General features: G+C 42.1%; 4 protein-coding genes across 5 annotated transcripts; all 4 read left to right on the forward strand.

Annotated features, from left to right (window-relative positions):
- Nucleotides 1-6,227: 6,227 nt before the first annotated feature.
- Nucleotides 6,228-10,528, forward strand: IFNLR1 (interferon lambda receptor 1). Of its 2 annotated transcripts, none has more exons than XM_086480213.1 (7): nt 6,228-6,315; nt 7,007-7,130; nt 7,386-7,567; nt 7,980-8,122; nt 8,643-8,799; nt 9,289-9,416; nt 9,614-10,528. In XM_086480213.1, the coding sequence occupies exons 1-7, from the start codon at nt 6,228-6,230 to the stop codon at nt 10,526-10,528; spliced, it is 1,737 nt and encodes a 578-aa protein (XP_086336339.1). The 2 variants fall into 2 exon arrangements, with proteins under 2 accessions (XP_086336339.1, XP_009951551.2); XM_009953249.2 differs by having other exon boundaries at nt 6,258-6,315; nt 9,292-9,416.
- Nucleotides 10,529-14,900: 4,372 nt separating this feature from the next.
- Nucleotides 14,901-22,205, forward strand: IL22RA1 (interleukin 22 receptor subunit alpha 1). The gene is made up of 7 exons (XM_009953253.2): nt 14,901-14,943; nt 17,176-17,308; nt 18,003-18,184; nt 19,418-19,602; nt 20,072-20,207; nt 20,455-20,576; nt 21,189-22,205. The coding sequence occupies exons 1-7, from the start codon at nt 14,901-14,903 to the stop codon at nt 22,203-22,205; spliced, it is 1,818 nt and encodes a 605-aa protein (XP_009951555.2).
- Nucleotides 22,206-29,509: 7,304 nt separating this feature from the next.
- MYOM3 (myomesin 3) lies at nt 29,510-55,268 on the forward strand. Its single transcript, XM_086479355.1, has 36 exons — nt 29,510-29,616; nt 29,766-29,840; nt 30,507-30,672; nt 30,923-31,080; nt 32,185-32,280; nt 32,938-33,026; nt 35,887-35,931; nt 36,146-36,286; nt 37,269-37,430; nt 37,714-37,855; nt 37,948-38,147; nt 38,469-38,522; nt 38,755-38,882; nt 39,500-39,683; nt 40,550-40,724; nt 41,352-41,473; nt 42,149-42,336; nt 42,513-42,639; nt 43,114-43,292; nt 43,369-43,483; nt 43,747-43,903; nt 44,288-44,397; nt 44,882-44,926; nt 45,056-45,192; nt 46,803-46,947; nt 47,891-47,950; nt 48,927-48,994; nt 49,285-49,395; nt 50,489-50,576; nt 51,669-51,707; nt 52,239-52,344; nt 53,156-53,319; nt 53,961-53,997; nt 54,114-54,136; nt 54,227-54,282; nt 54,969-55,268. Exons 1-36 carry the CDS (start codon nt 29,510-29,512, stop codon nt 55,266-55,268), a joined length of 4,299 nt encoding a protein of 1,432 aa, XP_086335481.1.
- A 2,350-nt stretch (nt 55,269-57,618) lies between these two features.
- On the forward strand, nt 57,619-60,388 carry LOC104348059 (fatty acid-binding protein, liver). Its single transcript, XM_009953251.2, has 4 exons — nt 57,619-57,685; nt 58,715-58,887; nt 59,164-59,253; nt 60,338-60,388. Exons 1-4 carry the CDS (start codon nt 57,619-57,621, stop codon nt 60,386-60,388), a joined length of 381 nt encoding a protein of 126 aa, XP_009951553.1.
- The last annotated feature ends 560 nt before the right edge of the window (nt 60,389-60,948 follow it).

Here is a 60,948-nt window from a genome sequence, read left to right on the forward strand (position 1 = left end):
CAGCTTGAGTCCATTGGCTAATCAGTCCCATCCCACATGTCTGCCCCCCTGCTCAGGGAGGCACGGAGGGAAGGGAGAGGTCTGTCTGGTCTCAGGGTGGGATCCAACCTATGTCTACTTTGTTGTAGTTTGGACTTTAACAAAGCAGGTCACAGGGAAAGTAAAAAATGAAGTCAGCTTGGAGCTGCAGCATGAGTAACCGCCGCTACAAAAGGAGGCAAGGCCCTCTCAGCATCCCGTAAACATGGACATAAGAGATTCTTCTCCTCATTCATTTACTGTGAGGGAAATGAAACCTGTTGGAGGGAATGATTTCACTCCATGAGTGCAGGGTTTGTGCCTTGCTCAGTAGGGCCTTCTCTTTGCTGAGGAAAACAAAAATCTCTGCAGATTTGCACTTGCTAAATGATAACGCATCAAGAGATGGTGCAGGAAGGATGGACTGAATCACTGATCCAGGGGAGGAGATGAGGGGAAGGTTGTCCCCTCTGGGTACAGGCATGCACCTTACCAGCTCTCCCTGAACTAGAGGAGGACCTAAACCTGGAAGGGACGGAGATGCCTGTGAAGTCCCCCTTTTTCCCTGCACTAGCACTGGCCCATCCAGCCTGAGCCCCCGCACCCTGCCAACACGACCACACAGCCGTGCAGCCCTCCTCCATTGGCATCACAGTGGCATCCAGTCTGCCTGACTGCATTATTAACGGCAATGAGGCTTCCCAGGGAGCAGAGTCCTTTGACCTGTGACTACATGCTGCTTGTGCAGGTCTGAAAGAGCTGTGAAACGCTACGCTCTCCTTAGGCAGCTCCTAAGGCCTTGTCTAGCCACCCTTAATGTCTGTCAGAGTACGACAGTCTAAGAAAACTCTGACACAGATACAATCCTTAACACAAAGGCACAGAGCCCAGGAGTTTTGACAGGATTTCTGTATTCTCCTTACCAGGCAGCAGCAGACTATTACATGCATATGCCTTTTAAATCATGACCCTTGTATCAGGGACTGTGTCAACTACAGTTGCTGTGTACAGGCAAAGACTTCAGTTCCTTTAAAAACCCTGCCCCAGAAGGAAAAATAAAGGACATGAAATGATTCATCGCACTTGTATGGGGAACATTTTATGGTTTTGTTTTTGCTTTTGCTTTTGCTTTTAAGTCTTTTCAGACTCAGTTTAAAAAACAAATCAAGGCCATTCTCTTCTCTTCCTCCTGGTGACAGGTTGCCCAGATGCCTGTCTGGGTCAAGGGGACACTGCTGCATTTTATTTTACCATCTGGCATAGCCCGACTCCGCAAATTTTTTAACCTCTTAATTCCCAACAGCATTTTGTGCTTTGCTCATCCCATCGTTCCCCCATATTTGCTTTCCTAAACCTTCCAAAATGATTTCCATCAAATCCAAACACTCAGCAGCCTGTACGTCAGGCTAGTTTCTAAGCACAAAGAGGAAAGTATTTCCCCTCCTGAGCTGCAGAAGATCAAGTGCACCCAGGTCTAGGTCAGAGCTAAGCCTTCAACAAAAACATTTTCCACGGATAGGCAAGAAGGTTCAAGTTCACCTGACCAGCTCACTAAAGCCAGGATCAGGCTCGCTGCTAGAGCTCCTTGCTGTTTACCATCTCAGGCTGTCACTTTGATATATCTCCTCCTCCCAGAGCATGTGCCTTGCACCCTGCTGCCAAAGCCACAGCTGCAGCCACTCGCAGGGGCGGTGGCTGTTTCCACACTCTGCGTTCCTGGATGGTACAAATGCCTTTGCCGCACAACTCGTCCTACAGACCTACATAAGCCAGGGAGAAAGAAGGGAGAGTTGGGCGGAAGAACTGCCCAAGAGATGAACGTTGTCTGAGGTAGAGCGATCCCTGCACCTCAGGTCCAAACGTGTCCTCCCGGTGCAAGAAACTTGGGACAGGGGAGGAAGTTTCCAAAATTGGTGACTTTCAAGTTGTTTGAAAATTTTATGCCCCTCCCCTAAGCGTAGGTTTCCTTAAGAACAGTATGTTCTCCACAAAAATTACAAGTGGTTTCCAGGAAAAACTTTGGAACTGGGTGAAGTCTCACTCTCAATTTTGGATTACGTTTTGTGTTTAGTTTGGGGCTAATGAGCATTTCTCTCTTCAGACACTGCCATGCTCATTCACTTTTCCAAACAGATAGTGAAAAATGTTGAAGGGAAAATTCCTCTCCTGCCCCTGGGTCTTACTTCACCCAGCTCTGAAGACAGGCCCATACTGCACACTTTTGCCACCAAGGTTACAGCAGCTCCACTACCTCCAGAAATAAAGACCTTAAGCGAAGAAAAGCAATCTCACACTGGTGAAGACTGCACCTCTGCTAGGAAGCTCTGCAGGTAGCTTCCCAAGGTGAAGATGCTATTTTCCGACTGCCAAAGCTTGGCCTCCTGCCTCTGAACTGCTACGAGGAAGTCACTAATTTTTTCTGTGCCTCAGTCCCTGTCTGCACGATACCTGTGTACACATCCGTGTTGAGAGGGACGTAGGGCTGTGATCTGAAGAAATGACGAGGAATGCCACGCGGGGTGTGGGCTGCCTCGTAAGCCGTGAGCACACGTACAGCACCAAGCGCAGGGGCGGCAAGCTCAGCTGCGGGAGCAGTACAGATAGCAGGTACTGCCAGAACCGTCTGCAGCATCACGCCCTTAGCGAAGCAGAGAATTTAATTAAATAGCAGGAAAGGAAAAGACCATTTAAAGAGCTGAGTCTGAATGACTAAAGGTCTTAGTCACTCATTTACGAAGATCTCAGGCAAAAACTTCCTTTAAAAATAATTTTTATCTGGATCACGTTCCGTTAAGAAATTTCTCAAATCATCCAGTGAGAACTACTGGGAAATGTCATTCTCATTCCCCGAGACTTTTAGGGTCCAGAATGTTTGTGACAACTGCCACCTCCTCTCCCTCTCACCTAGCACAGGCCTATGAGAGCTGCTAGAGAAGAATGATTTTTAACCTGCAGAAACTGAAAATTTTCTTCCCCAAAAATGCAGAGTTGAAACTTTCCAGTGTTTCAACAGAAACCTTCTCGAAATACATCTTCTTGTTTCATTCAGAAAAAAACCCACTTTTGACATTTCACAAGGAAACAGAAATCAACTGTGGAATGCTCCATGTGGAGGCTATTTCAAAGGGCTATTCACATTTTAAGAAATACTGAAAACATTCAGCCAGCCCTTCATGCAATACGGTGGTGACAGAAATGCAAGATCACATCAGAAATGTTCATCACTTTACACTTATGGATCAGTGGTTTGGCTTCCTATGGTGTCATTCGTATCAGAAATGCCCTGTTAAATTTTTTAATATGTGGGGTTTTGCTCAATGTCGTCCTCCCAAGCTCAGAGAACGCAGCGCACACAGCTCTGCCGGAACAACTACGTGGGTGCGGTAAGAGCAAAAGGAAGGAGCTGGGATGACAGTACTTCATGCTGCCTATTGCCTCCAAAGGTTTCATAAAATCAAACCACAGCCCAAACTGTGCCTTCCTCACAAGATTAAGACTGTATTTCCTGCAGTGCCCCTCCTCAAGAAAGCAGATATCAGTCAGCCTGACTCAGGAAAGGTTGCAGGGTTTGCCCGCGTGGTCTGAATCACCTGTTGCATGCAGAGAGGCAAGAGGTGGCAAATCCAGAGAGTCCCCCAAGTATCAGCGCTATTACAGCAGTATGCAAAGACCCACCTACAGACGAGGCATTGTACTAAGGAAGGACAACCCCATCCCAAAAGCATTTGTGCTCCATATGAGTAAAACAGTGACAGAACATAGGCACAGCGGCATGATCTGCCCAACGGTGGAGAGCGTTATCAAGCCCAGTCCTCTGCAGCAGCGGGCATCCCCGCCTGCAACCATAAAGTCATCACAACCCAAAAGACCCCACAGCAGGCTCCCAGCACGCCAACGGGTGCAACGGTGCTTCCCGCCCTTCACACACCAGTAACGAGTCTTGCTCTGGCCAGCACCTGACCCTGCCTGGGCACCCAAGGCCAGAGACAAAGGTTAGTCGGACAGGAGAGCAAAATTTCAGGGTGTCCAATGCAAACTCAGTGCCCGCTATTAGAGGATGCTGTTGAAAATACTCCTGCAGGCCACTGTACGGGAGGGTGCCAGGCAGTGGAGAGGGCGGAAAGAGTTTTAGTGAAGCCTGCCAAGTTTTTAGCTAGGTCTAGCTGAGAGCCTGTCGCTTGGAGGAACAAACGGGTTTTGTTTGACAGGCAGCGACACCTCGTGGCACAGCCCCCCCACCCGTTTGCTGCCAACACTACACTTGTTTTTTACTGGGCCGGGTTCTCAGTCGTGCTAAAATCAGGGAGAGTTTTGCCACAGAGTCCGGTGGAGCCCAGATTTCAGGGCAGATGTTTCACAGGAAACAACGATGATGATAAGATTCACCTCTTGCAAACGCTTACTAAAAACCACACGTCATCTTGAAGACAAGCTGCCTGAGGGCTCTTAGCAAGACCTTAATGAGACTGGCCCTAGAACTTCTTCCTATTTTGTTCAGGCTGCTACGGGAAGCGTAAGAGCCCTGTGATGGTACCAGCTCTGCAGTTTGGATGCTAAAGGGAAACAGCCCTAGGACCCTCCAGACCCTTAGCTTTGGTTTTTTCCTTCTAAAGGGTTATAGTTCTTTTTTTGCATGAGAAAGAGCAACTTCATAGAAATTAAACAGAGGCAGCAAAACAGCCAAGGAACAAGAAAAGAACTGGTGACAGAAGCCTGTGGTAAGAAGAAACAAAGATTTTTGGAGAAAGCTGTGACTGAAGAATCTTGTAACTGCATCTCCTCCTACGCCTTGAATCGTACCATGTTCAGGGAAAAGAGACATTTGATACCGTTGTGGTAAACATACAAGATTTTGGCAAGACAAACCCAGCTCCATCAGCTCTTCTCCCACTTAGTACCCAGAACCTGCTGTTCACAGGTATAGCAACAGGCTGTCTGCTGGGCTTGGTGAGTTTTCCATTTGGGGAAGACCCTGAAAAGCCCCTTTTCTCTATGCCACTGCTCTCTTCTGTGTGGTAACCTCATTGACCCATTTCCTTTCCTCATGGCACAGGCCTGGAGGTGATTGTGATGGGAAGAGCAGGAAAGCAGACGTGCCAACCAAACAGCATGACTGATCCGGCTATTTTCCCCGCTTCTCTCTCTGTGCCCAGGGTGCAATGGCTCAGCTATTCCGAGCACATACGCCTGGGCACGTTGTACCTGGTAGTGCAGCTCACGGCTGAACCAGGATGTTTCCTGCTCTGTTTCTGACACACACAGAACAAAACTGCTGTCCCCACGACTTTGCTTTAGGAAGATGCGTGAGGCTGTAACATATAGCAGCACCTCAGGAACTAAACTTTACCCCAGGAGAGCTCTGGAGTTTAAAGGTACTGAGTGCTGAAAACACAAACACCTCGAGAGTTTCGTAGCTGCAAATGCCAAGGCCAGCAGCCAATGTGCTTATTGACTAGGCAGTGCAGGGGCCAAGAACCATCCGTGTGTTGGCACAGTCCTGGCAACTGGTCCTGATCTTGACTGATATTTTTGGGTTGATGACAAATAATTGATAAGTGGTAACTAAGGTATAAGGAAATTGCAGCACTAGCATTCAACAAAACCACAGGGTTTATCAAAAGGATCCATGTTCTTTCATTCGCCACAGATCCCTGCCCCGTTTCTGCACTTTATTTCCCCCACCTGTAACGTGTAATTTCTGAAAAACATTCTTAACCTGGTAATATAAATTAAGAGAAAATCCTTGATCGCTTGTAAACACAAGACTATCATACTATTACATACTACTGACTGATAACTGGTTTTTATTATTGCTAGGTTATTTTCAGATCTCTCATGCAGTAAAACCTTACTTGATTGCTATTAACATTTCACAGCCACACAGGTAAATTCCAAAGGTCAATTTTTTAATGAGGTGCCTCACAAGATAAGGCTCGCTCACTGTTTTACTTGTTCCTTTTGCCCATGGCCTGTGACAGAGATCAGTTATGTTACACTGGAGGGCGTAGTACGGCAATCTTTACAACCATTTTCTCTCATCAAAAGCACTCTCACATCCGCTCCTTTCCCAGTTCAACGTGCAGTGCTGTATTTGGGCTGTACCAGGAAGCAAGGCTGTGCGCGTGTGTGCAGTTCATTAACTGCATGTTCCTCCGTAATTCATACAACTTAATACAAGAAAATGATGAAAAGGTAGCAAGAAAAGAAATATGTTACAAGAGGAAAAGTTCTGCTTTGGCATGTCCACGTGGAGAGTCAGAGTCCTGATGGCACTGTGCTTCCTGCAGCAGACTGGAGGTACAGTACAGCTGTCTTTGTTACTTTTCATTTTGCTGTGCTATGTGGCTTTGCTCGTAGGAGGAAAGGCATCTACAAGTAAATTTTAAGCAGTTTAAATGGGAATGATTCACATAAAGTGAAATATTGCGCTGTAAAGAAATGGCAATTTAAAATCTGCCTATAGAATGTGTCTTGAAGGCTAGTGATGTACATATTTATCCACTAGCAACAACAGGTGCCAGGAAAGTACAAGTGACAAGCCTGCGTGCTGCATCTCACTGCATTCATGGTGGGATCTGCCTTTGAAGAACTGGGATTGAATGAGCCGTGGGAGCCAGCAGTGTCTGCCTCGTCCAGGGGCTAAGTGGTGGGAGCACAAAGGAGTCAGGTTGGAGCTTGTGGGGTTGTAACCCAGGCCACAGTGAAATCCAGTAAGACCATGGAGGAAGCCACTCAAAATTACAGAATAGGATGGTTCACACAGATGTAGGTCCTAATTCTAAAAGCTGTTGAGATGAAGATGTTTTATAAGAGATGAAGAAAACACGATTGCGCCATAGATATACCTGCTTCCACAGCCAGTTCCACAGTCTTAAAGGAACTGAGCCGCTCTGCCCCAAATTTTGCACCCACCTTGGTCAAAACCAGGTGGTATTTCCCATCCCTAAAGATATATTAAATAACTCACGTAATTTCCCCTTTCAATCAGGTCATGGTCGACCTCCCCCTCCTCAAAATGTTACACTACTGTCAAAGGATTTTGACATGATTTTGACATGGACTCCAGGAGAAGGCTCTCCACCAGATGTGACATACACTGTGAGGTATGAAAGGTAAGCGCTTACAAAGGGTGTCTGATTGAAAGTATGGCGCAGGGCAAACTTCCCCACATGTATATTCATCAGTGTCATTATGACCAGTGACCTGGTGGCATCCTTTCACCAAAACCAATCCTTATCTGTCTGGAGAGTGCTCCAGACTCTGAGCAAGATTTGGTACCCATCTTCCAAAACACTTCCTTCTCTTGCTCTGTAAATTATAACAAACCAGCATGTTTAATATTATGGTATGTTTCTTTCTTCTTTTAGCCAGGAACGCATGGACAAATGGATAAAGGTTCGTCATTGCAAAAATATCCACAGAACCTCTTGCAATCTGACCTGTGTGCTCCCAAACTTCTTTGTTAAAGTCCGGGCTCGAGTAAAAGCTGTTTCTGGACAATTCCAGTCACCATGGGTAGAATCACAGTTCAAGGAATACCATTTGGATGGTGAGTGTCTGTTAGCTTACAGCCTGGATGACAGGACATCCCAACAACAGTGTTGGCATAAGCGAATGAGTAGACCACACACCGCAGAAAGAGAAACAGTAACCAGCAGCTTTATGAATGACAGAGATTTGAGTGAGCACAAACAACAATGAGCCACGACCATTTGAAAATAAATTTTGTAGCAAGTGTCAGAATTTGTTCATCAATGCTCTAGGTGAACAAACTGGCTTCAAGCTCTCCACATACCAGCGAGGATATGTTAGATAAAAAAAGAGGTATTTCGGTGCCCTCCTCCTTCCTTCGATATCTAACACAAGATAACAGAATTGTAGATCAGTCACAGAAAAGCATTCCTTCTGTGAAGCGAAGACATGAGCAAGCATTATTCTTATGTCTGGTCTCTCAATTACAGTGGAACTGGCTCCCCCAGTGCTAAACGTGAACGTCAAGAAGAACTTAATCCATGTGAATGCCTCCTTCCCTTTGGCCACCTGTGTGGAGAGTTTCTCTTGGATGTATGACTTGAACCTTTGGGAAGCCGGATCTGAAGACAAGGTCAGTAGAAGTGGCATTTCTTAGATGAAATGGAGGAACGATGACCAGCTTGAATTGAAATAGCTTCAAATTTCTGGGCAGGGAGGGACTGGATCCAGGGCCTGGAGAAAATGAAATGGCCAACCAGAGTTAAACCAAAGCCAGAGGAAAAAAGTAGATGTGTGTGTGCATCCTTATTTTATTGGCGGTTCCCTAATTTTGTCAGGAAGACGAGGTGGGGAGGCTACACTGTAGTCAGTATAATAGGGCAATATCTGAGGTTTAAAACAACTAGTTCAGGTACTGCTAACAGCGTGCCGTGGCAGAAGACAGCACGGCACCAGCTCAAAATCCCACCCTAGACCCCATAAGGCCTAGGAGAGATGCTTGCTAAAACAGCAAGCAAGACATGAAGTGCTTCTCCATGCACTTTCCAACCACTGGAGCCACACAATGTAATGAAGAGAATCATGGGATAAAACGGTAGAGAAACACCAACCAAATAATGAAAGAATCATCTGTTCTTTTTGTTTCTAAACAGAAGCAATACGAAGGTATCTTCAGGAAGAAAACAGTGACTATCGATACCACTGCACTTAGAGGCAACTACTGTTTAAGTGCCAGATCCTCCTTCCAAAGCATTGACTTCAAGCACAGCAAATTCTCCCAACCAGTGTGTGTGCTATTAAACCACAAAGGTATGGCCCTGTTGAGAAAAGGATGTGGTGAGACATCAAATAGGATTAGGGCAAGTCAAAGATTTCCACCAAAATTAGCCTTTCAACACCAAAAAAAATGGGCTTCCTGTTAAAAGGACTGGTTGGATTTTCTAGTGATAAGTTCCTGCTTTCTTTAGAAACATTTTCACCACAAAAATCCAACCCTGAAGTGTTTTCTGAATATCCTGAAATACTGTACTTGAGTAATGCTCACCATGAAATTTTGGAAATATTCAAATTTATACTGAAAAATATGTGAATAAAGCCTCATTTTTTACCTGCTCCAAGTAAGGCACTGGCTGGTATCAACATTCCTTTGTGGCTGTGACCCTTTCTCTGCATTTGTAAAACAAAGATCTTGAGCCTAACATTTTCTGAGATTTATCAAAGAAAAGCTGAGTGTAAGAGCCCGTTATTACTATAAAATACATCACCAGCAGGAGATTATTTTTGTCTTTTTCTTTTTAGCAGTGGAATGGAAGTTCCCATTTTCTGCCACGATCCCTGTGTTTGTCCTTCCCGTCTTTCTGACAAGTGCTTTCATCATCTGCTTGCTGAAACAAGATGCTAAGCGAAAGAAAATGCCTCATGCTTTGGTATGGCCCAAATGCTGGAGTCCCCCCTTGACTCAAAGTCTTGCTGATTTTCAGAGGGTAACTGGGGAGGAGTGGGAGACCTTCTCAGTTTTGCATTCATAGGTCCCATTATAAGTAAGCTTTCCTATATCCAAACTTTTATTTAAAAAGCATCACTAACTTACTGATCTGTGTGTCTTGTTTCTTCTCCCTGGTAGGATTTATCTCATTTAAAAGCTGCTGGACTGGCCTTTCACTGTGAGCTCAGTGAAAAGGAATTCTTCAGGGACTATCTTATCTGCACAGAGAAGCCAATGTCACAAAGGAAGACAAACAAAGCTTTATCCAAAAACAACCTACCATGGATGGCATCTTTCCTATCATCATCATCATCATTGGAGGAGGAGGATGAGGAGGAAGAAGACAGCAGTACTTTCATCCCATACACTGAAATGCTTCAGTTTCCAAAGAGCCATCTCAGCTGTCAAGCATCCAGAACAGCTCAGGGGGAGTGTACCTCAGACTCCGGATCTGGAGGTCTCTCTGTGGATAGTGAATCTGTGCTTGACCTAAGTCCCTTGGGTTTCTCTTTCTTTCCAATGAGAAAGAATGAGGTGGACACCTCAGGATCCCAAGAAAATGAGAAGGCATCCCTTTCTCTCAGTTCCTCTTTGGGAAGAATATCCCTCACTGATGTGAGATTCCTAGGTCCCAGGGAACAGGGACAGCATGATACAGACAGGGACGAATGCCTGGAAATGATCCCTCTTCAAACACCAATGGAGGGGATTTGTGCCAAACTTCCAGCCGATGGGCACTACCTGCTACCTGCTCATCATTTCACCCACTATTACCAGAAACCAACAGTTGATCTGCATGTCCAGATCGGTGAGATATCACAGGTCAGTGAGGAGCCCAGCACCGAGCTGCTCATTTCCTTTCAGACATTACAGGTGGCAGAAGATGAAGGTATTGCAAGTGATTGTGACAGCGATAATTTTACAGAAGGGACACCTCCCACATCCACGGTGCTAAGTGACACATTTGAAACTTCAAATATGGAGGAAAAATACGATCAAAAGTTTAAATTCAAAGGCTGTGAGCACACACATCATTACATGGGAAGGAGCTAGAGTAACCTAGCAGTTCTGACGGGAGCCTGAACAATGTCAGAGAGCTCCAGCTATCCAGGCAAGAATACTTAAACAAGAACAAGGACAAATAACTGATAATGGTGCTTTTTGTATTTATTCACCAAGGCAGCGTTTTTTTTCTACTGATGGCTGGCTTATCAAAGCATATAGCTTTTAGGGACACAAAAGGTGTATTTTGACTGCTAAGTAGCTAATGTACACTTACCATCCCTCAGTACAAGTACAGCTGTGATAAGGTGTTGAGGCTCTGCTGTGAGGCACACTTCAAACCCAGGCAGAGGTGAGGCATGCAGAGACACCTCATGTAGGTATCAAACACCCAGTGCCTTGTGTTCACTTGAGACTTCAGAGCAAGGTAACTTTTACATGTTATGAAAGGCAAAAAAAAAACTCTTAGCAAAAACACCACCTGGACCTGTGTGAAACCATCAGCTGCGTTCTGAAAACACACAGTGTTGTGCCCGCATGTTGATTTTGAGCCAGGATGAACTGCTAACATTACATTTGCTTCTCTGTAACTGCAAAACTCCACTCCGGCTTGACTGGAAGTACCTTAGAGAGACATTTAACAACCTTTGCTTTTTGTGGGATGAAGAGATCTCCACCTCAATCTGCAGAGGTCACCTTCTGTGTTTCAACAGAGTGAAGTCAAAGTGATAAATGTGCAGCACGTTTATTTCTTTTTTTATATACAAATATACTTATTGACGCTGAAATTCCCCCTGCTGTGCAGAATGTCTGAGAGCTGCTTTATGTAGAGGCAATAATATTTTCATATATAACTCTGTGTGTGCATGTTTTTCATGTTTCCCAGAACTACAAAGGATGACTGCAGCTCATCCTGAAAAACATTACATCTTAGAACAGGACCCCATCATGGGCTTCCTAATGCTTTGGGTTGAGTGGAATCCTATGAGACTCCCCAGCCAGGTCACTCTGGGTCACTGAAAGACCAGGACTGTGACCACCTCTCTGAGCAAAGAATCAAATCAGAAATCCACCAGCAAAAGGCACAGGACAGATGAGGCTTCATTGGGCAATACTGACCTTTTCAGTGTATTTTTAATTTGTGCTCTTCCCATCTCACAGAAATATACCCTCCCATTTTATTCCAGGAAAAGGACACGCAGAAAAGCAAAACATTAAAAGAAAGAGGGGGACACATGACAGCCATTCTCTGCATTCAGAGACGGCCGTCTCAGACGAGGGAAGGGTGTTGATGGAGGCTATTAAAGCTGGCATCTTCAGAGAATCAGGAGAACAATATTAGAAAGAGGAAGGGGGTGACAGGAGGGGTTGGGAACCACTTTGAAGAAGGAAAGCAAGATGTACTAATTAAGGTCCTGAATTAAGGTAAAAAGGGGAGGTGGGAGAAAAGATTCATCAACTAGAATTTTCCTTTTTTTCCTTACCTCTCCTCTGCAAAGTGTCCTTAGGTACATCCTGCACTCTAATCCCTCCTGTTCATTTAGAAAAATATAGATCATCCAAACATAATCACCACCCATTTTCTTGTGCAATCAAGGAAAAACCCTTGGGCTTTGAGTTACAGGAAGCTCTGAAGTTGTGTAACCACTACAAAATTATTTGGACATGTCACAGCTCTGCAAACAGGGCCGGGGATCGGTTCTTTGTCTTGTCCAGATTTTCTCAGATGGAAGCTGGGGAAAAGGCTGAAGGCCAAGTGAGCTCTACTGGTGGAGGCAGCATCCTGCTCCTCCATGTTTTCTTTCACCAGGGCTTGAGACTTGCTTTCCTCTCCAAAAGGGTCAGGGATGGCCAGAGCACCACACTCCATCTTCCAGAGCAGTCAGCCCATATTTTACACCTTACTTAACAGTTGGAGCTGTAATGAGAAAGCAGCTCTCCCCTCTCATTGGAAGAGGTATGACCCGGTCAACCAAAAAACCTGGACATTGCTCATCTACTGGATAAGCACAAGAGCTGAAATCAAATCTCCTGCATCCCTGGATCAGCAGTCACTTGGCTTCACACAGTCCGCACAGAGTGGGCTCTGCAGCCCGAGCCCTGCAGCAGCTCAGAGGAGATAACCACCTTGGTCTTTTTGACATCAATCTATTATCTTCACAAATCACTGGCACACAAGATTTTTCTCCTCTTTCCCCAGCTGTGCCAAGTTATAAGCAGAGTTTGATGGAAAATCTGTGTTATGAACCTCTCGGTCTGTTTTTGTCCTTAGGAACTACCTTCTGACATAGGCTCAGGCTTTACTGCTTGGAAGTTGAAAGCCAAGGGTTTAATTTTAAACTTGGAACCAGTTGGAGATCTTCAGGTATCTAAAGATTCAGAGCTAGTCAAAATGTAACATGTCTCTAGAAATAACGGCAGAAATAAAGTTTTAAGTTATATTCTCTAAACTGAAGTCTCGGGTGCACTACAATTTCCCTTACCTCTGCCCTACCATGGGTCATCACACAGCAGAAGCATGAGACAGTGACGTGAGGGAAGGAAAAAAATGGAAATAGTTTAGCAAGCTATTCAGGAAACACCCTAACAAAGAGTTGTAATTAATTATCCACCAGGCCATACTGGTGGATAGGTGTGTCTTGTTTAATAAACCTGTGAGGCTTCTGCAGTTGTCCAAGAGAGATGAGAAAGACAAAATGACAGCTATGCATCAGTGGCATGGTTTGAAGCATACAGCCCCCTCAATATTGAAGCAGGGCAGGGAATAGAAACAACTTCAGGAACAAAAAATCCACGAGATGCAGATGTAAGCAGAAGGGGTAGTAATTTCTATCACATGTTTGGCCACAAGGATAGAACAGTGAAAGTAGCGTGCTTTCAGCTTCAGGAGCACACATGGTTTGTATTTTGATTAAACTGGCTGCAGATGTGATGTTACTTATGGGACTCACTTATAATAAGAAAAACCCCTAGCATTTAGGAGCTTTAAATAAACTTTAGGTAATATAAGAGCACTGCTCATAAGGAATTTGTCTAATGCACGGTTGTCCTATGTGGTTTAGGGCAGATATTTCTGTTAAAGCTTTTCTAGGGCTGAAGCGATCACAATTTGAACAATTCTCCGTTCTCAGAAAGACAGTCCAGTTGGTTTTGCTTTGGTGGAACCTCAGCTTTGTGCAGTGGTCCAGTTAATCCTAGGGAAAACTGAGGACTAAGGACAGGACCTCCCCATTTTGTGAACAGTTATGACCATGGCAGAAAGTAAGCCAGAGAAATAAGCCAGGGAGGTTATCTAGTTTGTGTCAAGGGAATAGGTATACTACAAAAGCTTTCTCCGCTTAGGACATCTTGGGCAAAACAAGCAGCATGCAGCTGTACCAGTTCTTCAGGTGTTACACACATCTGGTGGTTCTAAATCTGCATCTCCTGGAGTCAGAAAATTAGTATTCGCTTTTGACCAAAGATGGAAATGTCTCTCCCCCTTCCAAGAAAAGCCTGAAAATGTAACTTAACAACACCCTAAAAAACTAAGAATGCTTGGAAATGGAACTCTAGCTCTTTCTTGGTTAGATTTCATCCAAACTCCCAGTTCTTACCATATGGTATTCATGATACTCAGAACAGATCCCTGTATTGTAAGCAGCCACAAAACCAAACTGTAGGTCTACGGCAGCCTCTGACAAAAGCCATGGGACAGCACATGCTTCTCCTACGGAAAGGCTTTGCTACCTCCTTTCTACGTCAAATGAGAGACCCTTTGCAGCCACCTGGTAGTGCAGAATCATGGCAGACTTAAGGAGCTCGTGCTCTGCAGTGTGCAGCAGGGCTACATGCTATTCATTTGGCTACTAGCCAAGGCCAGTCTGAGCGATATCAGAGCTTCAAAACTAGTGTTCTGCCTGACTTTCATTTTAAGAAAGGATTTGACGGCATTTCTTAAGGAAATAGGTGTCTTGCTTGCAGAAGTTATAAAACCAACCAGGTGCACAGCACTAAGTTTTAACTTCTAGAGTTTTAACAAGTCAAAGTTACCGGACCAGAAAAGCAAGCCCCAAAACTGAGAAACCTCAGTGAGGTCTTTCAGGCAGGAAGGTCTTTATCAGCAAAACGGTATTTGGCTCTCTTTCAAACGCTGGGGATTCTCTAAGCCTCTGGCTTGTGCACCTTTGTACAGTTAGGTGTGCATACTCAGAAAGGGAGAGGTGCTCCTGTTGTCACTCTTACATTCTCTCTTACACATGCGCACAGATCTTCAGTTGGTGATCTCAGATCCAAATGCAGGCAGGATAGTAGCTCTGCAGCCTGTTACTGAGAAACAAATCCAACCTGGCCTCACAAGCAGGAATTTAGCTCTTGTAAAAGGTGATTCACCTGCACACAGGATCAACTGCCTGCTCTCCCAGCCTGGCTTGCATAGTTATTCATGAAGCAATTTCTGCTCGTCTTGGCTGTATTTTCAGTGACCGGTAAGTCCTGAATTCTCCTTTCCTGTCACTGATCGTAGTTGTTTCTGTTTGATCCTGTAGTATGGGAGGTAGTTCAATCATGTTTACTGAAATAAGACCTAGAGAATGAACTGTTGTCTGAGGTTGTTCAAAAGCTTTCTCCTGTGTTGCTCTCTCCTTTTAATATTTTCAAAGTGCGGTTGGTGTGCTCAGTGCTTTGAGGATTAGTAGGGAGAAGAAAAGATTCTTTCGCTTCAAAGCATTTGCCACTGATATCTTACAACCCGAGTCCTACACGAGTAAAGGATATTCATTGACTTCAGGGGGCTTTGATTCAGTCCCCCTGTGTCTTAAGCAGAGACGCAAATGAATACAGGAACAGCCCTGACTGTAAAAGGGGTACAAACAAATAATGTATCCCTAAAAGCCGTTTTGTTCTACTCCAGATGTAGCAAACTCACTCCTGGGTGAATCAAGAATAAACTTGCTGTATTTCCAAATGCCAGCTTTTCAGCGAACAATCTTATCATTCACCTGCTCCTGTGTCTGTGATCTCATATGGTGAGGAAGGCGCCTTCAGAAACTTTGAAAACAGAGGGACTTTCACACTGTGAAACATCCTGGTTTCTCCCTGCCCGCACTTGACTGTGCTTGTGTTACGCTGCTTTGCATATCTGTGTTTTAGTACGGCTAAATGTGGGAAGATGGAGATTTCCTACTTCTGATGTGATCGGGGTATTGGTGACTCAGTTTTCATGGTGCTCAGACAGGGAAACCCACCCACTTTGTACCAACTGCTGCACCTCTGCCTCGACAGGGAGACTGTGCTGAGCCTTGCATGAGCAGAGGCAAGCGCTGAACTGCAGATGAGGTCAGGACAAAATCTGGACTAGACTGCAATCCATTTCTGTGTGGCTTCCCTGCCCAAATGCCATACAGAACAAAACTCAGAGCTGGATCTATGCCTTTCTGCCCAATTCTCCTCCTCTACAGTAAGCTACTTCCAACGGCTGACACTCAGTTCTCCTCCATGGAGGCAGCTGGAGGGAAAGCTTGGAGCGAGGATCCGGGAACTGGTGTGGTTTAGTCCCTGCTCTATCACAACTGCTCAATGTAATCTTGTCCAAGTCGCCCCATTATGGTCCTCAGTTTTCCCATCTGTAAAATGGTGCTATTTTTACTTGCTTATCACACCATTTTTTCATGGAGGGGATTAATTGATCTGAGTGTCCATTTACCAGCACCACAATGGGACTGTTCGTTTTCAGCAAGTGCAGGCTGAAGCCCATGCATGTTCAAAGTGTTTATCAGTACTGCAAACCAAGAATTGAGTAATGTATAAATTATCTATCTTTGAGGATGTGTCTATAATTTGAAATTACAGAGCTTATAAATTCTGAAGGTCACTCTGCAAGCTAGAATGTCTTGTGACTCAGCCTTGAGAAAATTTTGTGCTGTCTGTTCTCATGACAGGAAAGAGCCAAGAGTGTCTAGGACACTCTTCTGCAGCACCTGCTCAGAGCCAGTTTGCCACAGGCGGCTCTACAGAGGCAGCTCAGACCAGGGGCACGTTTGTCAGGGGCAAGTGACATTTCTAGTTACCAAAGCCAGACCCCATCCTCCGTGGGGAAGAGGCACAGGGTTCAGAACGCAGGGAGCTGAGTGAGTTGTTTGCCTTCACCCTGGCACACCCAGATCAGAGTCCAGGCATCAGGTCTTTGCATGTCACTCTGTAGAGGCTGACTCCATCCAATAAAACATGGAGCACGAGAGGTTAATGGCAGGCCCATCTTCAGTGATGTCAAACTGATCTCGGTATATTACTTCCCTGAGTATGGGCAGAAAGCAGAGACATTCATAGGCATGAATCTAGCCTTGAAAACAGGTGGTTGTTCTTAGTTTTCCAGCCATTTAAATGCTTTAAAAAACCCAAACCAAACCAAACCAAAAACTGATAAGGAACTCAAGGATTCTCTTTCTGACTCCTGAGTTTTCAAGGCCTTTCTGTAAAAATTCCTGACTTACATTTCTTTGGGATGAGTTAACAATCTGCCGGGCGTATACAGTGATGTGTGCACAGTTTGGACTCCTGTTCTGTTCAAGCTTCTGCTTTGCAGCCCATCTCCAGCAAACTGGAAGTGGCATGCCTGATATTTCTGTTCACTGAAAGGCTGAGCAGCATTGGACCTATATTCACCTGAGGGCTGAGATGCCAGAATATGCATTTTAATACTAGTTTCTTTGCTCCCCTAGGCATTGTGACTACAGAGAGGGCATCATGTCTGAAACGTGCAGCATTTTCCTCTACAAACTTTGAGAACATCCTGATATGGGAAACTGAAGCAGATATTCCCCCTGGCACTGTATTTGATGTCCAATACAAACAGTATGTGAAGTTTGCTTATTTTTGGAGTTCTGTTGTTCTTAGGGCCACTGTTCTCAGAGAAAGAAAGGCCAAGGAAGAAAAAGTAGATTTGGCTGTTTCTGCTGCTCTTTCTACTGTTATGGAAACGGTTCTGCTTAGACAAGAATCCAACAAAGAACAGAATTACTTGAACTGGTAGATGGTGTTCAGTTAAGCAAATGCTTTTGCATCTTGGGTTGCCAGCTTTACTCCATTACTGAGCTACTCTTTGCCTTCAGCAACTTCCTTCTCTCTATTCTGTCTTTTCCTCACCTGTAAATAGAGGTAATAGCAATTCTCTTGCTCTGGTTCAGTCACTAGCTACACAATAGCTTTGTTGCTTTTGGGTAAGTCTGCAAACTGCAGCAAACTTGCATGTGATCATTCCGTGCCAGAGCTGGGCAAAGAACCCCCGAGTCACTGACTCACAGGACACTCCTGTGTGTGCCTTGAATAAGCTGCAATTCCTCAAGGATGCAGAAGGCATCAACAGCAATGGATTAGGGGCTGTGGTCCAGGGGAAGTTTCTCTGTCATTCCATTCCCTGCCACTTGCTAATTGCAATAATGAATTTAAAAACTACTGAGTTGGCAAAACAGCTTGTTCGGATCATTCTGGAGAAGGATTGTTTTGCATCTCTCCTACCAGGCAAACTAAAAGGTTTTTTTGTCCTAAGGTATGGAGAAAAATCCTGGCTTAACAAGCATGAGTGCCAGAGTATCACACAGCCTTTCTGCAACCTCACTCGTGAAACAGAAAACTTCACAGAGCATTACTACGCCAGGGTGAGGGCCACCGGCCAGAACTACTGCTCCTCCGACTGGGTGCGCTCAGAAAGATTTGAACCCAGAAAAGAAAGTACGTACCACTGCTGCAATCTATTGGATCCTGATTGCTAGGGATTCATTCCAAGTCTCGCTGATGTTTAGGACAGCGTTTCCTCTAATTTCAGTATTGCAAGACTCTGTGCTTTACAGGAAGGGAGTGAAGGCCTGAAGAAGGCTTGTTTTGGGGCAAGGAGGCAAATGAGCAAATGGGCAGGGCCTTCCCCAAGGCCTGACACCAAAGTGGGATTAGAGGAGAAAAGGAAAAGCCAGATGTCCTTGAAGGAAGAACTGCTATTAAGGCTGAAGGAAAGTAGTAAGAGACATGATGGGCAACCTGAGGACAGCCAGTAATACAGTCACAGAAGCTATGAAATGTGAACTCCTGAAAATCAGGATAAGCAGCCAGACCAATGGATACTTAACATTCCCAACCCCTAAATGAGCTCTACTGCAGACATACAACACAGCCTTTGGGAGCCTCACAGCCTCTGTGACAACAATTTTCCCACTGCATACTTGTCAAGAATAATTCAAGGTGGCATTAGCCATCAATGATTATGAAGAGTCTTCAGACCTTTGCACAAAATAAGCTATGAAAGAGCCACAGGTTGCTTTGATCATTAAACATTCACTTTCCATTGCAGCATAGGCATTAGCACCCATGGTGAGGTGATCCTATCCCCCAGAGCCATTCTGTTCAGTTTGATGTTTTCAAGCCACATGGCCTTGGAGGAATAATGAATGCTGCTTTTAAATACGCTGTTATTGAGTGGGTTAAACTCTGTTTAAATGTTGGGTGTAGCATATGCCTTTCGCTGAAGACGAGTGTAGATAGATACAAAAGAGCTGAACCAGTCTAAAGACAAAATCTGATGTAGGATGGGAATAGGAATTTAGACAGCAATTAACTGATGCCCTGTGATGGGATTTCACACTCATCACACACACATGAAGGATGTCCCTGTGCAGGCCAGGGAAGCAATACGGAAGCAGTGAGAACATGGTCCTAAGGAAAAGCTTGGGGTGAGAATTTCTAGGGACAAACACTGGCTAAAGGTGGCAGAACTCCCAGGGAAGACAGTATCTCCAGTTGCCTGATTTTTCCTATGCTCTGTGAAATACAGCTCAGATACCTTTTTCTATATAAACAGAAATAATAATTTACAGTGAGTCTGGGGTGTGTGTATAAGATGCCTATAAGATGATCTGATAATGTATCAGCTTTAACCTTAACAGCTGACGCTGCCTATTCTGTCTTTTCTAGCCACTATTGGAGCACCACAGGTGGAGTACATTACTTATGTACGGTCCATAAAATTCCTTATACAGCCCCCCTATACTCCACTGAGAGATAAGGATGACCACCAGCTAACAGTAGAGGACATTTACAGCAAATTTGGTCCTGTTGATTATCACTTAACAATATTCAACCAAAGGACACACCAAAAGGTAAAGCACAACCTCAGGCCACTAGCCCACTGGCTTTTGTAGATCACATTGCATGTAGGACGGAGAAGGACCTTAGAGCTTCTACGTGATGGATGAGATTTCTGAGGTACAAGAGAAAGTCTCAGAGTCTTTGACTGTCAGTAGACAAAAGGAACTTTAAGCATTCCTCTGCAATTCTGGAAAAGAAACTGGGGTTTCCAAGCATACTGTGTAAGTGGCAAAAAGTAAAACTGCTGGTGACTAAAAAGAGAATGACTTATTAGTTCAAGTCTTAAGGAACTGAAATGCAAAAATAAAACACAGTAACAGCAGAAAGCAAATTCTATATTGAGAATTCCATATATACAGAATTATTATAGTCCTATAACCTTATTAGTAAATGTTTTATGCTGAATTTTGCAATATGATTTGAAGAAAATGTATGCATTTAATCTTTCTAAAATACAGAATTTGCCTTTATTTTAAACAGTGGACAAAGAATGAACACAACAAAGAATTTGAAGTTTCCAACTTGGACCCAGACACTGAATATAACGTAACAGTGTATCTCTCTCTCCTCCAGAGAAGCAGCAAATCTCAAGTATTTTGGGTTAAAACACTAGCAGGTGAGGCTGTTAACTCTGCTAATTTAAAAGTCCAGCTGGGATATGGGATACACAAAAGAGTCCGATTTTCAGCTGGTATAAAGTAACACAGCCTTGCTAAAGATATTGAAGCAACACTGACTTTCCTAATTTAAAAATCTAGTCCTGTGAGACAAAAGCTGTAACATCATTTAGCTAATCTCACGCAGTTCTCCTAACCCAGCTCTCCGAGGCTACATTTTCCCTTGTTCTCTTCCCCACTAACCAGACAACACGTGGCTTCTCTACTGTTTCGTGACACTTGCGTTCTGTGCTGGACTGGTGTTTGCTGCAATCAGTTATGTGATCTACAAATACGTCAAGCAACACAGTGCACAGCCTATGTCTTTGGTAAGTGTTCTCAAACCATTGCAGCAAATCCTTAAAACACTCGGGACTACGTTCAGGCACTGAAATAGCATTACAAATTGAGGAGGATGAACGAGCAGACGAGCATTGTCTAAGGCAATCACTTCAGACTACTGGTAGCTTAAAGATGGGTGCTCAGAACTTCCCCCAAATTGAGTCCCTTTAGAGGAGGTATCACGTTAGGCAACCTAAATCACTTGTTCCTCCTGAAACTCTGGGCCTTCTTACCTCTCGGTCCTCTCCCATAGCAAGCATCGGTTCTGTACGCTACATGAGCTTAAGGGCAATCTACTTCCACATCCCAGGGCTTAGGCCAAGTTTTGCAAAAATTAAAGCAGGGTTTTTGGGATTCACATTGCTCGTGTTTTAGGATTGCACAGTTGCCCTGATGCATAATGACAGATGGCTGTATTCCTCTGAAGTGTCATTCCCTAGGAAAAAAAGCAGAGTTCTTTTGTCAACAGAGCATATCCCTGGAGGTAGTTAGCGGCTTTTACTGATATTTCTCTGAAGAAAACTTTAAAGAATCTAAAGCAAACCTTCAAAGTGACAGCTTCTTGTCAATAACTGATGTTTGTCTATCTATTTCAACAGGACTTCAGAGGGATTTCATCATTCCAGCCTCTTACACTGACAGTGGAGCATATTATAAAGCCCATTAGTTTATCCAAACCTTCACTTCTCATCCCTGAAGTGCAGTTGCCACAGGTGAGCCAACATTTGGACAGAGCACTGGAGCCACCATGGGCTTTCCGCCCGCCAGAAACTGCCTATCAGCAACAGACGGATGTACTGACTTGCCGGCTGCCCACTCAGCCACCCTGCTTGGCAAGCGCAGCTCCGACTTGTTACGCTCCTCAAATAGCTGAGCACAGCATTCCTGCTGCCGCGCCTGGCAAAATTCTGCCCCTAACCTACGGGGTGTGTGTCAAAGGCACCGACCATGTTGACAAGAAAAATCTGCAGCCAAACCAAATGCTAAAGGAAGTTTCTCCAGATAGTTTTGTTGGTGGCAAGCTCGTAACCCAGATGCTGGGCAAGAGCTGCAGCCACTGGAATTACAAAGAACAGAGGCCAAACTTGGCACTGTGGAACAGCAGTGACACAAGAGAGTCAGTTCTCTTACAGGGGAGCCCTGGGCAAACAGAGCAACTGCTGTTGCAGACTGACGGGATGGATGTATCCCAGCTGTCACTGTCTTTGCTGGCACAAGGAGGATGCTACAGACGACAGACGGCAGAACTGCCACTGTTACTGTTTTCAGTGAAAGCTGACACAGACTATGTTTCAGAGGATGAACCGCTGTCTCCTCTGTCAGCAACCCTCCTTTTCTCAGCCGGTACTGGTAACAACTTCCCTGGAGAGAACAACACAGAGCGGTGGATGTTGCCAGATTCATTCTCACATTCTGCAAATAAACTGCAGTTCCCAGAGACTCGAGAAACAGAAAAGTTAACAGCAACAAAGGAGCTAAGCTGCACGAAACTGAATAACATTGTGTCCCAAGACACTATCTCAGACCAGGACAGTGGCACTCCTCTCACTATGCTGTTCAAAGATTTGAACTTAAAAGTACTGTGGGATCAAGATGAAAACACAGAATTTTATTAGGATGACCTAATGATATTAAAATCCAGATTATGTATGCTTGCATGAAACAGTAGCCTACCCTGCAAACAGTGCAATGCAAATAAACATAGCTAATCTTGGATGTAGTAACGTGGCACAGAGTTGTCAGACTGTCTCCACTATTGTTCTGTCAGGAAGATGCGCACTTCTACTGATACAATTACTTCTTGGTATGCTGCAATACTGTGCCTTTGCACTTAAATACTAGGTCTTTATTTCTTGCATATTCTTCAAATTTATTTTGAATTGGACTACTTTAAAGGCTGAGTTAAGATTCAAGTTCAAATTCCAGATTCAGTTCACTGAAAATTTAGCAAAATTCACAACAGAAACTGTATTTGCTGTTTACCAACACCAAAGATCCAGGTCCAAGATATATCCACCCTTTGAAGAAATTCAGGTGCAGACAGAGGTGTGCAAACCTAAAAGAATTACATGTATCATGGTACAGTAAAAGAATTAAATATACATTGGTATTCTACCCTTGATGATTCATGTAAAACAATAGGCTGCTTCCACGAAATGGACTTTGCCTTTAAAGCAGTCATTGAAACTGTGGTAATAGCTCCTGATACAGCAGTTCTGTGACACTACATGTCCCCTATCCTGCTGTGCTTTTAATGCTTGTAGAAAGATAAAGCCTTTTTCATCTCTTCAACAGATTAATGCAGTCTTGGCCCAGTTCTGACATATTTCTCTGCTGCTGCTCATTTCTTTCTCTGAACTAGTCACACATTCCCTTCTTCCCTTGAAGTCCCCAGGGATGAAGCAGCTAGGATCACATTCCACGTAGGCAGGAATGTGAGGATTTACACTAATCTCAGTTCAGCCCCTCAATCTCAATTTACACTAATCTCAATTCATGCACTCAGTAATCTGCGAAGGAGACTAGGGAGGTCTTGAGCTGCTTCCTCCCACCCTTCACTGCCACTGTCTATGAGGAACATGCTCCATTTGCATGACAGAGAGGAATCTACGATTGCAGAGCCCTCCTTACCTCCTGTTACCAGCACACACATACCCAGGGCTGGAAGGAACCAAAACAAATGTAAACTCAAAGCCAAATTCTTTTAGCACTGCACCTTTACCAAAAGCAAGCTAAGGTATTTATTCAGGGCATAGAGGAGGCGATTATTTTTCATTAAGAGGAAAGCATAGTTCAGCCTGTTCATTTCCACTGGTGTGGTGAAAAAGTGTGAGTGTCTGATGATATCAGTTTTAGAGGACAACTGAAACCATTTACAGGAATAACCAACGCTTTGAATGGTATGGGGAAGTACTCACCTGAAGATCACTGCCAGAGAAAGGCTGACCAGAAGCAAAATTCAGCTGTTCTCACCATGAGCACACTTTGGTGTTTTCTCAGGCCAGGGAAGCTGAGGCTAAAGGCTAAATTCCACTTGCTTTGGTGTGATTTTGCAAATAAACAATAGCCTTATGAAGTAAAGGGGTTTGATGATTCAACCCAGGATTAAAGGAACAGTCTTAGAAACTTTACAGGCAAAGGTTCAGCTCCTAACTCCAGCATCAATAACAAACAAAGCACTATGGCCACGTCATACGAGGCCAAAAGGTCGAAATACCAGATGTGGTGAGGAGGTTTCAAGGCACAGGTATGAAACGTGTGAGTATATGCATGGTCTGGGCAGCAACCCGGAAGGTGCTAGCTTTACTTCATACCATTCAGTATCAAAGGTTTTGTGGAATGTCGTTTGAGCTGTTTCATGTCCTCTGTATCCAAACTGTACCATCAAAACCGACACACACAGAAACGCTGTGGTTACAGGAGTTGCAGCAGCCCAGCTGTGCTGTTTCCAAGGACCGCGAAACCCCAGGGGTAACATTCTGCCCCACTAACTCCCCCCTGGAGAGGCTCCATTTCAAGCCAGTGATGCCAATTACCTTATTCAGAGTCGCCTGTGGGCTGCATATCTTGTGTCAACAGCATTCCCAGGGATGCTACTTGGGGAATAATCAAATGCCACATTGTCAACGTTTTGGCTGATGTTGTGAAACATAACCCTCAGCACAGGGTCAGTATGGGCAGTGTGGTGTGGAAGGGAAGGGGGCCTTAGGAGAGCATTTGAAGATGCTGCTAAAAAATACATTGTTTCCTATTTAAAAGCCTTTACAAATCCCTCTGCAGACACCCTGCCACAGGGTCTGATCATGTCCAGCCCTTAATAAATGTATCAGGCTTGGTGCCCCAGGAGAGATGGGAACTGAGATGCAGAAAGCCTAGGACCAGATTTTTAGAATGTATGTAGGTACCTAAAGATGCAAAGTGTCCCACAGCTGGGATGTCAGCCTCTTCGGGAGACTTAAATACCTTAAAAACCACATTACCTCTGACTACACTCAAAGGCTGCCTATGGCAGGAATGATGGTAAAGGCTTACGCCCCAGCTATTGCCCCATCCCAGCCTTGTCTGTTCTACCCCCACAGCAGCAACTGCAACGAACACGGAACACAGTCAAGAGAGCGACTCTGTAAGCCATGTCTTAAGGAGGTGATGGACAGCAATGTTCTCAGCTTCCTGCTCTGATCATGGCTAGGTCACTATTTATCCTTTAGGCCTTGATATACTAAGCAGGAGGAGATCGATTCTTGCCTCATGAGTCACTGCTTAAATTTGACAGGAAGATCATCCCTTCTAAAACGATTTCTCTTTGGAAAAACCTGGAAACAGATGTTGACGCTACTGAGCTTTATTGTAGTTGTGCAAAGAAAGCGCTCGTCCATCCCCCCTCAACATGTGCTGACCTTATTGCCTTCCGCTTGGCTGCTTTTCATAATCAAATTGATAGCCTTGTTTGTTTCCAAACGCTTCACAGCAAACAGCTACAGTACGATCTAATTATTTCATCCTCATTCCGTGTTAAGGACATTTTTAGATAAACAGCGGGATTTCAACGTTGTTTCAAAGGTCTTCCCATGCAAGCCATCTGTATCTAACAACTGCCTGTTCCTCATTTAGCCTGACTTTTCCAGATAACAGTTTTGATAGCTCTAGAGAATAAAAACTAGAAGTGCCTTGCCAAGAAGACCGTGCTTATTCCTAGGCAGATGTCACGACGATGACAGGTGAGCACCGCAGTTCCAGTTGTCACAAGGATGTCAGCATAGCAGGTGGCAGCTGTAACCCTATAGTGAAGCAGTACTCTTTGTCTTCTCAGCTAAATCTGGGAGCTGTCACTTAGCCACTCCCCACACCAGCAGCCCTGCTCGTAGCTCACCAGGGATCCTGGCACAGAGGGGAACATATTGCTGCAGACTGAGGCTCACGTTCTCCCTTGGTATTTGCTTATTATTTGTTTTGGCAAAGAAAGGTGCCCTGTTTGAAGAGTATAAAAAAATCGCCGATCATTTTTTTAACAAGCCCTTTCAGGAAAATCCTTCTCAAGGAACAAATTAAAAGCTCCAAATTCTGGAATGAAGCAGAGTTGAGGGGCAGCTCTGAAAGTATTAGGGACCCTGATAAAACAGACTTTATATCTTAGCTCTGGCATCACATTGGCTTAACAGTATTGCTGTTAGTGATGGGGAGGTACGATGCAGCAGAACTACATGAAAGAACTTCGCAGCAGCTGGATCATAGTGCTAACCAGGAGCCTTACACTTGCTGGTTTAGAGGATTTCAAATGTCCATGTATATCTTCTCTCTTCTCAGGGTGAGATAATGAGAGCTGTGAGACATGACTATAAGAGACTTTGTAAGAAAAAGGTGACAAAATTGGCCAAAGGTTTGAAATAGCATCCATGAGGAAAGCATAAGGCTCTTCTCATTAAAACATACAACAGAGGGTTGAAATGACAAAGATTAATGAATTTATTCATATTAAGCACAACAGATGATAATTACTCATTACTTCTCATAATACAAAATTCAGGAAAGCATTCAAGTGGTCACGCAATGGTTCAAAAGCAATGAAAGAGAAATGTTCCTTCACTTTGACAGCTCAGTTTATACCAAAAAGTATTCAGTCACGCCTGCCCAGTAGTACCTGCTCATTGCTTTTTTAGGAATGTCTGAAACACAGCCACTAAATAAACTTCACAGACAGAAGCCCTTGTAGTTCTAGTGCTGACCCTGCTGGAGTTCAGCTTTGTTTTATTTGGATGACGAAGTAACCAAAGGTTCTTAGAAACAGATTCTACTGATACCTTCAGCTTCATCCAGTATGGCAATTTTATGTTCTTACACATCCTCTTTATAGACTGCTAGCGGCTGTGAGAAGCCCAGTACCGATGTGCTGACACCTCAACTAATAAAATTCAGCTGGAAAACATCTGGCTTACAAACTGGTATGGCAGCCTCAGAGCTTCGATACTTTCCAACCTTCATTTCTCCTTCTGAGACCACAAAAAACCACCACCCACTTCTCACATTGCTGAGAAGGGTTTACCCTGAACACTGAAGCTGCAAGCCTATCTCGAATAATTAGAAAGACAGCAGCCTCTGTTCTTTTACTCTGCCCCAGACTCTTAGATACCACCATGGGCAGCTGGATATGTAAGCTCACCCGCTGTTGTGGCAGCAAGCCTTCATTTGCCTGGAATAAGGGAAGTATAACAGTCGCAGCCAACTAAAACATAAGAGCTGCTCTCAGCTCCTGATCTAATTATACACTGACATAATTTGACTGGAGCTGGCATTCACTAAAGAGATGTCAAAGCAAATGATTTCACTCTATTATGCCACAATGGCAACGTTAACCCAAGGGAAATTCCTGGAGGAGATTAAAATATTCATAATTCATTTTAGATGCTTTGTGAGCTTCGGTCCTAAATGAGCAGAGGATAATCCAATACTCTGATGCCTGAATTTTGGAGGCACCTGTCTTTCCCTATATCATTTGGCAAAGGCAATGATTTGCCCTATCTGAAAGAGTTTGTGATTAGTTGCCATTGCAGCAAACGGCTCCAACTGCGTAACCCCTGCATGGGTCTCCCCATTGTCATTGCGATGGCATGGTAGGATGCTATATTTAAGACTCCAGGATGGGCACTCAAACATGGGGAACATTCTTTTGGGGAGAGTCATTCTTAGTGTCATCAACAGGGAGAAGGAAACACTTCTTTGTCCCTTCTCTTTCATGAGGACAGGCACTCTCACTGTAGTCTTCACAGGGTGAGTTTGGTTTATCTGTAAATAAACTACTGTTTATAGCAAGATTTTGTAAGATCTTCATAGCAGCATCAGTTATTTTGTATGATCGCTTTACTTGAATTGCACTTCAAAGAGACTGTGCTTCATGATTGTATCTGCTTTAAAGTGTCATTACTGTTTTTCCAGTGTTGTTCTTATGAAAATACTGGTTTACTTCATGTTTTCTCACAAGAATCTATTCTGCTTTACTGGTCTGATTAGAAAAAAATACACATTTGGATTGAAAAGTGTAGGTTTTAGCAGATCAGAACTCTGTATCTTTACAATAAACACTAGATTATAAAGCACTGAAAATTTTTCATGGAAAAATAAAAAACATTGTATAGCAAAAATTATGGATCAGTAACTATCCGTGAAAATGGAAACAAAGATCTGATGCCCAGTAGTCATTCTGCAGCTGAAATAGTATTCTATGAAATTACAAAGATATTTTTTCCATAAAAGCCTGTTTTATTTTCTCTTTCTTATATTGCCAACATTTATTTCTTTCTTCTAAAGTTACATCTCCTAAGGAAATATTACTGTGATAATTCTGTATTTTCATTTGCATTTGGGGACATTTTGCATTTAGCACAAATCTGCTTTTCCATACAACTGTGCTTTTCCATCAACTGTTTTTTAAGAAATTTGTCCACATTAACAGAAAATTGTACTACTAGTAACAGCTGAGTGTTTCGCATTTTTTTATCATTTTAGGATTAGAAAGCAGTAAAACTAAAATCCAGGTGCAAAATTTGCCAAGGGAAAATTTCAATAATGGAACATGAGCTAGGGAAAGATTCACAAGTATGTTTGAACAAACATTATTCAGTAATAATTACGTTTCCAAAGCTGTTTTTATAAAGTAACCTGAGCTCATAGAACTTGAAAACCTGAACAGTTTAAGGATTGTGCTGTGCGTTTCTGAACCAATTGAACGACAGAATGAGATAAGGAGGGATACACTTTTAAAATTTACTTTTGTTTAATGCCCACTCATTAGTCAGTGCCTAAAAGCAGCACGCTGCTTATTCCCAGAGGAGAGGCTGCAGCCACAGCCTAGTTCTTTAGCAGCTAATGCAGGAGATGGATGGGAGCCAAGAGCGCCGATGTTTGCTCCCTGTGTTTCACCTGTAGGACAGGGATCTCTCTGGGAAGGCTTCTCTGGTCACTCTGAGGAGAATCATGCTGTTTACTGAGCAACTCTTAAGGCTAATATTTTGAAGGATGCTGTGTTTTCTCTATGATTTATCAACCCTTTTCTAAGACCTAAGAAGAAACAACTGATCTCTGAGGATGCACTCAAAGGACTGGATAAAGCATTATCCTCTTAAAGTACGGAACAATAACTGCTCTTGTCAGCAGCCTAGATGCGCAGACAGGAATACAGGCTGAAGAAGTGCTCTGTCTCAGCAACGGCAACTGGAACTGGTTAGTTCCAGAAAATCCACTTGGATTTTCCAAGTACCACAGACACCAAGTGGTTTGTGCACAGCAGCCTGTGCGTTTGGTTTAGCAGCATTGCCTTATCCAGGCAGGGCCGCAACACGGTGCGATCACAACCTGGGTTATTTGGGGTAGCTATAGCTACCCCTGCAATATAGTTTCCAAACTAAAAATCTGCTTATTTTCAAAACTCTCCCTTGATATCTCACTATCTGATGCTCCATACCTTATTTTGTCCCTAACCTTCCATGTCCCTCTGATCTCTCTTCTCCTGATGCTCCTCATTTGTCTGCGTGCTATATCGGGGCTCTGATCTAATGGAACTCCCTGGAAGAATATCCACCAGATTTAGAGTATAAGATTAGTCCTAGGAAAACAAAGATCAGTCCTAGGAAAACAAACCTACCCACAAAATGCTGCCTACTTACTGTTCTGTTACAGCTTCAGCTGCCTTTGAAGACTTATTAATTTCTTCATCTGATTCCACTTTTCACAGAAGCATCACGAAACAAACGCCTTTCATAGTCTGAATGCCAGAAGACAGTATTAGATGAACTTTCATTTACAGTCCTTGAAAGTCAAAGCAAAGCAAGGACTTAACGATAACTTAAAGAGATTCTGTTAAGGTGTCTTAAAGCCACTTTATGTTTTATTCTATTTCAGCAAGAAAGTTCGGTTTTGACTACCCAGCATGGGAACCCGAACCTTCTTCCACCACAGAGAGGAGGAGGAAAAGGAGGAGAGGCAACAGAGCTTGCAGATGACCTCCACAACTAGAAAGAAAAAGTTCAAAACCAGGTAAGTCACAGAGTTAGGGACAGGCTGAGTAAATCAGGTCCAGACACTTCCTACACTCGGCACTGAGCATTCACAGATTTGTTGAATTTTGAGTTTATAAAATTGCGGAACCTTGTCTGGATTCTTTTACACGCACCTGCCTCTGGAAGTGAGGAAGAAGAGACGTTCAGCCTTTCAGAGCTGTCGATAGCAGCTGCCCTTGCCTTGACCTCCGAAATACCACAGTAAGTCAGAAACCATTATAACCCAAATAGAACCATTATATGCAGCATCGCCTTCATATATAGGGGTCACAGTTTCCCCACTCCTTTCATTGGAAGCAGGTTCTATCAAGAGGTTCTTCCTTGAAAAACGCCAGACCTCAACTAAAATGCAGGAAACGGAATTATAGGGCCTTGGTGCCTGTGATAATGAGTAATATTGCCCTGCTCACAAGCAAGGGCTTAAGGGAAATCGGATTTCATAGGAATAAATGGAAAACAGAGTCAGATTAATAAATTAATTGTTAACAGATGGAATTCCCCCTCTTTCCTAGAATATCTTGTCAATGATCCTGCTGTCCATCCTTCTGTGATGGCTGAAAAACCTAAGTAGTTAGCAACATCCCTCCTCCCTTTAATCCTTTCCCAGTTCCCTGCCCGGGATTAAAAGTAGTCAAATAGTGGGTCCCTTGTTTGTGCCATTAAAGTATTCTCTCTCATGGTAGTACTAATGGTTCCTATGAGGCATAATTGCCTGACATTCATACCCATGCTGCATGCAAGCTGATGTTTGTGTCCTTAACACTTACTCTGATTTAGCCAAAAGTACGTGCTATAAACAATAATAAAAAAGACCAAAACAAAATAAAAAGCATTATCCTAACTTCTGTTGGCTTTTATCATCCTGTGTTCCAGGGATTACAAGCTAAGAAGAGAAGCTGCCATCCTAGAGCTAGAACAGAGGGGGCAGAAGAGAATTTGGTTTGGGAATGACATGGAAAAGTTGGAAAACGAGGTTATTCGGAACTGCAGACTGCTGCGTGTGAGAGCTGACAGGAAGGCTCTTCGGAGGAAGGTCAGATCAGACATCTATATTGGTAGCAGAAATGCCAACAGGATTAAAATTGCCAAGACTAACTAGCATTCTAGAGAGGACACTAAACCTCATCAGGTGTTAGGACAACCTCAAAACCATCAGAAATAAGGACAAGGCCTTACACTCCTGCCACCAAAGCATTATCACACATGTCCCTTTTGTAAAAGAATTTGTGCCATTAGAACATAATCCCTTTCTATTGCCTTCATTTAGTCTCTCCTTGTCATAGGCTGTAGAAAAGGCACGTGTGGAGAAGGAATACATTGAGCTGCGTTCGGGGCGATCACCTATGTTCTGGATCCCCCTCAGAGCCCATGCAGTCTGGGAGAGGATGGACGTGAAGCTGGCTTGTACAGTCCTGGCTTCCCCACCGCCGCAGGTCACTTGGTATGTCAGCCCACAGCAATGACTCCTGCTGCCCCTGTGGCGAACAGTCTGTGTGCGTGCCAGGAAGCAACCAGAGAAGTAACATCTGTGTCCTGCTAGAAAGAAGGAAGGGAGAGCGTCAGAAATCACAGAAAACACTTTCAATTCTCCATTTCCACTGTTAGGACCAGTAAAGACATTAAGTATTCAGTGGGCCACGGAGGCAGCGGACAGTCCTAAGGGGCTCCTTCTGGGGTAGGACTGACATCCCTGCAGATTTCCCCGCTTCTCCTGGTGCTGTCCTCTGTCCTGCAGGCAAACTCTGCCAACACTGAATCACCTCATGCACCCATCCAGGCTTGGCTACCTTGGACACAATGCAAGTTTTAGCATTAAACTGCTTTCGCTTCTACAGTTTGTAAAACACGAACCAACTCTTTCATTTACTCAGCTTTGCGTATTTACCAAGCCACAGGAGAGGAAGCGTTATGTACTGGGCCTGACGGCAGCGTTTACCATTAATAACACAGGGACGGAAATAAATGAAAGATCACCTCAAAAAACCAATTTTTAAAGTGTACTTTGATCAGTTTGTTAAAGTGATTGACCATTCCTCCCGTGACAGGTTTCTAGTATGCAAACATTTGGATTACTAATGGCTTTGTAGGCAGCTAACACCACTACTGTCAGAGCTCCTGATGTCCTGTGTCCTTCCAGAACAACCTCTTTGAATTATTCAAAGAGCAAAGAGAATACGAACCTCCCACAGATCCCCAGGGAACACAAAGAAGCAAGAGACATCTGCTCGAACTCCCTCACACAACCTGCAAGGCAGGGAGTGTAAACTGAGGAGGAAGCAGCAAGCCCTCGCTAAGCTGTCTGTAGGCAGCCTGCAAGCAGCCCTAGGGCAGGAGCACACGCAGGACCATGGGAGGGGACCTAGGTTAGCTGCAAGGCTACTTTGGGTTGATGTGGGAGACCTGGAAAAGAGGGAATTGTGTCTACTCCTCTTTTCTGTTGTGCCTCTGTTGTGTTTGACATGATTAATTTTAAATAAAGTGTTAATTTTACCAGTAAATGTCTCTGTCCTTCCCTAAGCAGCATGTTTCCTTTGTGTTCAACTAGGTATAAAAATGGAGTCCGTATTGATCCTCGCCTAGCCCCAGCAGGAAAATACAAGATAAAAAACAAGTTTGGGATGCTGACCCTGCACATTAGCAGGTAATGTCTGTGCTCTTGTCTGAGTTGTTTTTTCACCTGAATAAGACCTGCCCTCCTGAAACTCACAGTCCATGTATGCTAAAGAAAAAAAGGTAATTCTTCCCAGACTCTGACCCTGCTTGACTTTAGTGTGTTGTGTCTGAGCTAAACCTTTGCCATTAGGAAGCAATCTCAACAGCAGTTCATGAGGTTTAAAAAATATTTAAAAAAAAAATAAGAGTCTTACTTATTTTCACTCCTCTTTTTGGGCATGGCCAAAATTTTCTCATTCAGGGCAAGGCCATGCACATTAAGAGCACTTCACAAGCAGACATACCAATGTGATTTAGGATGGATCAATGTAATCTGAATTACATCAGTTCAACTCTGTGAATTATACATGTGATAAAGATACATCCCTATCTTCAGTGGAACCAAGTGTTCCACAGGTCTTTTGTTTGTTCATTACTTGAAATGTTTTGCTTCTGGGTATCAAGAGAACAAATACCACTAAGTATGAGAAATCCTTTGTCATCAAAACGGAAAGCAGCTTCTTGAGGAAAAGCAAGTATCTACTTCTAACTTCTGAGATTGAAGTGGAACCCCTTTGAATTTGTCCTGTGAAGTATGAACAGTAGCTGAAAGCTAAAGAGGGGAAATGTTGGGGTTTTTTTCCAGATGCTCCATGGAAGATTCTGCTGAATATAGTGTGGAAGTTAAGAATCAATACGGCGAGGCTTATTCATTTGCCACAGTGCTTGTCAGGAGTAAGTAGAAAATGTTCCTTTGGTTTTAAAATTTAAAATTCTTTAGATTCTTCAGAATATTTTCAATGCTATAGGAACATACAAGCACGCTAGAAAAACAGAGAGAAAGAAGTGAGCACTCTGTTAATAGGAGAGGAGAATTTCTCTCAGTTATTAGTGGAGAAAGCACAACTGGCTGAAATAATCCTTAGCTACCACTAACTAATATGTATATGCCTGATACAGTGGCTTCTCTTTCTCAGGCACTTCTGGACTCCAGCAAAATCTTTCAGATTCCATACGGACACAGCTGTCTTTCCGTTGTGCTAAAATTGTACTAAATTTAGGTACTTATTTCTTCTGGACTGATACGAAACAGACATACAGTTAAATACATAACAGGCTTGGAAGGAGTCTGCCGCACTTCTAACGATAAGCAAGAAACTGGTTAACAACTACCGTGGCTTTCAAAGGGATCTCAGCACAATATTGCATAGAATACCATATTTCTCTCAAATCAGTAACTACCAAGAGCAAACACAAGACTTTCTTCTTTGATCTGTGCTGTTCCTAAAATAACTGGTGTGGATGCTGTCGATATACATTCTGCACAAGCCAAATCCAGACATATGGTGAGGGAAGTAAACGACCAGTACTTAAAAAGGGAAATGATATCAAGCTTTAAGAAATATGCAGTGCAGTCTCATAGGATGGTAGTTTAGCTGCTCACATTTCATATGTATATATATACACATATATATAAAAAAATAACAATTTTGACATAAAAAGCCTGATCAGAATAGACCTACAGAACAAATGGTAATATATGAATAGGAAGGGAACGGGTTTGCATTGGACATCTCACTGGTCATGAAGAGATGGTTTTCGTCAACTGATTGAATTGCAAAGCCAGCTTGAACTATTTTTTCAAACAGAAGGGCTCTTCTTTGGTTTAGATAGTATATTTATGTTAGTGTTTTAATACATTCTTGGCTCTGTCGTGGGTTATGCTATTATCATACTTATTCTTTGCATGCCGTATTTTGATCACATCTGAATACTGTTCGAGGATACATATGCGAACGGAAGAATGTGACTCCAGAATTGCAATAGAAGTGTATTGTTTATGATATCCTTCAGATCCTTTAATTAAACAGTGTCAAAATTCAGCTTATCTGGAAACAGGCAGCACACATTTACCAGTTCTAAAGGGACATGTATAATAGCCCAGAAAACCTTCATTTGCAAGCCTTCTCAGATTCCTAAATTCCCCTTACCCTAATGCAGAAATACAGAAGAAATTACCAGGTGTGCAGTGCTTCTCTTCTATAAAGGCTCTTATAGTATGTCCAGAACTCAGGAACTGGGCCTTTGCCATAAAGCAGAAGCAGCTGTCTGAAAAAAAAAAAATCCATGGCAATAATCACATAGTCCTCCCAATTCCTGTCCAAATCTTTAGGATCAGAGCAGGATGATGGTGAGGGCTGTGGTCTACCACAGCAAACCTCGGATGGGACTGCTCTCTTCACCTCTAAGTGCCTGATTAAACTGTCCTTCATCAGGCCAGATCAGCCTTTCAAACAGCTTGCAAACATTGCTCCTTGTGATTGCGGGTGAGAGGCCCACACTATTCCTTCTCCCATGACCCTGTCTAATGCCATCCCAGTAACATGATTCTTCCTTTTGCTATTTGCATTTAACATTCTGAAAATAGAGACTACACCAAGGCCTTAATCCTGCCTCCACTGGAAACATTCCTCATCCCCCAGGCAGGCTGATGGCATCTCTTCTCCTGGCCCCACGCTGTCTGGCATGCCCTTGATGCCAGGGGAAGGTCTCCGGGATCTGTGGTTCCTACAGCAGAAGTTCACTTCCCCTAAAGACATCACTGAGGGTCTCACAAGACCTGGGATGGGGCTGTGCTTTACCTCTTGTGCTTTCTATTTCTTTCCTCTTCAGTTGTTAACACTCAGTCCTCATCTTTTGCTTATGAACGAGCTCTGCTACTGCCAAGATTCACCCGTCGAAAAAACTGTGTTAAGTGCATCAGTTCTTTGATTTCAGCTCCAAATCATTGCATTTTGTGCTGTGATGCCAGTTCTCACAGGCTAGATCAGGTGAAGCAGGCCAGCATTCACCTATGATGCCTCCAGAGAACCCACAAAGTGATTTGGTAGGGGACACACTTCCCTCAGTTCCAGGAACTACCTCAGTGTCTCAGGACAGATATCCTCTCTTTTGGTTAAAGCTTGAAGTCCCAGTCACTGGGAGTCTTCACGAATCCCGCATCATCCTCTGGGAATGCTGTTTAAAGTCAGGTGTTTGGCCAAATTCCACTTTCAGTAATGTTTATGACACCAATCCTTTTGTCTTCCCTTTTCCGTGCTGTATGTGGCAATGAGTAGCTGTCATCCTCTGTCTCCAAACGGGGACATAATTGAAGCATTTCAATTAAGGGTTGTCACACTGCTTCTAGTTTGGACAGGACCATATTGGTATACACTTGTATGACAAAAGTTGTAGTTCCCTGTATGCGTGCTTTTAGTCAGCGTAACTTTCCTAGTGCAGCTTAAAAAGAGAGAAGTCAAACTCAAAAACCAAAACCCTTAGCTAAGAGTAACTGTGCGCATGAGCATTTAAAGCAGTTTTACTCATACTACTATAGTTATATGAACCTTTTCCTATGCAGACACATCCTCAGTTGTTTGTGAAGGTTATCAGCTGCCAAATGAATTGATATTTTACCACATAATGACACTCTGAAGATTCACATTAAGAGCTGGTTTGAGGGAAAAACATAGTTTGCCAAGCATCATTGTATGTTTTTGAGGGGGAGATAAACACTGAGATCTACTAAATGTATTTTCTTCTTGTCTTATAGAATATTACGGAAAGGAGTCAGGATTTGATTCAGAAATATACAGAAGTGAGTAAATTATAGTTGTTATTATTATTTCATGTTTATAACCTGAAGCAATTCGATTCTTTTTTCCTGAGCTATAGCTTTTCCTATTAGCCTGACTGCAGGTGAAAAGCACAAGGCTCAGGTACCACTCTAAACATACGATAATAAAAACACCGTAAGGAGGAAGGCTCTGGGAAGACTCTTTATCATGCTGACTTTTACTCTTATTTCATAGGATCCCTTATGGCCAGAGAGGCAGATTTTGCTTTTCCACTGAAACCCTTATTTTCAAGAGAAAAGGAGCCTTTCACCCTCTCCTGTTACTTTTCCTCTGATTTACTTGAACACCAACGAGACATTACCTGGTTCAGAGATGGTTTGTATGCAACAGCTAAGTTTACATACATATACCTATATGAATATGCCGTTTGAATTCATCGTTGTGATCTAATGCTCACAGCAGAGAATCAGAGTTCAGGAGTCTTGAGCTGCTCTCAGCTCTTCTCAAGCTGCAGACGTTATTATTTAGTCTGTATGTTTTACTCATTTGTAAAAGGATGGTACCACTAAAATGTTTTGGCAGTAATGACATTTCTGCTCATAGGAACAGTTTAAGAGCCTTAGTTCTATACAGTGAAAGCACCAAGCGTTTGAAAACACAGTGGTTCTCTAGTGAAAAATACTTGTGGATGTTCTTTGTTGTTCTGCTGGCAATAGAGGATTTCGATCTTCGCCAAACTGGTAACCTTTCTGTGCTGTTATGTTTTGGAAAGCAGAAGCATCCCAGTAAGACTGCTCTTGCCATTCCAGGACTTCTGTGAAAATAGCAGGACCTACTGAGCTTTAGCGATTTGAGGAGAATTAGGGTAGGGTTTGTATCTCAGATCTGATAAATATAATGTGAACAAAACGCACGGTACGCGCCATTCCATTTTCTTGGTTTTGGGCACCACTCAGGCAAAAGATCCTGCATGCTGAGCAGTAACGTAGCCTCAGTTAGAGCTGGCATGATATTTGGCAGACTTCAGAGCATCCAGTTACCTGATATGAAGAGTACCTTTTACTCACTAATTCATCTGAAGCTGCACTTTACTACTCTTTTTCTCTTGGACTGCAAGCTCTTCAGGACAAGGACCATGGTTTTTTGCTCTGCATTTGCATACAAAGGGAACAGAGAGGCCTAGCAACAAAGTAGGATCAGAGTCCATGGCAATAACTTGGAGACACAATAATAATATCAGGAGTGTCTTACAGATCCCTCACCTTGCTCTGTCGTTTTTTTTCTGCATTTGGAAACATGCCAGTCCTGACTCAACCAGTTCAGGTGGAGTTCCTTTACCCCTTCTCATGCTTCACAGGCAAGTTGCTGCAGAACTCTGAACGTCGGGAACTGAAGTACCAAGACCGGGAGGCGTCTGTGACGGTGTCATGTGCTTACAAAGAAGATGAGGGATTCTACACTATCCGCATCCCCTCACTGGATGGATATAAAGAGCAGACCGCTTATGTGTTTGTTAGAGGTACAAGCGGGATTCTATCCTACCTGGAACAAAAGCTCCTTTCCTAAGACCTTGCCATAAAGGAATTCACAACCTCATACACGAGAAAATATCTCGTAATTTTGTGCACAGATACAATCATCAAAATGCCCAAATCTTATTTTCAGTAATGATTTGGGTATTAGAAAATATGCCTTGTATTACTGGGACGTAGGCCTTTAGAGACTTAAAATTTAGCTACTGAATTAAAATTTTGGTACACAGAAGCAAAAAACCTAATCACCGTCACTTGGTGTTTCTATAGATGCTGCTGCAGAAACAGCTGGTGCTCCTGGATCCCCACTCAATGTGAAATGCCATGATGTAAATAAAGACTGCCTGATTCTTTCTTGGGTAGCGCCCAGTGATAATGGAAGAAGTCCCATTCTGGGATACTACATTGAAAGGTGTGTATATTAATCATCTTAGAGCAAAAAAAGGTCATGATCATGTTGTGGAACAACCACAGAGGAACTCCATGGGCTCTGTTCCATTTCAGGTGCATTGCTGGGTCAGAGGATTGGGTCCCATGCAATGACAAGCCTGTGAAAACCTGCAGATACCCTGTCTTGGGCCTTGCTGAAGGACAGACATACCAGTTCCGAGTAAAGGCTGTCAATAAAGAGGGCATCAGTCATCCTTCAAAAACCAGTGATCCAGTCACAACATATGACCCCAGCAAGGACAAGAGAGTGACAGGTTTGTACTAAAACCAGGAAGATTTGCTCCCTAAGTACAACCTGAGGCTGCAGGTATAACTGAACACGGCTTGTCCAGATTCTCCTCATTCTCATATATATCACTGCAACACTCTGCTGTGCTGAGCCTCTGCTGAACACACCTTAGTACAATTCTGAACAGAAAAAGATAAAAATGACAGTTACGACATTTCATTGTGTGTGTAATGAAATGTATATGATTATGCACATAACAAAATTACACAGTCCTGGACTCTGTCTTTCTTGACGAGCCCCAAGCATCATCTCTTAGTGGATAACATTGCCCTGTTTGTCATTACAGTTATTCCATACGACGAAGGCAGGATGATAGAAATTCTCAAGGATGACCTGGAAGGTAAGCTCAAATTTATACTGAGCCATTCTCTCAGAGAGGAATGACTGTTCTACAACATTGAGATCTGTAATAACATGGCCCTGTTGGTTTGCCTCTGTGTCCCCAAAGGGTTTTTCTCCTCCTTTATATTGAAGAATCTTACTTTATAGTGGGAAAACATAATCCATTGTAGAAGAACTTTTTTTTCCTTCCACGTTATAACTAAAGCATAGCCTATTCTGACTTCCCATAGGACATATTAAGATTCCCTTGCCACCCACCAATGTTCATGCAAGTGAGGTCAGAGAAGATTACGTGGCTTTGGCCTGGGACGAACCAGATCCAAGAGGCAGAGAGCCACTGAATTATTATGTGGAAAAGGTAAGAAAATAATATCACATAGAAAGGAAATTGCAGAACAGAATCATTTATTTCTCAGATGGTCTATAGCACAGGCAAGGCTATTCACTGTGTCGATAACTGGAGAACTTACAGCCTCAAAAATGGTTTGCTCTCCAGCTCCACAGTTTACCTGAGCTATGATCCTGACTCTGGACACCAACTCAAGTACTAATAATTAACAATGAATAAACATGTAAGTTTTACACCACTGAACAGTAGCAGCGTTTTAACAGGAAGACTGTTCCTGCTCTATGGGCTCTTAAGGCGGGAAAAGCTGTGAAGAACTGCACAATAGTTCACTTTCCTCTTCCCCACTAATCATTTTGCCCGTTAATTAGTATCTTCTACCCATCTCCTTTCATACATACTCATTTCCCACCTCCTGTACCATTTCTACTGCAAGTAGAAGTTGCCAAGGAAGAAAAGTTTGAGTATATCAACATGAAACACATCATTTATGGTTTTGTTTTGGGTTTTGTTTGTTGGGTTATTTTTTTTAAACTACTTTCCTGTAAAGATCAGCTTTGTCATTGCTCAGGACAGTTTAAAGCTTGAGTTACAACATAAGTAGTAAATAATCACCTTTTTCATTACAGTCGATTGTAGGCAGCAACTCCTGGCAAATGGTTAATCTGGGTATGCCAGTTAATTCCCCAAGATTTGCACTCTTTGATCTTGTTAAAGGAAAATCATACTGTTTCCGTGTGCGATCCGTTAACAAGTATGGAATCAGCGAGCCATCCCTGCCCAGTGAGCCTGTAACTGCTGGAGCAAAACTGGGTAATTATTTCATTAATATGCTCTACACTAATGATATGGAAAAGGAGATGTACTACAAAAGCAACGTGTGGGTTCCCCTGCCCCCTCTTTCCTTTAAACTTCATGGTATATGATTACACAGCAGTTGCTTTGATACCAGGAAATCTCTTAAAGCCTTAAATCCTTGTTTAATTACTTTGCAGTTGGTCAGCACAGTGTAAATCTGACCGAGCAATGATGGAGGAATTACATTTAATAAAATAAGAAACAGTTGAAGCCTGTGTTTAATCCAACTATGCTTCCAGCACTGTGTAAGAGAGAGGTTACACGGACCATTGTTGCAAGGTCTGACAGCAGCCTGTTTCTGGGGGCTTTAGCCAGAACAGCAGTCTTTGCAGGGCTGCTTTGTTTTGTTTTCTTCCCAGACTGAGCTGACAACAGCAAGAGATGCAAAGGCTCATGTTCATGTTTCCCTTATGCAGAGAGATAAGCACTCACGCTTTTTATTTTTTCCTATTCTCCCACACTAAAGCTGCCCTAGTCCTCATCATACTGTCCTTTTCTCTGAAGAGTGAAGCAGGCCCCATTTCATAGTGGAGTTAATGAGAGTTATATACAAGTCTTGCCTCTCCTCTACTTCAGAGAAGGTTAAGCAGGTGTAACTGCAGAAATCAATGGGCTGCAAGGGAGAGGAATATGAGATATGGCAAACCCAAACATAAAAATGTAGGCTGTAGACTGGGACAATGTCTGTGGTATCTTGCTCTAATTTGAAAATGGTGCTCTGGAAAAGGTGAATAGATCAAACAGACCAATTCATGATTTTTGTTTAAATTTATAAATTTTAAAACCCCCTATTTTTCTCTGTGTTTTTTTTATTTTTTTAGCTACTCTGCCTCCACCATCTCAGGTTTTAGCTTTCAGAGACACCAAGACATCTGTCGTTTTGCAGTGGGATAAGTTAAAGGATGGTCTGGAGCCTCTTGGCTACTACATATACTGTCGGGAGACTGGAACAGAAGAATGGCAAACTGTCAATAATAAGCCCGTGACATGCAATGAGTGAGTTCAGCTATTCTACTCCATTGAGAGAAGACAGGGTGCCAACTTGGATTCTTCTGTTTATGGCTGGAGTCCTATTTCAGATAAAAAAGGAACTTCTTTCACTGCACACACAGGCTTGCACGCACACAAACACCATGTCCTCTTTTGGAATTAAGTATTGCTCAAAGTTTCGCTTTTACATCCAAAGCCAGCCTGACAGCAAAGTCTGTGCATATCTTCATAGACCCTGCATCTGCAGAAGGTAGACAGAGCTTGTGACACCAGCAGAACCACATTCCATTTTTTTGCTTGCTTTCCAGTAGAGTACGTTGGTGTCACTCACACATAGGATTCAGAATATCTCTCTAGCTGTGGGGGTCACGTGTCAAGCAGAAAAAGTCCATTAAAAGTCCTATTTATGCTACCGACTCTGCCAGCCAGCAGTGTGCTATCTCTCTCTGATCTCTACTTACTGTCTGATTTATTGGTAGCCATTTTATGTGACACAGTGCACTTGAATTTGTAATAGCAAATAATGATTTTGTAAGTAACAATGCCTTATTAAAATGCATTGCTGTCTGTTCAAAAGACTGTTAACCTGTACCTTGAACAGTTAAACACAAGTATATTAATTTGCTCTCCTAGATTTACTGTTCCTGGGCTGCAGCCTGGAAAAGAATATGTCTTTTGTGTGAAATCTGTCAGTGAGGCAGGACTAAGTGAAAGCTCACCAGAAACAGATCCTATCGTTGTAAGGCCAGCTATTGGTGAGTAGTAACATACACATGCACATACACACGAAAATAAAATCCCTCAAAAACATATCTATTGTGCATAGCTATTATTACATGTAACGTAATAATGTTGGGCAGATAAGCAAGGCAAAGCAACAGGGAACTGATTTTCTTGTACCCTGCAGCTTCTGTCATCATTTATCCTTGTCAAGGGTGGACAGAGTTAATTAGCATTTTGACTTAGCAGTGTGTTACATTTTCAGTATTAATTTGGCATTGGTGCAGGTGACCATTTTAAGTGCTCAATTATGCTGGCGTTTTGAAATCAGCATCGTGAATTTCACCAGGGCAATTACAAAATCCTACCAACCACTTTAGCCACTATCTAACCTTCCACCTTTTCCACTTATTAACCCACTGCTTCCATCTTTTCCATCAGACAAACCATAAAGCAACACACAACGAACATCCTGAGACATACCCGTGACTTTTGCTGTGACTTCCAAATAAGAAACTGGTCATTTGCAAACAATTTTACACCACAAAAGTGGTATTAGGGGGCCTTATCACAAATAGAATCACACCTGGTATGAGCACACAGAGATTTCCTGAGCCCAGTTCATCCCATACCTGCACCTCTTTCCCAATCCCTAGATCCCAAACCTGCATTGAACAGCACTCCATTTTCTCTCTCCTTTTGCTGCGCAGCTTGTCCATCAGCACCGCACGGGTTTGTTCTTCTAAACTGTGGGAAGGCTGACATGACCATCGGCTGGAAACCCCCAAAGCGCAAGGGAGGAACAAAGATTCTGGGTTATTTCCTAGATCAGCACGATACATCTGAACTAGATTGGCATGAAGTCAATATTCAGCCAATTCCTCAACGAGTTTACACGGTATTCATTTCAGATATAATACTGTCCTTCTTTAAGCATAGGGGGAAACGTAGCTGTAACAAAGGTTGAGCTGTTTTTCCTCTGCTTCCTCAAGACTAGAACTCTCTTCCTACCCTTACAAGACTACAACCACGAAGGGCTGTACTAACAATCCGTTTGCACTTCTGAACCCACAGGTCAGGAACCTTCAGGAAGGTCACCTGTACGAATTCCGTGCCTGTGCAATGAACATGGCTGGTGTTGGGGAACTATCTGAACCCAGTGACATTTTCAAATGTCAGGAATGGACAATGCCAGAACCAGGTATCTCTCATGTAAAAACAACAGCCCCAAAAATATTACCAGGTATACTAGCTATTTCCTCACTCTTCTGTGAATCCAAGGGACTTCTGAAAACTATAGATTGGTATAAGGGTGGCTCCCAGTGCAGAAAAGCACACTAGAGAAGCTCTGATTCAGACACAGGATATTATTTCTGCATTACAGAAACAGCACCCAGGTATTTTTAATAATATTGTTTCTAGAGAATGAAGAATCTGGATCTAATACCTTCATGACTTTGTATGTTACACCAAAGCAAATAACATTAAACCAGCTGATGGATGCTTTTTTCTAGACCCTACCTCTGCAGTTAAATAGCATAGAAAGCATCTCCTGTGGACCCACTACTCACTTGTTTTCTCAAAACTCTCTGCTTTCTGATTTCAAACTCAAACAAAGCGCACGCTGCTGCACTTTTCAAGGTGACTGTTTGACAGCCTACCCTTCTTTGAACAGGCCCTCCTTACGATGTGAAGTGCACTGAAGTAAGAGACTCATCCCTGAAGCTACACTGGGAAGCACCACTGTACATAGGAGCAGGTCCAGTTACGGGGTATTATGTAGACATGTGTGAAGAGGGGTCAGAGGAATGGAAACAAATAAATAAGCAGTCCATAGCCACCACCCATATGAAGGTCTGTATATGCACTCAGTGTCCAAGTGTTGCTTCTCATTCAGTCTTACATTAATTCCTGTCATTGTTTCCCACAGGTTTCAGACCTGGAGACAGGGAAATGCTATATTTTCCGAGTAAGAGCACTGAACAAGGCTGGAATTGGACCCCCTTCACTCCCCTCAGATCCTGTGGTGGCTAAAACCAAACCTGGTATGAAACAAAAAGTTACGAGATTGTGTGAGTCTGTAAACACTATGCAGCTTCCAGCAAATAACTGCTTTACGAAACACCAACTACATGTTTCATAGCAAGACAGGACCTCAGCCAATATAAAGATTAGCAAATCAAACTGCCAAATGAATTTACTCTAGCTGTACACTCTGGCCTTTTTTTTAAACTTTGAGTTAGATGTCCAGAAGCTAAGCCCTGATCTGTTTTGGTAAGGAATGTTTGTGTCCTTTTTTCTCATACAGGCACGAATGAAATTGAACTTGGGGTCGATGAAGAGGGTTTCATTTATATGGCTTTTGAAGCTCCTGAAAAGAATGATTCCTCTGAATTTATCTGGTCAAAGGACTATGAAGGACCACCAGACGCTGACAGAGTTCGGACTGAAGAGAAAGGCAATAAGTGAGTACATAATGCACACTGAGAAAATGAATTGTGGACTGTTGAATTAAGAACACATTAAACACAGAGAAAAACATGAAGCCAAATGTTTCCCTCTCCTTCCAATATTCAGCTAAAAATCATATACACTATTGAACTGCGAATCTCTGTCCCCGATTCTCAGCTGCAGCGTCCACGAAATGGGGCATTCAATGCAATCTTCAGGTCACAAAAGGGAAGCATCAGCCATCATATTGCTAATGTTTTTGCCTTGCTCCTCAGTGACATATATAAATGACAATGAGTAATGTATTTAATGTTCCGGGTGTATCAGACGTATTGCATTCTGTTAATGAAGGCATAATTTTTGAGGAAAATATAATTTTTATTATTTTTATTTCTAAGATCTAAGCTTATGCTGAAAGACCCATCAGAAAAGGATCTGGGTATATATTCAGTGGAGGTCACGGATGTAGATGATGATATCTCTGCCAGCTGCACTTTAACACAAGAAGGTAAAAACTAAGAATTGACAAGAACAAAAATCTAATGTGGCATAATTTTCTAATATTAAATGTTTAGAGGAAAGTTTCTTGTAGAGGAATAGAAAGTGATTTACGTCACTTAATGATAGTGGCATCACTAGAAAGATGTTTCCCATTCCCTGAAGGCTCAAGGGCAGTTTCTTTTACAGTTCCCTGAGAAAAGATTCCGTGTCCTGGAAGGTCATTTTTCCATTACAGTTCAGATTTCACACTCAGCTACACTATCACAGCGATTTAAAACTTCCTTAACATGTTTCTTGCACAGATACAAACAATATTTTATTCAGACATAACTAAGGATTATCTTCACAACCTTTTTTAGTCCTCCCCGCTACCAAATGTTTTGTACTTATCTTCTTCTTCTTCACATAAATAAAGCTCATTAACAAATTAAATTAATTTGTTTTGGTCTAGTTGTACGCATCTAAATGACATGTTATTCTTTGCATTTCAGACCTGGACAAGTTATTGAAACGTAGCCATGAAATCAGGAACCCATGTAAGTCGAAGCAGTAACAAGCTAGTACTGTGTGTACAGACTCTGAACGGGGAACCCTGGCTACCCAGGCTGAGCCAAGTTCTGTGGTTTGCCTATGAAATCCTCTCCGTGGTTCTCTTTGTTTTCCAGTGATCAAGCTGATATCTGGGTGGAATATTGATGTTCTGGAGAAAGGAGAAGTGCGGCTGTGGTTGGAGGTTGAAAAGCTGTCACCCAATGCAGAGCTGCATTTAATCTTCAATGACAAGGAGCTTACAAGTACTCCAGTATGCTTTGCTCTGGTTTGGTTTGGTTTGAATTCTGCCTTACTTTCCTCCTGCTGAACAGGGAGATAGAGAAAATGGGTACAGTCCCAGTTTTCTCAATTCCCATCAGATATTTTGATGCGTGCTTTTGGAAGACTCTAGGGCTTGGTTTTCCACTGGGCATAAACCGAAAGCCAAACCGCTCCTCAAGCTGTCCAGTCCTAGTATCAAGCAAGGCTGCAGCACTGACGCTGTTCAAGACAGTGTAACACTGCCCAGTGCTACGGCCAGCGAAACCTTCAGTGGCAACACTCAGCGAACATCCCCTCCTGATCCAGCTTCCCTGGTAGCCCCCCGCCCCATTCCGAGAGCCTGCCTCTAACAATCTTGCTGCAGCAGAGACTTCCCTTTAATCAGGGAATTTTCTGACAACAAACCTCAGCCACGTGTAATTCATCTGAGAGTATAAACGCGCCTGCGCAGCACAGACAGCTTTGTCTTGGATGAACAAACTCGATTCATTTCAGTGGATGCTAAAGAAATGCCATCTCTCACAATGAGACAGGGCATTTTTCTTCTGCTTTACCAAGCAAAGCTGCAGGCTTTCCACCCTGTCTCGTTGAACTGAATACGGATACATTTCATGAATTCTAAGAGCAGGTGAAAGTGATTTATTTCTCAGTCTGAGGCACTGGAAATAACACCAGCATCGTGTGTTACAGTGCACTCCAACCTTCTGATACATTTTAAAAAATGTCCTAGCCTCTTCCTTGTCTTCCCATATCAAGTTAATATTATAACATTTAAAAAGTATTTGGAATGACAGGAGCAAAGGGGAGAACAGTTGAGAATATAAATCATTTGCCTGTCAGTTAAATGCAGTGTAGCAATGCCAAGATAACAAAAAGAACAGATACAACAAAAGGACAGGCCTAGGTCAAAGAATTTCAGAGCTGTCATTGCGCTGTTGGGGGTTTTTAAAGCAATGTGTGGCAAATTTATTGAAGGCCTTGTCTATTCTAAGGACTGTCTTTTCTACACTGGAGAACTGACAGGGTTATGCACAATTACAAAGTACTTGTCAAGATAATATTTGCTTAGAGCAAACCAGGTGGTAAGGCATCGTGGTGATATTTATGTTTAAGCGTCTGACAGGTTTCAGGGCGTATGTATAAAGGGTTCGGTAGTGCTTGCATGATGTCAAGGGGGTGGCAACATTACTCATCATTGCCCAAATATGCAATTACATGCCACAGATGTGTAATTAAGTGCAACACTTCCATTATACTAAAAATCATACAGATTTCTGGTAAGCTGAAAAGTCTGCAACAAGAAAGAATGTATTGTGTTATGTAGTTTTAACAGGAACTTTCCCCCAGAGAAAAGATCTGCTGTAAGCAATTCTACTACACCTATGTGCATAAACAAGCAATAGATGAATCCCAGAATATAGAATATCAGAGTGCATTGGCTTCATTACTCCTGTAAAATGAGGGCAGTATACAGGGATATATAGAGAAAAGGACTGTAATGTCTGAGTGTTGTAGAAGAGCTATGCCAGGATCTGACCTTGGAACAGTTCTGCTGTGGGAAAACTATTCAGTTTATCGTATTTCCTTTGTTTTACACAGACACATAAAATAAACTTTGTCAAAGGAAAAGGTCTCATAGAACTGATAATCCAGAATTTCTGTGATGACGATAAAGGGATGTACACAGCCCAGCTGCAAGATGGAAAAGCTAAAAATCAATTCACCCTAGTTCTTGTGGATGAATGTAAGTAGAAATTCAGGATCAAATATAGACTGCCACGCTCAGTGGAAAGTTTTCTGGGCACCTAAGGCCCCAAAGTATTTCCAACAGTTATAACAGCACACTGGGAATGGGGAGAACAAATACTTATTTCAGCACACATTTAAAGTCCAGGAATCATGTAAGAAATCATCTGAACTTCTCCTTAACATAAATTGAAGCTTTTGGTCTTCTAAATAGGGTCCCTGATGATAAAAATGGTCCGCTAAAGCAAAATATCCAGTGGAATGCTTAGTTATTTTTTTCAAATGTTTTACATATTATCTTGCCATGGCAAACTGTGTCTTGGCAGTAAACTGTAAAATGGGTTATCACATGTACTCATTTATCTCAGGATGGGATCAGGTTGGAAATTCACTGTATTTAACAGCTGGTTAATTGCATTAAACTGAACACAATAAAGAAACCAGTGTCAACTGTACTTGAGGACAAGTCCAAGCAACAAAGCAAGCTGAACATGAACCATAAGGGGTCCTTGTATATGCTAACATAGAGAGCCTATTTTAATTAACTAAAAATAGAAAAGTAACAAGATTCTCATACAAGTACTTCCCCATTGAGTGTCTATCTCTGTTTTCAGTTCTTGCAAACAGTTTACTTTCAAGTGACCTTCTAAAGCTTCCAAACTTTTTGAACGGAAAGTGTCTATAAAATGTCAAGTCTACTTGACTCCCGTTACAACCAGTGGAGAGAAAGACGCAGATTCAGTGATTCAGCACATCCTATAAAACAAGTTTGATAAATTGTGCTCTAGAAGTGCCTATTTTTCTTTACTGACAATGAAGGAAGTAGAGATAACTAAATATCCCTGCTTTAATGATAACACTTTCATGATCAGAAATTTCTAAAGTGTTACACTGAGAAACAGTGGGAGGTTTGTTGACTTTGACCGTTGTTGTTCTCATAGGTTTTGCTAAAGTTGCAGAGGAGGCTGATGCAAAACGGAGAGAATGGAAGAAAAAGCAGGGTAAGATAAGCTGAAAGTTAACGACTTGCCACAACTATGCCAACAGGATGGCAAAACCCGAGCAAAGCTATTTCGCTGAGTGCTCTAAATACTTTTATTTATCATATTTTTATAAGTGTAGTATTTGGCGGATTAACACACTAGGATTCATGATTCCTTAAGATACATTGCCCTGCTCTTAAAAATCAAAATGTTTATTTAGATAGTTTTAGCCATGCTAGCCAAAATCCTCGGTATAGATCTTCTGCATCAATGCTGTAACACTGAACATTTCCGAATTCTGAAAACGGTCCAATCTGAATACATACCATGTAATTAAGGTCCACTCATTTTCCTTGTAGAAAACAGAATTCTCTAGATAAGTTTAAAAAGAACCATGCATTCCACTTTCATTTTATCCCCCATCTTACATTCACGAATAAGGAAGTTTATGAAACAGTTTCAAAAAAAAAAAAAACTATAGTTGGAAAGGTGATCCCCTTCTAGCAGGGATAAAAACATTCACTTAGTAACAACTGTGATATCACACTAGACTACGGGTCCAGCCTCCTGTCTTCAGAGATGCTCAGTATAGGATGAACGTGTATATAAAGTAATCTGACCCCCAGTTTACCCTCCCAGAGTCAGGAAGAAAATCAGAAGTATATGTATATATATCGCAATTCACTGGGAAATAGCTATCAACTCCTACACTGACTTGATGCAAAGTAGAGTCATAAAGGACTGGTTAGGCAGCATCATGAACTACATTTTCAGACAGGATTCCTCAACAAAGATACGTTACCTAAGGACATGACAAAACCAGCAATAATGAGATGCTCTGAACTCTGGTGCGGATCGCAGGCAAAGCTCAGTAGCGTGAAGCACTCCCTACAGCCCGCACTGAGGGGATTCACCTCTAGATGGAGGCATTTCTGTAGATAACACTTGAGAGCTCCAGAAACGCATTGCCAAAGGTATTCATTTTCTTTTACAGGTCCACATTTTATAGAGAACTTGAAATGGAAGGTTACTGAGAACTGTGAAGTACTCCTTACCTGCAAGGTACATACAGCTGTGTGATGCAACTGCCCGGTCTGAATTCCTTTAGCATTACATTTTCGATGTGGATTTTAAGGGAAGGGTATGAACAGTGCTCATCCAAATGCTCATCTGCATACCAATGAAAGTTAAGAGATACTATATCTGGGACAGAAATTTTAACAAAGAAGGAAGTTTCTAAGGTTCTGCAGCAATCCTCTAATGCAAGTGATGTTCCACATTAGAAGGACATCGAGGCATTCAGAAATACAATGCATTTGGGACCCTGACTTCTAAATGTTGACTTCAAACAGGCAACAAACCTGAGAAAGGACACCAGCTTCCAATGGTTCTTCAACAAGAAAGCACGAGCAGGTGGGGCGTTCGATCCGCAGACTGGGATAGGAACTCTTCGTATTAAAGAGGTGACAAACATGAAGCAACTCAGAGGCTTTGGCAATCACATGAAAATGCAAAAAATATTAATTTATCTAATTAATATTCCACGTGTGGTTTGGGTCGTGCCCACTAAATGAAAGAAACTGAACAAACACTGAGAAAAGCACAAAAGAAGAAACAATTTAACACTATAGTCAGATAGAGCTGAGTAAGAAATGAGATGTTTTTAACATCTCATTTGATTGAGTTTTAACATCTCATTTGATTGAAGTTTGACCTGTCCTGAGTGGCTAAAAAGGAAAGTGTGGGCTTTTCAGGTTTTCTGATCAGGACTGGTTGCCTATTCTGGAAATGAACTTTAGTAACAACAAAAAAAAAAAGTTACTGAGCTCATTACAGAAGTGAACTGCATGAAATTTTATGGCTTGACCTATAGAGAAGGCCAGACAAGCTGATGTTATGTCCCTTCTAATCTTAACTCTGCCTCAGAAAAGACGCAGCTGAACACAGGGAGCTTGATGGTGCAGTCAGAGTTTCAGTGCAATCTCTGTGTGGCTAATTTGAATCTTGTTTGGGTTTGATTTTTCATCTTAATTTCAAACAGTCAAATCACCTATAGAAAACAAGTAGATAAATGTAGGTGACCGGGAATCTTTGCTCACACAGGTCTGAGGACCAGCAGGAGCACGGCAGGCTGGAAGTCAAGAGCATTGGCAAAGCAACACATGAAAAATTTATGGAGCAGTGGGCATTATCACCACTGAGTCCCAGATGTACCTGTACCTTACACCACTAAGGGCACGCAGTGGTACAGGGTGACTGGGGGCAAAAGCTGCGATACCGACCCCCCATAACCAACAACATGTCAGTTCACAAAGAAGCAGGGCCCGCTCTAACCTTCCAGAGGAGACTCAGGGGCCAATTGCCTTTTTTGCCCTCCTTTCTGATCCATCCATCCAAATTCACTGGGAAGAAGAAAATCTCAGCTTTTTCCCCTTTTCCAAATCCTGCCCTATTTCAATGATACAGGAAATTTCTGTTGGGGGGGTGCATGTGTTTGGTTTTGGCTTTTGGGTTTATTTCTAATAAATATAACACGTGTCCATACATATTTGCTAGATAACCAAAGCAGATGAGGGCCAATACAAAGCAGTTGTTTCAGATGACCGAGGAGAGGACTACACCCAACTTGATCTCACCAAAGGAGGTAAGAGAACTCTGTATCAGGCAATAATACACATTTGCACTCCTGCCTGGGATTAATTTTGGATTTAAAAGCAAATTTCATAACTTTCTACCATATTGTTAATTATCATAGTACCTACATGATTTTACAGGGATTAAAACCTGCACAAAAAGTTATTGCTCAAATTTAAATGGTTTCTTGATCTACCATAGCATACATATATATATATATACGCTGGTCATTTTAAAAATCATAAGTATTTCATGTGAGATTGGAGTCATAAAATGCACTATGTAAAACAGTCTTTTATTCTACAAGAGTTATACAGAGCCCAACAAACAGAATAAAATCTCCTTTGTATCTGATCTCGGCTGGTTTTTTCGCATCTGTCCATACTGTACTTCATTTGATAATCCACAGACAACTTTTCACTCCTGGAAGTTCAGCCAGTCCTCCAAAGCATCAGGAGAACAAACTTCCATTTCCCCCTGTATCCCCCACCAGTGAAAAAAAAAAAATCTAGGCTGAATTCCAATGACAGAATAGTTGTTAAAGACAACATCAAGTGGAAAAACAATTACACGTTACTGCCAATTCCTGCTTCACTTTTCAGTGTTCTGAATATGCTCTGGAAATTGAAAAATAAATATGCAGTTCTGACATTCTAATCTCATTTACATATAAAGTCATTTATCAAGCTATGACCACATTACAAATTCTGTCAAGTTTTGTTAGTTAAAAGCTCAGTAATGTTTCAGTCACTTCAACTCAGCATCAATCAGAAGATTCTGCTTCCCAAGATTAAATCCTACCCTGACATCTGGAATCTATCATTTAAACATGATACATAAATCTGCTTTCTGTGAGGCAGTCTGTTGCACACGTTGAGGGCTAAGGAAGAGAAGCATCTAAATTTAGTAGGAAATGCCCAGCATCTAAAAATAAATGAGTCAGTGGAAAAAACTCCATTCCGGGTAAGCTTTGCAAGAGAAAAAGGCAACAAATAACTACTAGATATAACACATTCTAAACATAATCGAATGAAGCTGGTAGATCAGACATGATTTGCTAAATATTGTATTTATAGACACTTAAATCTTTATGTCTTTGCAGCCTTTGAAGACCTTCTCAAGGAGCTGTGCAGGATCAGTGGTACGGCATTTTCTCATCGGCTGACACAGTAACAATGGAAGGGGAGAGAGGCGGGGGTGCCACAACCAGAGCAAACTGCTCGGGAGCTGTCCCTGGGTTTGGGTCAAGTACATACCACCCATTTACTATTCCTTAGTGTTAGAAGCACCTTCAAGGTCAAGGAGGATGGTCAGTAAATAAACCCAGGGACATAAAACCGTCTGCACTTACAAATTAATTCTGTGACCTTTACATGCCGGCAGCCTGCTCCTTGTCACATCACTTGCTATGTGAATTTGGCCAAGTTGTACTGTTTCTGTCTATGAGTTGTGTCTTCCAGACCCAAGTCTCTAGAAGAGACGCTGACGTTTTTCTACTAGCTGCTAAAAAGATCCAGGGTCCTCAAGAGGTAGAATGCCATCCTCCTTTCAGCTAGCCACATTCTCCAGAGAGAAATGTTAACAGGCTGCTTGGGATTTTGTTTGCGTAACGTGTAAAATTGTGCATTCCTGAATGTCCTCCTCACTTTCAGTCTTTCAATTATACCATTAGCTCTTTCTGCTACACCTCTGAAAATTCAGCCTACTGAAGAAGGTATCAAAATCTACACAGACGTGAAGTACTACACAGACTACATGAAAACAACTTGGTATCACAAGTAAGTTTCCAGAAGATATTTGCAAGGCTTCTGGAGTACTGTTGCTTGTAACTGTTACCAAAATCAAAAGTGTTGGGCCTGAGCCCACAACTTTTTAAGGCAATGGTAGATTTGTCTGAATAAGAGCACAATTCACTCTGCATCCTGGGATGTCTGGGATGCCTGGGAATTCCAAAATAAGCAGTCACTTTTATCTTAGCACTGCAGAAATATTTGTAAGTGATAATCTTTACTAGAATAATAATGATGATGATGCGTTTAAGGTACTGCTCAGTTACAGCCACTGTGGTTACAGACAGGAAGAGAATCTGTTTTTTCAAATTCTTCATTTCTACTACTTTTTACTTCCCTAAACCACGCTATCACCCCGCTCTGAATAACAAATATTCCCAAACATTATAAAATTATTTCCAAACACGAGCTAATTTAGCCTTATAATGTCTTCATAAAATAGAGAAATGGTGCTTTATTAGATACCACCTACACACGGATATAAGGAGGCCAATTTTTAACAACATTTAAGGGCTAAACGCTTACAAATACTCAACATCTAAATGCTATTTAATCTCCTAAATGAGAACCAAGAGGTCTTTTGTAGAGTTTGTAGAGCTTTGGCAAACTGCCTAAAAGCACAGCTAGATTCCCCATGAGATTTTCAGAAGTGACTGAGTACATAACTCCCCATGAAATTAACAGTGAGGTTCCGACTCCCACTCTCTTATTCTAACCAGTACGGGTCTAAAAAAAATTAGCACTCTAATTTATACAGCTCTACTAAGTACTGTTGAAATGGTATCATTTGTTTTCTTAGGGAGAAACAACTGGAAAGCCGTGACAGACTGAAAGCTGGGAGCACAATGAATCAGATCTGGCTTCACATACTGAACCCAACAGATGCAGATAAGGGAAAATACACCCTGGAGTTATTTGATGGGAACAGCTCTCACAAACTGTCAACTGACTTGTCTGGACAAGGTAAGCTGAGTCAAACAATACCGTCATAGGAATGAGATATACCTGAGCTGCTTTCCAAGATGTCTTCAAATCATGGGCAGTGATTCCTTTCTCCTTTATGTGAGCTGGAGCCGCAGTTCCATGACAGCACGCTATGAAATTGGGTTCAGAAGGACAGCGAAGTGCCCACAGGAGACAGAGGAAACACAAGGAGAGGAGAAGTGGGCAGCAGAAAGGACTGAAGCCTTTAGGGAGCCTTGCTGCCATAGCATAAGGCACTCGGGGGAAAGGATGAGTGGGAGGGCAGCTGATCCTGGGATGTGTCCAAAACCTCCATAGGCCAACAGAGCTTACAGGTGGCATCTCGGGAAAGAGAATGTGACTTCAGGTTTATAAAGACTTTTCCAGACTGTTCAAAGTTGGGGGTTTTTTTTCATCCTCTGGACTTCTGTTTCAAAAGGGAGTACTAGATCCCACTTATTTCAGTAGTATATAAATAGAATCATGTTCCCTTAAGGCAGATATGGATACAATCTGGATGACAAGTATATATATCTTTGTGCACAAATACCTGTAATCCCAGCACTGATGCTTTATGTTAAATCTACTAAGTCAAACTAAATAAACGGCAACTTTCCCTAAAACCTTTTCATTTCTTGCAGCCTTTGAAGACGCCCTGGCTGAGCACAGAAGGCTAAAGTAAGTTCCTGCCTAAATATTTTCACAGCTAAATCTGTTTGAAGTGTCATATTCTGTATTGAGAATACAATGCCTAATAAATAAAACCACTATAATTTTCTCTCTCTCGCTTTCAGGGAAGCAGCAATAGCAGAAAAGCGTAAGTAAATTAATTTCCTTCCTTCTGCAAAACAATGCCAAGTGGCACACTGATAAGTAAAACTAAAAGGTCGTATTTGTTCATTCCCAGGTCGTGCCAGAGTTGTTCAAGGTCTGCCAGATGTTGCCACCATCATGGAGGACAAGGTAATATTGAGTAACTGTTCATATACTTGGCTCTTGCACAGGCATAGAAGAATAACTGATGGGGAGAAAACTACTTGCTTTCCCCTCCTGTATGTTCCCAGGAGCTTTTCTGAGCTACTGCAGTTGCCCTCCACAATACTTGTATCAGCCCCCTGTAGTGCCGATGGTGCTTCCAAACACGCACGTGCTTCTGCACACTCAGTGCTCTGTGCACAGGACCTCTTCCGTGCAGGTTTCAGATGTTACCGCTTCCTAGGTCTGTTTCACAGTCAGATCCTTTCTGTTGTCTTCCCATTTCATAGGATTAGACTAAGACCTTTAAGTGCTGCATCTGATTTTCCCATCACATCAACTTGCTGTTTACATTTTTGAGTCACATTCCCCTTTACTGGTACACGGGCAGAATAGAAATCCTGTGAAGTAACTGCAAATTCACCATGTGCCTATTTAAGTGTCACTTTACAGTGTAAGAAAGCTCTAAAAAGGCAGTAGCACAAATATCAGTCAGGCCCAGTGAATTCCGTCAGGTTAATCCTGATTATACTGGAAGATACCCGGAAAAGAAGTGGACATCTCACCTGTTGAAAAATCTAAAATAATTTATTTTTATTTTTCTTAATTTCTCATCAGCTCAATTTCCCTGCTCATTTATATCTTCATAATCTACTTTTGCTGTTTTACAATAGACCCTGTGTTTGACTTGCTGTATATCTGGAGATCCTTACCCAGAAATCACTTGGTTCAAAAATGAGAAGGCTATCGTCTTTAAAGATCGTTACAAAATGGATGTGAAGGGGACAGTTGTCACAATTACCATAGAGAAAGTCTGCAATGAAGACACAGGAAAATACAGCATCTATGTCAAGAATAAGTATGGTTCTGAAACGGGGCAGGTTACTATCAGTGTCTATAAGCACGGGGAGATACCAATAGGAACGGAAAAAGAGGAAGTCCCGGGTGGGATTATAACGAAAAAGCCTAAATGAATCAGTCGATTATGTCTCACTGAATTTAAAAGGAATCCTTCAGATTCCTTTCAGTGTCTCTGCCCTAATATTCAGCCTAATGTCTCTATTTTTATTTCAGTAATATTTTAGTACTTTCATTTTGGTAGTTGTTAGAAAACAATGCTCATGTGTGTGCGTGCGCGCATGTTCACCTTACAGGGAAACTCTTTCCCAGTAAATCTGTGTGGGAAACACCAGAGGATTCACGTATGAGAACCAGGCCTTCAGTGGAGTTTTTTGGTATTAAATCACTATGTGTTATTGATTATCTTGTAGCTGACAAATGCTTGTGTGTGTGTATTATTAAACTTATACCCATGGTGACACCTCTAGACTGTTGTCAAGTACATCCATCTTGAAATCAGTCGGCCTGTGTGTGTACGGGAAGTTAGGAACTCTCCTAACTACTGTGCTGAAGCAGGGCCTTGAAGTACGCACCTTGGCCCACCTAAGCCATATGGGAAGAGGAGGCGGCAGGGGCATTTTCAAGGCTTGGTCCTTCACAAAGGAACACATTCAGCTTCTCCATACACGCTCACACGCAGTACTACATTTACCCAAGAGGGTTGAGTGAAAGTCTACAGAGATGGACTCAGATGCTTCCATCCTACTGTACACCTACATTCTTTAGAATTAAAGAGATTTTTAGGTTTGTTAGTTATGTTAGATTATTCTGGATGTAGAAAGAAGTATGGTCTCTCAACCGCTCTGAAGTCACAGCTACACTCCCAGCTTCTACCAGTGAAACTGTGGCAGTGAGAGATAACAAAGTGATTGTATTCCTAATACAGCCATCCAGCTAAGCACATTTATTCAGTGAAACAGCATCTTACTTTGCTCCACCAACTACTATAAACTGTCCTCACTATAGCAGTATTTTTTCCAGTTATTGAGGGACACTGCTGTCCCAGTGCCAGTGTAAACGAGCACAGCAATCCTTTACAGGATTGCCAATCATCTGATCAAAGGCTGTCACATTTCAGACATTACTTAAAATTAAATTAAATGTATATCATTTATATTATTAAATTTAATAACATGAAGAAGTGAGAGCTTAGCTAATTGTCTAGATTCATCTTACAGTGAATGAAGAAAAGCAAGCCCTTCTGACGGCATTGTTAACATTATTGTACGGTAAAACTGATGAATCATGCCCTAGAACGGTTCCAACATAAACTTAGTCATGTGTGATACACCCCACACATAAATATGGCCTTATTCATTATCAGTACCTCATCCTTCCTACTCAGGCATTACCATATGTAAATGTAATTACAAAATTGGCTCTTTGTGTGTGAATTTTCTTCAAAATTGCATACTAAAAAAAAAAGCTGTGAATTTGTAAGGAAAAGTTCAGCATTGGTTTTCTAATTAAACAGAAGAATTACTGACCGGTCTGGAGTATAAAAGTTAACTTAGAAAGGTCACCTACCCCTGGGATACAGGCTCTGTTTGAATTAAGCAATGTAATTGCAAGACACATAATGACTGTCTTCCAAAATCAACAGCCGTGCTTGCACAGACAGCAAGGAGTATCGCTTAATAGCTATAATGAGTGAGGAATTCTTGGTGGAATTGGTGAAAATAAAAACAATACATCCTATTCACTTCTTTCATTTCGGTCTCCAAGCAATGTTCCATGTTTTATTTTACCTTTAATCTTCTATGTATGTAGTGATTATTAAAAAATAATAATAAAAATAACCTGAATTTAATACAGATTTAGGTGCACATTACTGACATCTACTGGATAAAGTCACAACTGACTGTCCCACTCCAACACGATTTTCTCTGTCCTCAAGCAATTGGAGGCCCACAACTTTGGAAGAAATAGCTGTGGATTTTATTCCCACCATTTAAGGTTCACGTGCCCATAGTAGAGAATGTTATGATAATTAAGAAGTTCCTGATAGAAAACTGTAATTGCCTCGCACCTATTGTAAATTATGCCATTTTATCCGAAGAATTCTATCCAAAACACAGAAAATGTGTTAAACACAGAAGCTGTGAACAAAAAGAAAGCAAATTCATCTATTCCACGCTTTACAATAATTACGAATAATTACTTAAGTTCAGCAATCCACAATAAATGTAACATCCCAACCCAGCTGGTCAAGGTAAGACTTTTTACAAAGCAGAATGAACTAGAGGTTATGATCATTAAGAACAAATAAATGATTAATAATTGTTACTTCACAGTTAATAATTAGCCAGTCATCTCACAATTCGGGCTGGCCTTTCCCTTTCCATAAATAGCATCCCAATGACCAGGGAGAGCCCTCACTTTCCCGCTAGCATCACCGCCCTCAACTGCACTGTAACATCCATCATGGCGTTCAACGGCACCTGGCAGGTCTATGCTCAAGAGAACCTGGAAGAGTTTCTGAAAGCTCTTGGTAAGTGTCTAGTTACTTTCGAAATAATTTGCTCGGATTGCAACACACACTTTGCGCGACACCTTTTATTACTGTATTTCTAGGGGGTTTTTTCTTTCACCTGTATGACAAACTGCCCCCTGACACTTAAGTCTGTTATATCTAATTTGGAAATGTAAAGAAGCTGAAAATCGTACAAATCTATGTAGAAAGGTTACAGCTAACCCCCAAATCCCTATCTTAACATCAGATGAGTCCCTCGTGAAAGAAGAGGTATATCAGAAATCAACCTGTCTTGATGAACACAGGACCTTATAAACACATTTAACTAGAAACAAGTTGTCAATGATCTATACAGATTTCCAATGTGCTACCAGTACTGCAGGCACTTTCTATAGCACCAGTGACTAATGTACGTTATACCTGTCTAGTAATCGGTAAGGAATAGACTTAGTAGGTGCCCACACTAATAAAAATGCTCCTACCCTCTTGACAATCTTGCCAAAACACTCACATTAGGGATTTTAAACGCATGTAAGATGTGTTCAGTAGGATAAAACTCAGTTAGAGTTGAAAAGCCTAGTCCCACTGTATGATGCCTGAACCAATCCCTCTCCTGCTGAAGATGACATTCTCAAATCATGCTAGAGACACCCCGATAAGGTGGTTTGAGGCTACGTGCACTGTTGCAGCTCTGACTGGACAGAAAACCCCCACCGCCAATCTCCCAGGGAAGAGGCAAGGGAAACAAAATAATACACACATGGTTTTCTTCAGGAAGAAATGTCATCACACGGCAAGCTGTTACTGAAAGAAACAACACATATTCTGACACAAGACTGACAAATACAGTATCAAAATCTATACAGACTAGCTGGAACGGAACAACATGCCCACAGAGAAGTAAGGAATCCAAAACAGGATTTGCCTTTAATTTGGACATCACTTTCTATTAGCGGTTTGTATCTTTATCAGAGAAAAGAATTTGCTATTTCATATCCACACACTGCTCGTAACGGCAAAAAGTCCTTTTTTGCCTTTTTTTTACAGCACTGCCAGAGAACCTTATCAAAGCCGCCAAAGATATTAAGCCCATTGTTGAAATACAACAAAAAGGAGATGACTTCGTTGTGACATCAAAAACACCCAAGCAATCTGTAACTAACTCATTCACGATCGGCAAAGAGGCTGACATTACTACTATGGATGGCAGAAAGCTGAAGGTAACATATTGCAGGAATGGGTGCGTCATCCTTAGGCTTCAGCTTCCGTGTTTGAGCGAAACTTGGTTGTACCATTTCCATCGGCAAACACATCTATCACCTCAACAGGAATGTGGCTGCTAAAACTCCTATTAAAATGTTGTGGTCTCCAGTTTAAGTTAGATGCCATTATGAAACACTGGTATCATTTATTTCCTCTTTATGTAGTCCTCTACTTATTCTAATCGAATTCCAAAATCTAAAAATTTTTTATAATTTTTAAATCTGCTTCAACAGTGTACTGTGAACATGGTAAACGGCAAGCTCGTGTGCAAATCAGAAAAATTCTCTCATGAGCAAGAAATTAAAGGAAGTGAAATGGTAGAGGTAAGTGTTAGAAAATAACGGCACATTAAGAAAAACGCTGAAGGAAAAAAATGTTCTTTTTTTCAAAAGAACAACAAAAACGTTGATTAGCTCTTAGTGTAGGCTCAATACCTTAAACAACTCCTGGCCCCCAAATTACCACATTACCTGCAGAATTCCTTACAGGTGCTTAAATCTGAAGATGCAGAATTTTAGTATTTCAAACTAACCACAGTTAGTGGAAAATACTGTTCGTAACCTTTATTATCCCTGTTTCTTATTAAAACCGGCTGCCTCAGATGACTCTCCTTTACACATTGCTCATATATTTAATGCATCCTGCTCAACAGATCCTTGAATTAATTACTACCCTGGGGCCAGTTCTAGGCACTGAAGTGTGAAGGGCTCCAGCTGCTGAGCATGCTGCAGGAAGACTCCTTACGAAGTCCTCTAGGTTACCCTAGCAGCGTTTCCACCCTTAGCTTCATCCACAGCACCACCTCCGAAAGGAAAGGAAAGTCTGGGTCAGACCCGAACATTTACAATACACTCGTTCCACCCGCAATCCTTCAGCTCTTTAGTTAGAACTAACTTGTTCGGTACTGACAAAGAGCTTTTCTCTAACCAGGCTTCTAAGAAGTGTCCACTTGGTAAAGACCACTACAACAATGACAACTAACTAACTACATTAAAGTTGTATGTTTGGACATACAACTTCCTAAGATCATTTTGAGCACCTCAAACTACTTTTCTAACATTAAGTAAGCAAAACACCAGGCAAAAGAACCCATTACTATTTGGGACAGTGGATTTCTATTACAGGAAGCACCACTTTCTGGTAGTATCTATGATACCTCTTAAAACAGAGTGATAAAATGTGGTTGATGATGGCAGTCATACTCAGATTTTCTGTCTTCAGAACTAGTTCTGTAAAAAAATTTTCTTTGGTATAATGTTATACACATATTTATAGGCAGGTACTGTAATGTATTTTCTTGTGGCATAATGAATATACACAAATTACAGAAACTTCCAGACACTTCACTATAAACAGATTTCCTAAAGTTTAAATGAAAAACAAGTTATGCATATGTGTCTTCTACAGACTATTACTTCTGGTGGAGTAACACTTGTCAGAAGAAGCAAGAGACTTTAAAGACAGATCACCTTCTTTGTGACATCTTTACATACCTAAAATAAAGTGCAGTTTCCACAAGGTGTGATCTCCGTTACCTGAAAAAGTAGTACAGAAAATAATTAGGATTTCTACTCTCCTTTCACACACGCAGTAGTTCCCATTATTATAAGACTGTTTTCCCTGAGTACACTTACAGATGCCCTCGTCTGCCTCCCACACCACAAAACCTGGATGTTAACTGGAACATTATGATTTATCATAATAATCCTTGGTAGTGGACAAAAGCTGATATAAATGCTTCTTGATCCCTTATCTACTCAGTGAACATATTCAGCTTTAGTTCCTTTGTCTAATAAAGTTCAGTCTTCTACCAAAACCCTTTCTCTATAATCTAGCCAGCAAAGAACAATTAAACATTTGTTTAGCTGATCTGCACCACGTGTCTGTAACAGGAACAGAAACAGTAATATTTTAAAAGCTATGAAGTATTTAACAGTCATAAACAATGACAAAGTAATAACAGGAACAACTGCTCTTAAACTGAAGTACACAAGAGTGCAATTAAACAAAAACGAGGC

This window comes from Leptosomus discolor, chromosome Z (genome assembly GCF_034619465.1).
Source record: "Leptosomus discolor isolate bLepDis1 chromosome Z, bLepDis1.hap2, whole genome shotgun sequence".
Classification (NCBI taxonomy): Eukaryota; Metazoa; Chordata; class Aves; order Leptosomiformes; family Leptosomidae; genus Leptosomus; species Leptosomus discolor.

Coding starts and splice junctions, on each gene's coding strand:
- IFNLR1 (XM_086480213.1), top strand. CDS start 6,228: ATGTTACAAGAGGAAAAGTTCTGCTTTGGCATGTCCACGTGGAGAGTC. Junction 7,131..7,385: donor TACACTGTGAGGTATGAAAG/GTAAGCGCTTAC, acceptor TTCTTCTTTTAG/CCAGGAACGCATGGACAAAT. Junction 8,123..8,642: donor AAGCCGGATCTGAAGACAAG/GTCAGTAGAAGT, acceptor GTTTCTAAACAG/AAGCAATACGAAGGTATCTT.
- IL22RA1 (XM_009953253.2), top strand. CDS start 14,901: ATGAAGCAATTTCTGCTCGTCTTGGCTGTATTTTCAGTGACCG. Junction 17,309..18,002: donor TTTGATGTCCAATACAAACA/GTATGTGAAGTT, acceptor TTTTGTCCTAAG/GTATGGAGAAAAATCCTGGC. Junction 18,185..19,417: donor ATTTGAACCCAGAAAAGAAA/GTACGTACCACT, acceptor TGTCTTTTCTAG/CCACTATTGGAGCACCACAG.
- MYOM3 (XM_086479355.1), top strand. CDS start 29,510: ATGGGAACCCGAACCTTCTTCCACCACAGAGAGGAGGAGGAAAAGGAG. Junction 39,684..40,549: donor AACTGCTGGAGCAAAACTGG/GTAATTATTTCA, acceptor TTATTTTTTTAG/CTACTCTGCCTCCACCATCT. Junction 47,951..48,926: donor AGAATGGAAGAAAAAGCAGG/GTAAGATAAGCT, acceptor TTTCTTTTACAG/GTCCACATTTTATAGAGAAC.
- LOC104348059 (XM_009953251.2), top strand. CDS start 57,619: ATGGCGTTCAACGGCACCTGGCAGGTCTATGCTCAAGAGAACCTGGAA. Junction 57,686..58,714: donor AGAGTTTCTGAAAGCTCTTG/GTAAGTGTCTAG, acceptor TTTTTTTTACAG/CACTGCCAGAGAACCTTATC. Junction 58,888..59,163: donor TGGATGGCAGAAAGCTGAAG/GTAACATATTGC, acceptor CTGCTTCAACAG/TGTACTGTGAACATGGTAAA.